Source organism: Monodelphis domestica, chromosome 1, assembly GCF_027887165.1.
Source record: "Monodelphis domestica isolate mMonDom1 chromosome 1, mMonDom1.pri, whole genome shotgun sequence".
Taxonomy (NCBI): Eukaryota; Metazoa; Chordata; class Mammalia; order Didelphimorphia; family Didelphidae; genus Monodelphis; species Monodelphis domestica.
This window is the reverse complement of record NC_077227.1, coordinates 652,670,365-652,742,453: the sequence shown is the minus strand read 5'-3', so window position 1 is coordinate 652,742,453 and position 72,089 is coordinate 652,670,365.

Below are 72,089 nucleotides of genomic sequence, written 5' to 3'. Positions count from 1 at the left end.
GTTAACCCTATTAGTAGATGGCAGAATCATGATTTGAACTGTGTCCAGTCTCTTTAAATAGTATTTCACACATCAAATCCTTTTGTTTCAATTGAAATAATATTTTATTTGGAAAGGTATAGGAATGGTATCTAAATTAGTAGTTTACCTTACTAATGTCTATATCCTATGAGTAAAAGAGCCCTGGTCAGCAAAAGTTCATTGTTTTTCTTTTCTCCTTCTTGCAGACAACTTAATCTTGGACCCAGACCTAAAGAAATCAATATCATATGGTGTGGGGTGGGAAATAGAAGGGGAGAAAAGGTGGAGAAAATTGATGACATAGATAGAGCAATTAAAGAATAAAAAATGAAAGAAGGGAAAGGCATATGACCTACAAAGGATGTAATAGTCAAGAATCTGTGAGGGAGAAAAATGAAAATTAAAAATCCTAACACTGTTCTAATATTGAATGACAATGGACATTGGTAAATAAAAGAATAATCTGATTCAACAAAATAGGCAAGGCAGGTGCTTTTTATTAAAAATCAATAAAGAAATATAAATTTATTATTCACCTTCATTGTACTGACAATAGAAACTGATAATAGAAAAAGAAACAAAAAATTTCTCAACTGTAATAAGGGGCCTGGGGGAGATAAGATCAGATGGAATATCAATAGATTCCTTTGGGCCAACATCAAAGTTTCCAACTGTGGGTTGAGGGGCCTAACAGTTATCCCTGACCAGGTCAGAACCTGATCTTAGACCAGCACATAAATTTACTCAGTCACAGAGCTGGATATAGTAAATGGAAGGTGTAGTTTATTTCCAGAGAGAGATATTGAAGGGTAAGGGGAATCCCTGTCACTAGTTCAGTAGCTACAAAACCCATATCTAAACCTCTTTGAGGAGGGTCCTTAGAGATTTAATAGTCTACACTTATAACCCTCTCCTCTAAAATCTATAAATCTAGGCCCTGTTCTAGATAACTTGCACTAAAAAACTCTCTCTTGGTTATTAGTAGAGGTGCTGGTCTGTGACAGTTTTAGCAGGGTCCCAGGTTAGGTCTGAGGTCCAATGGACCCAGACCTCTGCTTACTGACAGTGCAGATATTTGGTTCAGGCTAACATCAGGATCACAAGGTGCTTCTCCCAAGGAAACACAGAAACATGATAACAACAATGACAGCAAGCAGGATAGGAAGCAGGAATAGATCAGAAGCCTCAGAATAGAGTCATCCATTGTCCCCAGGTTACATCCAGAGAGAGACAACCAACAGCTCCTCAGTCCCAGCTTAACCCTTCCTTCCAGCATTCCAGAATCTTTCTCTGTAGGTCTCATGCATCTGCCCTCTGCAAACCTTCATTTTCCTACTAAACTTATCTCTTCCTCATAACACTACCTTCAAAGAGTTTACAACCTAATTGGGTTTTTAAAAATAATTTTACTTAAACTTCATGCACTTAAAACATTCTGAGAAAGGGTCTATTGACAAAAAACATTTTTTACCACAGAAATTTATCAAACACTCAAACACATATTAAAAAAACCCCGATCTTGTTCAATCTTCTTCATTTACAAATTATAGACTGAGATTTGACTTCAAATTCTTTGTGTCTATATTCTCACAATGTTTAGCCAACCTATAATTCTTGTTGCAGCATGGTTAGGGCACTACAAAGTATCACATTTCTGAATCATCAGAGTTCAAATCCTATCTCCAACATGTACTAGCTTTTTGACTCTCAGCAAGTCACTTTAATATCTCAAGGGCTTAGCATGCTCTTTCAAAAACTGAAGAGCTTTGACTTGAATACCTTTTGTAAGACCTCTTAGTCTAATTCTAAATCTGTGATTCTAAAATTCCAGTTAAATCATTTGGAAGTCTGGTTCTTCTCTGGTCCAAGGCCTCATCATACTGACATGATGTGATAATAGCCTCTCAGATTGTCTCCATGGCTTCATTTTGATTTGCTAGATTTAATGCTAATATAATCATAATTGATGAATATAGGTTATTAAATATGAAATTCTGAATGTTAAAGGAATTTTACATTCTATAAATAGATTTAGGAAAACTATCAATAACCTAAATAGTATTTCAGTACTCCATTGATATACAGTAATAAGAATGTACTAGAGATAATATAGAAAGTTTGGTCATAAATTAATTTTTCATTCACACAAACATAATGCAATTCAAATTTGAAAATATTTAATCAATTTGGGAAGCAGATACTTGCACCAAATTTTCAAATAATAAATGAAAATATTTAAGATTTTTTTGGAAATTAACAAAAATATATGATAAATAGAATTCCTCAATGTATTATGTTATAAGATATTAATAAGCCATTTTCAAGAAGCAAATGCAAAGAATAAATAATTCAGTAAATGAAATTACCAAACTACTGAAAGTTTGAAAAATTTAAATTAAAACATTCTTAAGATCTAGAAAATTGTGTCTCCCTCTTCATTTATGCCTTATCTTAAAACTGGGTTCAAATATTACCTTTTTAATTGGACTTCTTTTTATCCAACACCCCTTTCCCTCCTTCTAATTACTAGGGATTTCTCCTCAAAGATGAGCTATTCATTATATATATATATATATATATATATATATATATATATATATATATATATATTTTTCCAGGCACTATGTTAACTGCCTGAGATACAAGAAGAGTCAAAAGAGTCACTATCTTCCTTTGAGCTCAATCTAAAAGAGGAAATAATAAGTAAACAAATATGTAAAAATTAACTTCATACAGAATATATAGAAAATAATTGGAACAATTGCATTTCTTCTCTTCCTCAAATATATCATGAACTCCTTGAGGTGAGGAACATTTTTTCATGATTATTTGTTTTGCCAGGGACTTACACCTAAAAATAATTTAAGAAATTCTTATTGATTCACTTAGTGGCTGGTGAATTCATTTTCCCAGAGTTCATCTATTATCTCTATGATGATGAGTTGTTTAAAAAAAACCCTCCTTCATAGTCTATTTCCTAAATTCCAGTCTCAAATTAATAACTGTATATTGAACATCTGTGCATAGATTTTCTAAGGAATATCATGCTCAACTTGTAAATCATTGAATTCATCTTATTTTCAAATGTCTATTATTCTTCCAAACTTTTTTATTACTATTGAGGATGGATAATTTCTCTTGTATTCAGGTTTTTAAATTTTGGGGTCATGAGGCAGAGTCAAGATGGTGGCTTAGAGACAGGAAAAGTTTAGACCTCTGAAAACAGTCCCTCACCAATCCAAAACAAAATTCTTCAAGAGGACTGAAAACCAAATCTAACAACAGGAGAGAGACAGGGTACTCTCCTATGGACTCAACTTAAAAGGTGCATCCCCAAAAAAAAGCTGGAATTCTAGAACACTCAGGTTTAAGGGAAAGGAAGAAGGAAGGTCCCAGGACCTCTTCCTCACCTAAAGTGCTGAGCTTCCAGTGATGGCTGGAATCTGTAGGTGGGCAAAGGTGCCAGTACAGAGGGAGTACCTTGCTGGCACAGCTGTGACAGGCTGAGGGCATTGAACACAGGTGACTGGGAGGCTGCTGGATAAGTGCTGAGAAGGCAACCTAGTCACAGCCAAGACACTTCATCTAACCCTTTTTCCCCCTTTCTCAAGGATTTGGACTCAGGGCACATCCAGCTTCACAGATCAACTCTGCCCTGGCTCAACTTTATCAATAGGGCAGATAAGAAGCCCTCAGAAGGCAGAGAAGCTCAAGCTCCAACACCTCAAACCAGACTGTTCTGAAAGCCTTACTGACTAAACTCCAAGGGCAAAGGCTACAACCTTGATAGCAGGGTGGGAAGCCCAGCTCCTTGTCAGCTTCTGCTGCCAAGTGGGGAAGATCTGACACCAGAACTCAAACTGACCGATCAGCAGAGCAGAAAAGAAGCCCCCTTCTGTAAAGGACAGCCCAAACCCACACATCCAGCACATAATCAAAGAAGCAAGATTATAGGCAATTACAGGGAGGAAAGAAGGAAAAAAATGAGTAAATAACAACAAAAAAGAAATTACAATCTAAAGCTTCTATCCAGGTAATGAACAAAGAGCAGTTGGAATAGAGGAGGATCAAGGCACACCAAGAAAAAACACAGAAACTCCAGAAAATTGGACACAAAGTTTGGAAGAACTCAAAATACAATTAAAAAAAAAACAACTGGAGAGGCTGAAGACAACTGGGAAAAGAACTTAAAAAGCAAAATTAATAATTTGGAAACAGAAAATATTGTCTTGAAAGCCAAAATTAACCAGCTGGAAAATGAGGAAAACAAGATGAAAGATGAGGCAAAGAAGATGAAAGTTGACCTCCAAAGAAAATTAGACTAGAAGAAGGATGACCAAAAAGCCAGGGATAAAATTCAGTCTTTAAAAACTAGAATCCAACAACTAGAAGCAAATGACTTCAGAATGCAGCAAGAATATATAAAACAAAATCAAAAGAATGAAAAAAATTGAGGAAAATAAGAAACACCTCATTCACAAAATGACATGCCTGGAAAACAAAGCCATGAGAGATAATTTCTGGACTATCAGAAGAACATGACAAAAGGAAAAGCCTGGACATCATTATATAGAACACTATCCAAGAAAAGTGCCCCAACATTCTCGGGAAAGAGGGAAAAGTGGAGATTGAAAGAATTTGCAGATTACTTCCTGTATTTAACTCTGAATTGACATTACCCAGGAATGTTATATCTGAAATCAAGAACTACCAGACCAAGGGGGGAAAAAAAAAACATTACAAGCTGCTAATAAGAAGTCATTCAGATACCATGGAACCACAGTTAGGATAACACAAGATTTAGCTGCATCTACACTGAAGGACCAAAAGTCATGGAATATGATATTTTGGAAAACAAGTGAACTAGGTCTACAACCAAGAATCAACTACCCAGAAAAACTGACTATATTCTTGTAGGGGAACATATGGACATTTAATAAAATAGAAGATTTCCAAGCATTCATATAGAAAAGACTGGACTTAAACAGAAAATTGGATGTCCAAACATAGAACTTAAGAGAATCACCAAAACGTAATTAAGAAAGAGAAAAAAAAAACTTTTTTTAAGGAACCCAATAAGTTAAAATGATTTGTATCCCTATAAGAAAAGAGGATATTGGTAACTCTTAAAAATTGTTATTATCACCTGGGTAGCTAGAAGAAGTGTACTTAGAGGGAGCAATGACAAACTGAAATGAAATGTGTGAAGATTGTATTTGGCTATATCCTATTGTAACAATGAAGATACTGTAAGATTTAAAATAGTTGGTTGTCATAAACTGTAGTGATTAAAATAGTGGACGACTTAAATTATAGTAGATAAAATAGTAGATGAGTAAATTGTGACCTCAGAAAATTACATTTTCAAGACAGTGTCTTGTTTTTAAATCAATTATAAGGTGGTCACCAGGGAAAAATTCCCAATTATGAAATATATACAAGTCAGCTGGGTTTTATAGAGATTTTAATTAATACAAATGTGGAATTAAAGAAAAGGAGAGAAAGAGAGAAAAGGGGAATAATGAGAAAAGGATAGGCCGGCCCAGGGCAGCCCTGGCCAACCCAGGCCAAAGCCCTAAAAGAAAGATCAGTCAGTCCTTAATCACTTACCACAAGATCTGTTCAAGCAAGGATTCTAGTGACACCAGGCCAGCTTCATCTCAGCTGACTCCACAAGCTCAATGCCTGAATCTGAAATGACTCAGTCCGAATCACCTTTCAGCTCAATCTGAGCTCCTATTTAAAGGGAATTTTCTCCTATGTCACCTCCCCTAAATTCTTACATCTACCAATCACAGTAGACAGTTTTCAAAGGACAGACCATTCTTAGTTCACACCTAAGAAGCTGTAAATTTTTGAGCAATTCACACCAGGAAAGCTCTGAGTAAGTTTCTCACCTCTTTGTTCCTTGTAAATTCACAAGTTGCTTGACCTTTATAGGTACTTAGCACCCTTTTGTATTAGTCCTAAAATAGGCATGGCTTAAAGAACTTTTTGTCTTACTATAAGTATGGGTTTAAGTACTTTCATTGTTCAGCAAGGAGTTTCTTTCCCTAAAGCAGGCTTAAGTAGGGGTGGAGTAGAGTTCTCACATTCCTGATCTAAGTTACTTTCACTGCCCAAATGGGGAATTGGTCCCAATAGGGAATTTTTAAGGTTTACAATCCTAACCCTATGAAGTAGGGTCTGAGAATTTTTAAGGTTTACAATACTTAGCTCTTCCTTGATTGTGAAGATTAAATTGTAATCCCCTGATTGTACCAACGAAAGTACTTAGCTCTTTATTGGGCGGATTGATTTGTAATCCCCAGTGTATTTTTAGATTTTAAAGCCCAAAAGTGTTAATTCACTATATGAAGTAGATCTACCCATTTTAATCTCCAAGAATGTAACTAACCACTAAGGGTGCAAACTAACTACTAAAGGTGGGAACTAAATACAAAAGGTATGATATAACCAAAAAAGGTATAATCTAACCAAAAAAGGTGTGAACTAAAGAGTGGGAAGTCCTGGAGAGGGCATCTGCTCTGATTGGTAGATGTAAAATTTAGGGGAAGTGACACAAGAGAAAAAGATCCTTAGAAGAAACAGAGGCACACAAGAGATAGACCAAAGAACTCTGACTCAGAGTTGGACTGGAGGATCAGTCTCTCTAGTTTAGAATAAAGAAGAGTCACTCGGGGGAGAGACTGGAAGACAGACATTTGAGGAGAGACTGGAAGACAGACACTCAAACTTGGCTATGGAACTGGACCACTGGAGGAACTTGTACAGGAGCCCTCAGACTGCTTTCTTTTTAGATGGTCATGATGGTGAGTGAAAGGCTGACTTACTTTCCTTGCCTTTCTGGAGTTGTGAACCTCCAAGAAAAGCCCATCATCTTGAGATCTTGAGAGTCCTTTCCTTGATTAAGGCCTTAGAATTTCTACCTGGCTCAGAGGAAGCAGGAGTTCTCTCTCTCTCTCTCTCTCTCTCTCTCTCTCTCTCTCTCTCTCTCTCTCTCTCTCTCTCTCTCATTCCTTAATATCTTCCCTCTATTGTAAATAAACTATCGTAATTTCCATTCTACTTTAGTAATACTTTTGGACTTTTGCAATTAAATCCCTGGAGACCACCAATTTAAGCCACCAATAACTTTAATATTCAGTCTCTACCATAAGAATTTAACAAATGCCAAGACATATATATATATATATATATATACATAGATAGATAGACATACATACATACATACAGACAGACAGACAGATAGATATATACATAGATAGATAGATAGATAGATAGATAGATAGATAGATAGATAGATAGATAAAGAGGTAAAAAGGAGGTCAATACTAAGAGAAATGGCAAAAGAGACAGAATGGGGTAAATATATACTTCATAAAGAAGCACATGAAGGGAGGGAGGGAGAACACCAATACACTGGAAGGATAAAGAGGTTGGAGACAGCAAATACTTAATTCTTTCATGCATTGAAATTAACTAAAAGAGGGAAGAACAATCATATCCACTAGGGAAGAGAATTGATTCTCACCCTATAGATAATTGGAAGGGTAACAAACAGACTGATTAGGAGGGAATTAATACAAGGGAGGGAGACAGTGTGTATGTGGTGGTATTTTAAAAAGACCCTAAAGAAAAATAAGAGGGAAATAAGCAGGAAGGGGGGAAGAAAGTAAAATATGGTTGGGAATTAGGGGGACTGATTAAAAACAATACACTGGTACAGAAGGAAATACTGAAAGAAGAAAGGGCAGGTCTAGGAGTGGAAATGAAAATGTTAGGAAAAACACAGTTGCTAATCATAACTCTGAATGTGAATGGAATGAACTCACCCATAAAACACTAGGAAATAGCAGAATGGATTATAAACCAAAATCCTACCATATGTAAAGGGGAGAAAGGGAGCCGAGGATCTGTGGATGCAGGGAGACTCCTCAAAAGGATAGGTCTCTCCTGAGGCTTGTCTCTTCAAAAAATCCAGGAAAGGAGTCAGCTCTTCCACTCACCAAATGTCAGTCCAAAGGCAGAAATTTAAGGACAGTCTTACCAGGAAAGGTCTCAGGTCCAGCCAGCAGATTCTTCACCAGACTCCAACTTGAAATCTGAACTCCAGAAGAAGTCAAACTCCTTCCCAAAGGAATATAATACTTTCTTTTAAAAACATTTTTGTCACTTCCTGTGCCTTCCTCCACTTTTTATGTTGACAAATCATAGTTTAAGGCTTTGCTTAGGACTTCCCAGGGGGCAGTCAATCGATTCTGATTCATCACCCACTATTGTATATTTGGGTCACAGACCTCCCCCACTCAAGTGTGAATAGGTATTTAAACCATTTGTAGTTAAAGCTAAAAATAGACAGGGGGATTAATTTAAACTTTTACAATCAGGGGAGATATTTAATTTAATCTTTACAATATGGTGTCTACAAGAAACAAACACAAAGAAGGTAGACACATACAGAGTAAAGATAAGTAGATAGAGCAAAATCGATTGGTCATCAACTGAGAAAAAGAAGGCAGGAGTTGCAATCATGATATCTGACAAAGCCATAGTAAAAATAGATCTAGTTAAAAGAGATATGGAGGTATTTACAACCTTAAAAAGGAAGTATAGATAATGAAGAAATATTAATACTCAACATGTATGCACCAAATAGCAGAGCATCCAAATTTCTAAAGTAGAAATTAGTGGAGCTCAAGGATGAAATAGATAATAAAACTATATAATGGGAGATCTGAACCTTCTTTTATCAGATCTAGATAAATCAAACCAAAAAATGAATGAAAAAGAGGTAACAGATGTGAATGAAATTATAAATAATTACAGTTAGTAGATATGTGGAGAAAAATAAATAGGAACAAAGTGGAATACATTTTCTTTTCAGTAGCACATGGTACATGCACAAAGATTGACCATGTACTAGGGCATAAAAACATGGCAAACAAATGCAAAGGAGAAGAAATAATGAATGCAATCTTTTCAGATCATAATGCAATAAAAATAATAATTAATAAGTGTATATGGAGAGGTAAATAAAAAATTAATTTAAAATTAAAGAATATGATTTTCCAACATCATTTAGTTAAAGAACAAATCATAGAAACAACTAATAATTTCCTTGCAGTAAGTGACAATGATGAGACTTCCTTTTAAAAATCTATGGGATGCAACCAAAGCAATACTCACGGGGAAATTTATATCTTTGAGTTCATATGTTAACAAAATAGGGAGGGCAGGAATCAATGAATTCAGCTTGCAAATTAAAAAAAAATTAGAAAGTGAACAAATTAAAAATCCTCTGAAAACTAAGTTAGATATCCTAAAAATTAAAGGCAAAATTAATTAAATTGAAAGTAAAAGAACTATTGAATTAATAAATAGGACTAGAACCTGGTACGTTGAAAACAAAACCAAATAAAATTTAAAAAAGGACTGGTCAATCTAATTTAAAACATAAAAGAAGAAAACCAAATTAACAGTATCCAAGATGAAAAGGGAGAATTCACCTCTAATGAAAAGAAAATTAAGGCAAACATTAAAAACTAGTATGCCCAAGTATATGGCAACAAATATGGCAATCTAGGTGATATGGATGAATATTTACAAAAATTTAAATTATTTAGATTAGTAGAAGAAGAAATAGAATACTTAAATAATCCCATATCAGAAAATGAAATTGAACAAGCCATCAAAGAACTCCCTAAAAAAATCCCCAGGACCATATGGATCCCCAAATGAATCCTTTCAAACATTCAAAGAACAACTAATCACAATATTTCACAAACTGTTTGACAAAACAAGTAAAGAAGGAGCTCTCCCAAATTCCTTATATGACACAAATATGTTACTGATTCCAAAGTCAGGCAAGTCAAAAACAAAGAATAAAACTATAGAACAATCTCCCTAGTGAACATAGATTAAAAAATCTGAAATAGAATACTAGCAAAAAGGCCCCCAGCAAGTGGTCATGAGAGTAATTCATTATGATCATTTGGGATTTATACCAGAAATTCAAGGATGGTACAATATTAGGAAAACCATCCACATGACTGACCATATCAACAAGCACACCAACAAAAATCATATGATTATCTCAGTAGATACAGAAAAAGCCAAGGGCAGAATACAACACCCATTCCTATTGAAAACACTAGAAAGTATAGGAATGCAAGGTCCTTTCCTAAAATTAATAATCAGTATATATTTAAAATGATCAGCAAACATAAGTTGCAATGGGGATAAACTAGAAGCATTCCAAATAAGATCAGAAGTGAAACAAGTGAAACAAAGTGAAACATTATCACCTATATTATTTAACATTGTACTAGAAACACTAGCAGTTGCAATAAGAGAAGAAAAATAAACTATAGGTATTAAAATAGGCAATGAGGAGAACAAGTTATCACTCTTTATAGATGATATAATGGTCTAATTAAAAATATTAGAGAATCAACTAAAAAACTATAGAAATAATCAACAATTTTAGCACAGTTGAAGGATACAAAATAAACCCACACAAGTCATCAACATTTCTGTATATTTCCAACACATCTCAGCAGCAAGAGTTAGAAAATAGAAATTCCAATTAAAATCACCCCAGACAATATAAAATATTTAGGAATCTATCTGCCAATTCAAACACAGGAACTATACGAACACAACTACAAAACACTCTCCACACAATTAAAACTAGATCTAAACAATTGGAAAAACATTGATTGCTCATGGGTAGGATGAGCTAAAATAATAAAATGACAATCCTACCAAAATTAATTAATTTATTTCGTGCCATATCCCTTGAATTACCAAAAAGCGTTTTTACTGAATTAGAAAAAAAATAACAATGTCCATTTGGAAGAATGAAAGATCAAGTATATCCAGGGAAATCATGAAAAAAAAATGAGAAGGTAAGAGGCCTTGCAGTCCCAGATCTCAAACTACACTATAAAGCAGTGGTCATCAAAACAATATGGTAGTGGTTAAGAGACAGAAAGAAGGATAAGTCCAATAAACTTTGGGTAAGTGACCTCAACAAGACAGTCTATGATAAACCCAATGATCCCAGCTTTTGGTACCAAAACCCACTATTTGATAAAAACTGCTGGGAAGACAGTATGGGAGAGATTAGGTTTAGATCAACATATCACACCCTTCACCAAGATGAATTCAGAATGGGTGAATGATTTGAATATAAAGAAGGAAACTATAAGTAAATTACGTGAACACAGAATAGTATACATGTCAAATCTTTGGCAAAGGAAAGACTTTAAGACAAAGCAAGAGTTAGAAAAAATCACAAAATTTAAAATAAATAATTTTGATTATGTCAAATTAAAAAGGGTTTGTACAAACAAAACCAATGCAATCAAAATTAGAAAGGAAGCAACAAATTGGGGAATAATCTTCAGAACAAAAACTTCTGACAATGGTCTAATTACTCAAATTTATAAAGAGCTAAATCAATTGTACAAAAAATCAAGCTATTCCCCACTTTATAAATGGGCAAGGGATACGAATAAATAATTTTCAGGTAAAGTAATCAAAATTATTAATAAGCCCATGAAAAACTGTTCTAAATCTCTTATAATCAAAGAATTGCAGATCAAAACAACACTTAGATACCATCTCAAACCTAGCAAATTGGCTAACATGACAGCCAAGGAAAGCAATGAATGTTGGAGGAGATGTTTCAAAATTGGGACATTGATTCATTGCTGGTGGAGTTGTGAATTGATCCAACCATTTTGGAAGGCAATTTGGAACTATGCCAAAAGGGCACTAAAAGACTGTCTGCCCTTGATCCAGCCATAGTATTTCTGAGTATGAACCCCATTATCAACAAAAACTGCCCAGATATTCTTTAACAAGAAATGAAATAGAAATTGAAAGAATCCAGAGATCATATCCATGAATGAAATCCTCAAATAACAACTTACAGGAATATAATAGCTAAATTCAAGATTCCCAAAATAAGAAGACAATACTATTGGTAGCCAGAAGGAAAGAATTTAAATAACATGGAGCTACAGTCAGGATCACACAGAATTTAGTGGCTTTCATATTAAAGGATCAGAAGACATAGAATTTGATACTCCAAAAGGCAAAAGATCTAGGTTTATATCCCAGAATAACCTTTCCAGGAAAACTGAGTATATTCTTTCATGTGTGAACACTCCACAGTGCTTTGCTGCATCACCATCTCAGCCCTTGAACCTTCTTATTGGTTTCTTCCATCTATTCAGCTGAAGCAGTCTTCACATGCTGGGTGAGCAAAGCCCAGGGGTCAATGACCCGCTGGCTACCCTCACAAGGTTTAGCCGGCCTGTCGAAGCCGTTCCCCCGGGTGTGGCCGCTGCCGCATGCTAGCAGCTACTGGGAGCCACAAGTAAGAGCTGAGTGTCTGGTGAGGGTCAGAGGCTGGAGAGCTGCCCTAGGAGGGCACAACAAGCCCTCCATACCAAAGATATTATTCCTCCCTGAGCACCCCATATACCCCAAACATTTAAAGAACAATTAATCCCCAAACTACATAAACTATTTAGGAAAATAGGCAGAGAAGGAAACCTACCAAATTATTTTTATGAAACTAATATGGTACTCTTAGCTAAGCTAAGAAGAGTAAAAACAGAAAAAAAATTATTGTCCAATTCCCTTCATGAGAATACATGCATAAATTTTAAATAATATTTTAGAAAGAAGAATATAGCAATAGATCACAAGAATCATTCATTATGATTTGGTGGGATTTACACCAGAAATGCAGGGCTGGTTTAATACTAGGAAAACTATCAGAATAATTGACCATATCAATAACCAAACTGAAAGAAATTATATGATTATCTCAACAGCTGCAGAAAAAGACTTCAACAAAATACCATCACCATTTCTATTAATAACTCCAGAAAGCATAGGAATAAATGAGTCATTCCTTAAAATGATAAGTATTATATAACTTACACCTTCAGTAAGTATCATCTGTAATTGAAATTAGTTTAGAAGCTTACCCAATAAGATAGCAGCTGAAGGAAGGATGCCCATTATCATCATTTGTATTAGAAATACTAGCTTTAGCAATAAGGAAAGAAAAAAAAGTAATTGAAGGAAATAAAGTAGGCAGTGAGGAAACTAAGTTATCACTCTTTGCTGATGCTATGACTATAAATTTAGAGAATCCTATAGAATCAGCTAGAACATTAATTGAAAGTTGGAGGATACAAAATAAATTTTGTATATTTGGATACACATAAATTATCAGCATTTCTATATATCACTCACAAAGTCAGCAGCAAAAGTTAGAAAGATAAATTCCATTTAAGGTCACTCTAAATAATATAATCTATTTGCCAAGGCAAACACAAGAATTATATGAACACAATTGCAAAAAATTTTAAAACAAATAAAGTAACTTCTAAACAATTGGAAAAATATAGTAGAAATAAAAATTCTACCTAAATTAACTAATATATTTAGCACTATACCAATCAAACTACCAAAATTAGCTAAAACATAATAACAAAATTCATCTGGAAGAATAAAAGTTCAAGAATATCAATGGAATTAATGAAATATGTGAAGGAAGGATGTCTAGTTGTACCAAATTTCAAATTGTAACAAACAAGTAATTATCAAAACAAATTGAGGTAAATGTTGGTCATGGAATAGTATTGTGATCTAAGAAATGATAAGCAAGATGCTTTCAGAAAAAGCTAAAAATCTCTATGGGAATTAATGCAGAGGAAAACAAGCAGAACTAGGAGAACATTGTACACAATGACAATATTGGATGATGATTATCTGTGAAAATTTGGTCACTATTAGCAATGCAATAATATGAGACAATCCTGAAAATCTTATGTCATGGAATGCTATCCACTTCCAGAGAAAGAACTGATGGTGTCCCCTTTCACATTAGTGTATCTTTGGTTTTACTTTGGGGGTTTTGTTATGTATGACTTTGGCCTTACATCAATGAGAAATACAGAAAATAAATAAATAAATAATAAGTGTAAACAAGATGAGTTAAAAAAAAGAATATAGAGCATATTATTAAGACAATAACCTTAATATGAGTAAGTATTTTGACACAGCACCCAATATAATATCAAAATATTATTATGGACTTCATTAAAGATAGCACAACTTCAAGAAGAAAGGATAAGATAGTAATATAATTCTCAACCCTAATCAAACATCCTAGAGAGCATTGTTTTCTGGTAATCATGGATTCAGAAAGGTATTGATAAGCTGGAAAGTACAAAGATGAGAATTACTAGGATTGTATACCAATTTAAATCTATTTAATAAGAGGATAATATAAAAGACCAGAAAAAGAAAAGATTCAGATTGTACATGATGTTGTTGTTGTTCAGTTATTTAGCTGTTTCTGACTCTTCATGACTCAATGGACAATAGGATTTTCTTAGCAAGGATACTGGAACAATTTGACATTTCTTTTTCAGTAGATCCAGTCTATCAGGCAATCAGAAATTAAGTTTCTTGCTCAGGTTCACTCAGCATAAATTGTCTTAGGCCAGATTTGAACTCAGAGCTTCCTGACTCCTGAACTAGTACTCTATCTGCTTAGTCACTTAGCTGTCTTAGGACATCATAGCTGTCTTTAATTATTCCCCCTACCTGAATGTTTTCAACAAATTATTGATTAATAGGTTTTTATGCTATCATATTGTGGACATTCCTTTAATGTATAGGTTGGATTTCCTTTTTATTCCTCAAATTCTGTGAGTCCATTTCTTATCTTGAAGTTGGGTGAGTTTGACCAAAGAGATAACCATTAGATAAATGTTTATCTAAGTCCAGCTACCAAAGTTATATGTCTTACTTATCATGTGTAAAAAGGAAGCAGATTTATTTTGTTTTATTTTGTATGAGTTGAAACTAATCAACCAAAATTTCAAAAAAGTGAATTAAAGTGTTAGGGTAGGAAAAATTCCTTTTTGTAATAAGCTCAGAATAAAAGCTGCTCTAAATTTGGAGGAGTTACTTTGACAAGTGACAGGTAATCCCTACTGAAGGTTTTCAAGTGGCTAATGGATAACAGCCTTTAGAGCATGTTATTGTGAATATTCCTTTCTTGTATAACTTGGACTTCATGCAGGCTAAGACTCCTTCCATTCTTCAAATTTTATGAATCTATTATTTCTTATCTATAAAATGAATGATTTTGAGTAAATGGATAACCATAAAAGTTCATTAATTTCCAATTACTGAAGTTGTATGTGTTTTGCTTCTTCTGGAACTAAATAAAAGATCAAGCTACACAATCCTTAGAATTTTTTAAAACGTCTTTGTGTAGGTAATCCTGCATCTCCAAGGGGTTGTGGTACTGGAAGAAATGTTCCACTGGGTATGACAAAGTTGGAAGACCTTTTTTTTTTTTTGCAATGAATATGGTCCTGGCAACAGATTATAAATCTATAAAAATAGTTTTGGTAACATGTATTAACTGAAAATCATATGCACTAAAGTAATTCAATTGAATGTTAATAGGAGCATGGAGGAATAAATTTAATACTATATGATTAGAGAAGTTGATTTATTTATTTATTTTAGGAAACAAGATGAAAAATATACATTAAAAGCTATAAACTTGCTCATGCTCATTGATCTAAAGATAACATTACTAAGGTTAGCATACATATATGTTTTATATATTTAAACAAATTCTAAACAATGTGGAGTTTGTGGTTTTGCCAATAATTTTTATGCATTTGTTTGGTTAATATATATTTTATAAGGGTGGTCATTACTAAGCATATGATAGAATATACTAATTCAAACAAAAAGCCTATTTTTGGTAAATTTCATAGAATAATATAAATGCCCTTTCTTATTATGTATAATATAATTTAAAGTGGCACACACTTCTTTCAAAAGGATTCCAGATATCTTCACATATTATGGCAAAAGAAACATTTTAAGGGGTGAAATATTACCCTCCCTCTTCCTTCCCTACTTGATGCCTAAAACTACATAATTCCTAACCTATAACCAATTTTGTTTGCTGGCCTTCCTTAAATATCATTTTTCAATTCTCAAGGAAATCCTATCTTCCTGATGACAGTTGGCAGAGATAAAACGCAGATATGTTTTTCAGCTATGATATCACTCATTTTTCCACTTTATATTGGGGAATAAAATATGTAGCTCAATTCAGCTGAGCAGCTGATGAAATTTGCATTCTTCCTTCAAGTAAATGGTGATGCAAGAGAAACAGCCTATTCCTGTTTTCTCAAATCATGTGCATGCTATTAGAGGAATCGCTTTAAATTTATGAGCTTCCAGCTATAAATATTTTACTCACCAGAAGAAAAACCTGTGGAATGATTAAAAGGAGATTATAGGAAAGAGGATATAGATTTAAATTTGTCCAAGGGGCCATCAATTCCTGTATAACTTTAAAGTGGCATCAGTCAATCACTGAGTGTTTTTAAGTGACCACCAAATCCTAGATACTATCCTTGGCACAGGGGACAGAAAGACAAAATGAATATTCCACTCCCAGACTCCTGCCTTTTCACTGGCTATTCACCATGCCTGGAATAATCATTTCCCTTACCTCTACCTTCTGGCTTCCTTGAAGCTAATCTCAGACATTGTAAAAGGCCTTTCCTGTCACCATCTCCTTTCCCTCTTCCCCTTTGTTAATATTTTCCCACCTTCTTCACCTCTCCTTTACACAATATGGGGTGTATAGAGTATTCTGGAAGGAATACCACCTGACTTGTGATGGTTTACCAAGCCCAAAGGTCTGATCATCCACTTTTGTTATTTAGCTTTCAACCATCAGAGCCTCCAAAAACCCTTTTTCCCCCACTATATCAAATCCATCACTCTGCTTAAATATCTCCTATGGATTTTGTTTGCCTAAAGGAAGAATTTTAATTCTGAGGCTTCCACCCCAAACTCCACAATTTGACTCAACTAAACTCTTTTGGATCTTTGACAAATATAGGCCCAAAAGTCTACTTTTGATAACATTTGCATCATGGGTCCATTCTGCATTGCATGCTTCAATAAAACATTTTCATCATAACATTTCCTTTTCCTGGAATCTTTTCCCCTTTTCCTCTATGAACTTCCTTTAAAAAAATTAAAATTACCCAGATATTGTCTCTCTCATTAACAGGAGAATAAGCATCTTTGGAATATAACACCATAGTTCTTGATATGTTACATTTAAAAGTAGAATGTCAATGAAAAAGAATAATTGGCTGGACTATACCAACACATATAAAGGAGGAGGTTCATGTTATATGTCCTGCAATTTTTAGGGCATGAAAGAATAAAATCTTAAGGTAAAGACAGAGGGATAGAAAATGATGGGGAAAATTCTGAGAATTATTAACAAGTTGGTGAGAAAATTTCTTTTGAAATATGTTAAAATGTATATGGATAAAAGTGATCATGGCTAAAATAAGAAAGGAAAGACTTAATTGTCTATATATTTCCTTGTGCTTTGGTCAATATTTTAGTCACACAATTAATTTAAAGATACAGGGAAGACAAGATTCCACTCTAATTATTGACTATTAAAACAAAGGTTCAATTTGTTGGGAAAATAGTCACGCTAAAGGTTTTCCTGCAGTAAAATATAACCCACTAGTATCATAAAATAATATGATTAATTTAAATAAAGGTAATTCAATAGAGATAGTCTTATTAACTAATCTTTCTAGTTTTATCAGTAATTTTTGTCAAATAGTAAGTTCTTATCCCAAAAGCTAGGGTCTTTGGGTTTTTCAAACTCTAAATACTGAGTGTTTTGTACCTAATCTATTTAACTGATCCATAACTCTATTTTTAAGCCACTACCAGATTGTTTTTATATTATCATTTTATAATACAGTTTGAGATATGGAAGTACAAAGTCACATTCTTTCATATAATTTTTTCATCAGTTCCTTGGATATGATTGAACTTCTGTTCTTCCATCTGAATATTATTTTTTTCTAGCTCTAAAAATATTTTTGGAACTTTAATTGGTATAGAATTGAATAAGTAAATTAATTTAGGTAGAATTATAATTTTTATTATATTGGTTCAGCATACCCATGAACAATTAATAGTTCTCCAATTTTTTTAGATCTAATTTTATTTCTATGAAAAGTGTTTTATAATTTTGTTCACATATTTCCTAGGTTTATCTTGTCAGGTATATCTCTAATTACATTATATTCCTCATAGTTATTTAAAATGGAATTTCTCATTCCATCTTCTTACTGGAATTTGTTGGCAATATATAGAAATACTGATTATTTATGTGAGTTTATTTTACCCTGTGTAATTTTATGTAATTTGTCAATTTTTAGTTGATTTTCTAAGTATACTGTCAAATCATCTACAAAGCATAATAGCTGTGTTTCCTCATTACCTATTCTTATTATTTCCATTTTGTTTTATTTTCTTATTGCTACATATAGGATTTCGAACACAGTATTGATAATGGACATCCTGACTTAATTCTTGATTTTATTAGGAAGACTGCTAGCTTTCTTTCTCTATATATAATAATATAGCTATCTTTTTACACTGTCCCTCTTAAAAAAAATCTGTTTCATTTCTGAACACAGGTTCACTTAATTTGCCTTATATTTTATCATTCTTTCCCTTCCCTTATCTCCTTTCCCTTCACTTCCTTATTGACTAAGATAGATTTTTATACTCATTTGAATGTGTATATTATTCCTTATTTGAGATAATTCTAATGAGAAAAAGGCTCAGAATTATAAAATCCCTTCCTTATAATCCTCATGTATGTGAGATAATTTTCCCTGTTCTTCCCCTCTCTTCCTCCTTCAACCAAAGCTTTATTCCCCACCCTAGTGTTTTTTAAGATCATCTATCATATGCAACTCATATCTATGTCATCTATCTGTATGAATTCCTTTTAACTGCATTATTAATGATAGAATAATTAGGAATTCTAAATGTTTTACAATCACTACATAATTTATCTTCACATGAGTGAATATAAATAGTTTAATTTTATTGAGTCCCTTATGAAATCATCTGCAGATTTGATTAGATATCCACAGAATTACAGGATTTCTTCCCACTGTATAAATGGAGATTTTGAACCCTAGATTTCAATCCCCAGAAGACCTTGGTATTTCCTAGAATTCCCTATAATCTCACCTGAGTCTCCATGTAGGTGAGATCACAATTGGTTTATAACTGACAGTAATGCCTACCACGAACTCTGTCTCCTCTCCTCCATTGCAAAGATGTGGAAAATATAGTAGTAAGCTAAGCATGGGGATTTTAAATGGGCTAATCAGCCATGGGCACATGTTTTTTTATTTTTGTTTTGTATCTTCTTTATTCCTTGATCTTTAATAATCCTAAACAAGCCTCATAAAATATAATATTTTATTATTAGATGTAATTTAATTTTTACAGTAATTTTTTAAATATTAGATATATAATTTTAAATTTTAACAGTTGGTGATCATGAAGTGACAAGAGAATTACTCTCATTTTTTAAAATTTTTAAATAATTTTTTTAATCCACATTTCTCCTGCCAAGGCTTTTCAGCAAAACTTATTCGGATTCAGCTTGCTCCTGCTGCCTGCTTCTGTGCTCCATCCCCACTTGCCTCCAGCCATCCACTCTGGAACTTCTTGACCCAGATCACTATCTGGTCGCAGTCCCAACCCTGGCCCCACCCCAACCCTGGACCCAGCTGATCTCCAGCCTCTGAGCCAGATCACCCCAGGGCAGCCCCAAGACCCAGGCTGCTGGTGGCTGCCCCTGTGTCTTCAGAATCACAAACCAACTGCTAAAAACTGGGGTGTTCTTTCCTTAGGCAACAATTAGCCTTCACATGGCAGTAGACCTGGTGGGGGCTGTCACCGAGGAGAAGGAAAAGACTTTTCCAAGTAGGAAGTTACAAGTATGGCATATTCTATGACAGAGCAGTGCATTGTCTATTTCAAAGGATATTTTTTGAGAGCACCGATCCTTTTACTTATGCTACCTCACTTTCAGGGGAGAAATTCATCTCTCTTCAACTTTTTGCCATTTGGGCCTGCCCAATTTGAGATTCCTAAAACCCATGTTCTCCTTTGCTGTGGGATAATCCACAGTACTGACAACAGGTTAAAAACAAACAAAAGAACTTTAAAGGTTATATTTTTAAGACTTTTCAGACTCCAATGTTTTATAAAATTCTCTGTATTTTATTGCATTTTGCTGATTATTTTGTTTAAGATTTAATTGTGTTGGTTTTAGTTCATATATTAATGTATTAAATACTATTCTGTTACACTGAATCATTTTACTGTACTGGGTTTTAATTACTGTTATATTCTGTTGCTTTTTCCCTATAACTATACTGAAGAAATATTATTGAATAAGCCCATATTTAAAAAAAAAACAGCCTTTTTTTCTATTTTGACTTTGTAAATTGTCACATAGAGGATGGATAGACTTCGTCAGATATGGTTACAATTGTATAACAACTTTTGGAAAATTTAATGAGCTAAATATCTTAAATTGACTTTAAGGGGTCTTTAGAAATTATTTTCAGATTTTTTTCAACAACTCTGTTCATTTTTCCTGCCTCTGACAGGAGGTAAGGTCCATTTTAGTAGCTGAAGTGAAATACAATTGTAATCCCCACCTCCCACATTTATAAAAATGTGAATGGATGCGACATCACAGTCTCATACCAAAGAGATGGTAAGTTAATCCTAGGGCATGATACCCCTGGATGACTCCCAATAGAGGAGCATCTCTCATTTATAACTCTTCAGCTCACTTTACTTCCACCAGAACTACCTAAATTTCTTGATAATGTTCTAGATCCAAATAAGTTTTACTTTGTTTAAAAATGTATTTGCCAAGGTTGAAAGATTTACTACACCTGAAAAACTTGTGACAAGTATCCATTTTCTTTAAATGTCATACAGCAACTTATGTGAAATATGATAGTGGGTTTGTTTGCTATTGTAATTAACTGGGCTGTTGGGAATTTTGGGGATTTTGATACCTTTTGAATGTGCATTACCTGTTGTACTACTGTTCTTTATAAAAATAATAACTGTTACCTTGTGAAAATCATTTGCTTGTACTCACAGTAGATCATAGCTGGGTATGAAGAGGAAATGGATCTCATTTTTGGCAAGAAACCTTGTTTTCTACATTTCCTTAGCTGACACAGCATGTCAATGATTATGAGCTATATATTTTTTTTATTTTAAAACTCTTCTATTATTATTTTTCTTGCATGTGCAATATACTATTTCAGTTTTTTTATTTTTTCTCTCCTTTTTATATATGAAGCACATGTCACCAGTATTGAGATTATATTTAACTTTTTTGATTTTGTGTTAATATAAGTTTAAATATATTTGCTATAAAATTACTGCATACCCCAAAAGCTTTAGACTATAAAAAATTATGCCATTAATTGCTTTGAAAAATTAATGGACTTTGCTTAATGATTCTGTCTGATTCCAGGACAAGAGAATACAAAAGAGGCATTGCACAGTGCCAAAGAAGCCCAAAGCTAAACTGCATAGTGCCAATTGAGCACAAGTTCAAAGAGGCCAACCAATCCTGGTGGGATTGATGTAATTTTGGCCATGACAAGAGGATTTGAACATGCTTGGGGTTTGAGGTTGCAGCTATTTAACATGGGTTAAAAGCAGGTCTTCTTTGTTCCACATTCTACCAAGTATCTCAAATTTGGCTCCTACATGGCTCCTATAATCTAGTCCCTTTTTTGTCTTTCATGATGTGGCAAACTTTCTGTAGTCCTGGCTACTGACTGGGCAAATGCATAATTACTTATATCAGTTAAATTGAGCCCTGATTCAAGGACCTGTTACAGATTTATTTTTCCTATACTTAGAATTTGTACACATAAGTCTTTGATAGTCTATATTTTATCCAGAAATTATTATTTGGATTTTTTGGATGTTTTTGAATTCTCTTACTAATTATTCATATACCTCATAACTCAGCCATGCCTCCCTAAGTGATCCCTGTGTTTTTCAATCACCCTCTTCAGGGGGATAAGTATAAAATATTATTATTTTAAATTGCTAAGTTTAAATTACTTTTGAGAAAAATTTAGGTTAAGAAACATGATACCTCTTCAAATCCAGAAAGTGAACTGTTTGGAGAAGACACCATGAAGATGCCTCTACAGACTACAAGTTGCACCAGAAGATCCAGAGTGAACTTTGGGTGTGGTTGATTGAACTGAAGGTTGACTGAACATTTCTTTTATATGTATACTCTTATGCCAAAGGGGACTGCCCCCTAACTGTTTTCCTTTTATCCACAAATTATTGCAATCGTTAAGGTGATTATATTTCCATGATCCTTTTGAGGAAACTGGTTTCCCAATAGGATCACAGGGGGTATGTATAAATAGAGATTTTGAACCCTAGACTTCAATCCTCAGAAATCCTTGGTATTTCCCAGAATTCCCTATAATCTCACCTGAGTCTCCATGTAGGTGAGATCACAATTGGTATTTAATTGGCAATAATGCCTACCACATGCTCTGTCTCCTTTCCTCCATTGCAATGATGTAGAAAATAGAGTGGTAAGTTAAGTACAGGGATTTTGAATGGGCTAATCAGCCATGGGCATTTTTTTGTATCTTCTCTATTCCTTGATTTCAAATAATCCTTAATAAGCCTCATAAATATAATATTTTATTATTAAATATAATTTAACTTTTACAATAGTTTCTTTTTTATTATTAGAGATATAATTTTAAATTTTAACACCACTAACTGGCAGCCTTCACTATAGGTTCTCCTGAATTAGTTTTTATTTAATTTTAACTAATGCTACAAATTCAAGATATAGGGGCAAATAAAAATTAATATTTAATTCTTTACTTACATGCACAAGATGTAGGGTCTAATTCATAAATCATGCAGCATAACCTAAGTAATCTCAAATAAAAGTGGAGAAAACATTGGTATAAAAAATGAGAAGTGGGAAAGAAAATTGTCAGCTTATATGCTGCAATAAACAAATAAGGATCTGACAGTAACCAAAATGAAGACACATACTCTCAAATCTGTTCTCAGTATAGATACATCAACAAAACATGGGTTACCCCTTCCTCATTTACCATGCAAACATAATTGGAAGAATAATACCTGAGCCTAGCTCTATAGGATAACACGTTGGACCTTCCTAAAGTGAAGAGTCTAAATTGTTGAAGTTCACAGAAACATATTAACTTGAAACAATGACTATACCTCTCACCCCCCAGAAAAAGGCTTTGATAGGCTTGATTACTCTCTGATTCCTTATGATTTCTGTTTCTGTTCAATGCTCAAACCAAGGTTCACTCAAATCTCTGATATTGTTTTTTTCTTTATCTTATGTCCTTGCACATGTAGAGAGATAAAAAAATAAATCTGAGATTGGGTGGCAAAATTTTAGAAGAGAAGCATCTCAAAAGTACTTATTCTTTTCTATTATAAAGTGCATATCTATAAAATGTAAATTCTAGTCTCTAAGGAACAGATAAACCAACTCTTTGTCAAGCCCATATTTAACATTTGCCTTTAATCTCACTCCCCTTTAATCTGTTGCTGAAGATAGTTCTCTGATCTTCTTGTCATATATCTTTACTTTTAATATTTTCTAAAAATAAATCTTTTTCCTTATTAAATATGAGAGAAATAAAGAAATAAAAGAAAAAAAGGAAGGAAAGAAGGAAGGAATAATACACAATATAGTGATACAAATAAACCTTTGCTTCACCTTCTTATGCTTTATCCTTCCTCTCATAGTCAAATTCTAAAAAATGTCAATTATACTCACTACCTCCTCTTTCCCATCTCTCATTCATTAATTTAAATAATATAATCATATGTCCTAAAACCCTGCCACCAAAATAAAAAAAATATTCATTCTAAGGTAACTAAATATATCTGAATATCCAAATTTTCATCCTCATAATTTTCTTCTTTACAAGTCTGACATTACTGATTATTCTCTTCTGTTGTATACTCTCTCTTTTCTCTAATTTCATGAAACTGCTCTTTCCTGATTCTCTTCCAACATAACTAATGGTTTCCTTTTTGTTTCCTTTTACAAATAATTATTCATGCATCTTATTCACCCTTTCTAATTAATTGCCAAGTCTTCACTCTATCACTTTAGTAACTTTAGTATCTTTTCCTTCTATCTTCTCTCTACTCACATTGTCACTTACCTAGCTTAGTTTATCGCATTATCATTGATACCATGGGCTATTGTAATAACCTCCCAAATGATCTATGGGATTTCCTAAAAGAACATATATTATATACATAATATATGTTATTAATTAACATATGTTAATATATATATATATATATATATATATTAACAGTGAGGAGATACATCTTAGAGAAAATTTAAATAGGTTCAGTTAATTTTAGACATTTTGATAGGCTGAAAGATCGATAGATGAGGGGAAAGCTTCTGGTGTTGGGGAGAATCCTTGTCTGCTTAAGTTTAGTAGTGAAATCTCTACTCTGTGTAGTCTGCACTTGCCAAAACTGGAACATCATCTCTTGAAAGAAGAGTCAGAACAGGAGGTCCAGGTATACTCAAGAATCAGAAGTAATAGTAGAATTCTTATCAGATATCTTGGATCTTTAACAACTATATCTCTACAACTTTCCAGGGTTTTGTATGAACCTTCATTTATAAACCATGGTTATTGTGTTTTATTAATCTCTATTCATCTTTATCTGTTTATCTATTTATTTATCTACTGAACTATTTTAACACTATTTTAAAGAAATTGAGTTGTGAATTCTCTCTCACCCTGAAGCCTCATTTCCACCTATTTAGAAGGCAAACAACATATAAATTTATACAAAACATTTCCATATTCAACTGCCTCCAAATAACCTGTTTTCTGGGTATTTTTTTCTGTCTTCCAATGACAAAAAAAACCTTTAAAAGACATTGAAAGCCCTCAAAATTGTGTCTCAAGTTTTATTTTATAATACAGTTATACCTTGACACATGAATTTGATTCATTCTATGGCCAAGCTCATGTATCAAATTAAATTTTTGCAATTATATTAATAGAAATGCAATTAATCCATGCCAGCCAAAAAATCACATGATTTTTTCTTTTATATGCTTTTAAATATGAAAATGTATGTTATTGATAACAAATAGATGATAAGAAAGTATATAAAGAAATAAACTTGCTCATGAAATGTTTTTTTACCTTTAAGGTCAGGTTAAGATGCTGATGGAGAAGGTTTTCATTTTGTATGCTATTCCTTAACATAACAGACTCTACACATATAAAGCTACCTTTAAATGCAAAATTGACCTTATTCATTACTTATGATATGTAACTTTATTGTTAAAATTAATTGCTATTTTTGCCTTATTTATCATCATTTTCTTCATTAAATTTTGGTTGTTTGGCTACATTTTTCTTGATTTGACCTAACGGCCATTTCACCAAAAATTTTTCCATGAAATTTTGTTTCTTCCTCCCTTTCAGAAAGTTTAGATAATGTGTAAAACAAGTGTCATTAAAAAGCTCCAATGCATGACCTGTTACATTTTTTTCTGCCTCTTTAACTGTTTAATTTTTTCCCCAAATCCTCAACATTTTCTTAATCTTGCTTGTACTGATTACCTCATCCACCTTGGGCACCTCCCCACTAGATTCTTGCAAAAACTCCATATAGGACCCATGGTTAAAGGTAAAGAAATTTGACAAAAAAACTGATGATAAAGAGAAAAATAATGAAGAAATCAAAAGTAATTCAATATAGGTGCTCACACAGCAAGATTAAACACTGAACTAAATGAGATAGCCTCCTGTATCTTGTGAAACTGAATGTTCAGTAGGCTCTCTAGTGGAGGTGTGAGGAAGCTAGTGATTCAAATATCTGCTTGTAACTTAAAGCAAAAAATCCCAATCATGACTGCTTATATCTCAAATTGCTTGTGACTTAAGGAGCTCATGTATGTACAACTATACTATTGTTTAGCTATTCTACTCTAAAATCAAATTCACCCATTTGTAATTCTCAACATACAGCATTTCACTTTTTGCCTCTGCTCTTTTGCATAGGCTGTGTCTGATATCTGGAATACTAGAATAACTCTTTCTTTAGAATATATTTCTCCCCTCTAGTATTAGCTCAAATTCCATCTCCTTGTTGTACTTATTTAAAAACCCTTACCTTCTATCTTAGAATCAATATTGTGTATTGGTTCCAAGGTAGAAGAGCAGAGTGGCAAGGGCTAGGTAAAGCGGTTAAGTGACTTGCCCAGGGTCACATAGCTAGAAAGTGTCTGAGGCCCGATTTGAATCCAGGACTACCTGTCTCTAAACCATATTCTCAATGCACTGAGATACCTAGCTACCCCCTACTTGTACTTATTTATTGAAGTATATGTTATGTTAACCTGTCCTCCTGTCCTTTATACAATTCTTAGGAACATAGACATAAATCATCCTCAATGGATCATAGGGTAACCTCATCTACCCCTGTCAATCTAAAGATGAGGAAAATAAAACTAGAGATTGTATAGTTATAAGAAGTGTCATTGGTTGAATTTAAAACCAAGTTTTATGACACTACTGAGAATTATATTCATAATGTTGACCTCAGAGAAGATACAAAGACCCACTTGATCTCTATGAAATTACCCACCAAACATCTATTATATAGTGCCTTAAATTTAATTTGTAGTAGGATACAGCACAAAATGAGCAGTTAAATGAATTTTCATCCCAAAACAACCTAGAGAACTGGCACAAAAAAACTAATGCGCCAAGGTCAACATGGAGCATAATTCATAACATGAAAGCAGGTTCCACCATGACAATAGGCCTTTGGGATGGCTGAATTAGCAGCAAAGACTTCTGAATCTTTGAGTTATATATGGCAAGGGGGAATTGGACAACTGCTTGAAAATTCTAGGGGCCCATTTCCCGGTTCTAGGTGCAAAACTCTTTTCATAATGCTCATATACAGATACAGGTCATAGTTGTGAGTCACAGGGAAAGGAAGGACACTAGTACATACCATCACTTTAGGCACAGAGGAGCAGTGGATCCTGGCCACAGTTTCAAGGTAGAAAAGTTTGCTTGTGGTTGCTCAAAGATCAGAACACAAGATGTCTCATTATTAAACACACCTGTTAGATCATATCATTTAAGAAAAATGAAAATTAATAGATCCACAGAACTAACTCTAAAGATAACTCACAAAGAAGAACTTGAAGTTTGGAACAGTGTTCCCTTCATCATAGGAACAGAGCTCAGCTATACCCTTTTTGTTATGTTTTGTTTTGTTTTTAAAAGAAAAGAAAAAGACTGAAAAATGAAGAAAGAAAAAATAAATTCAAAATAGAAAGTTTGAAAAACCAAAACACAAAATCAGAAGAAAATGACAAAATTAATACTGCTTCTCTAAGACAAATGTAAATGTCTTGAGACCAAAAAATAATTAATTGAGGAATTAAAAATGGTATTTAAATATAAAAAAGAGAATTAGAAGAAAATTTGAGGAAATAAAAGAGAGTGTTGCAAGAAAATCAATAGAAAAGAATCAGTAGCTTGGTAAAAGAGCACCAAAAGATACTGAAGAAACAATGCCTAAAAATAAACAGAATAGGAGGGAAAAGACAGAATGGCAGCAAAACCAAAATAGCTGCATAGTAGTAGCAACAGTTGAAACCAGCCTGATAATCATTCCAAAAATCTTTAAAAAGCACCTCAAAATGACAGAAATCCAAAACCAACAGCAAGACAGAGTGAGAAGGCTTTCTCACTGAACACAACTTGAAAGGAAGGCAAACAGTTAATTTCAATGGGATTTTCATTTGATAAGGAAAAACGAGAGGTAAAACAGCACACATAGATATGCTGACTGACTACCCTCACCTTTTATTGGGCCATGTTCTGAGTCTTAGCATAGGCAAACTGAGCATCAGGATCCCAAGACCCTGCCTATACCACCTTCAATTGAGCACACCAGACTCTAGATTCAATATCTGAAATCCCAGGCACTGGCAACAGCAAGCCTATGCTTTGGTGAAGCCCTTAACTCCATGGAAAAATAGCTCCAAGTGCTGAAAACTCTAAGCCATCAGCAGAGGACAAAGTATCATGAACTTTCAAGACTCTGAGGCCAGAGGCTTTAAGACGTTTGGGAAAATGAGCAAACAGCAGAAGAAAAACCTAACCCTAGAAAATTTCTGTGGAGACAAAACACAACACAGAGAATCAAGAGAGGACAATGAAATACAAACAACCACATACAAAACTTCAAAGAAAATTGTCTCAAGTTCATAAAGGACTCAAAAAGGAATTAAAAAACCAAATGAGACAGCTCACAGAAAATGGAAAGAAAAAAGGGGAAAAGAAATTAAAGTAATACAAAAAGAAAATAACAACTTAAAAAGCATAATTAGCAAAATGGAAAAAGAAGCAAAAGAATCCAATAAAAAAGAATTATCTGAAAAGTAGAAAGGACCAAATGGAAAAGGAGGATCAAAAGGTCAGGAAAGAAATTCATTAATTAAAAATTATTGTTTGGTAAATAAAAGCCAATGGCTGCACAAAACATCAAGAAATAATAAAACAAATTCAAAAGAATGAAAAAATAGAAAAAAAATATGAACTATTTAATTGAGAAAAAAAGACCTGGAAAATAGATCCAGGAGAGACAATATAAGAATTAATTATTGAACTACTCAAAAGTCATGACCCTCCCAATAAAAAGGTCTAGACAAGGAATTATTAAAGAAAAACTGCCCTGATATTATTGATCAGGAGAGTAAAATAGAAATTGAAACACTCTATAGATCATGTCCAAAAATAAATCCCCAAATGACAATTCCCAGGAACATTATATTCAAGTTCAAGCTCCAGGCAAAGAAGAAAATACTACAAACAGTCAGAATGAAACAATTCATAAATTATGGAACCTAAGTCAGGACTACACAGGATCTGGCAGCTTCCACACTGAAGGACTGAAAAGGTTGGAATATGAGAATGTAGAAGGGTAGTGAACTGAGTTTAAACCAAGAGTCATCTCCCTTTCAAAATCAACTATATTTTTCCAGGGGAAAGTATGGTCATTTAATAAAGAAACAGAATTTCCAAGCATTCCTGAATAAAATACCAGGCTCAAACAGAAAATTTGATAGCCACATAAAAAATTTCAAAAAAAAGAATAAAAAGGTAAATAAGAAAAAGAAAAAAATTAAGGGCTTCAATAAAGTAAAATTGTTTATATTCTTTTATGGAAAGATGATATCTATAATTTGTAAAAAATATTATCATTCTTTTATCGCCCTTTGTGCATAGTTCCAAATTCCCCTCCAGAATGGCTGGATCAGTTCACAACTCCACCAGCAATGAATTAATGTCCCTACTTTGCAACATCCCCTCCAGCATTCATTACTTTCCAAAACTGTCATGTTAGCCAATCTGCTAGGTGTGAGGTGATACCTCAGAGTTGTTTTGATTTGCATCTCTCTGATTATAAGAGATGTAGAGCACTTCTTCATGTGCTTATTAATAGTTTTGATTTCTTTATCTGAAAACTGCCTATCCATGTCCCTTGCCCATTTATCAATTGGGGGATGGCTTGATTTTTTGTACAATTGATTTAGCTCTTTATAAATTTGAGTAATTAAACCTTTGTCAGAGGTTTTTATGAAGATTTTTTTCCCAATTTGTTGCTTCCCTTCTGATTTTAGTTACATTGGTTTTGTTTGTACAAAAAGCCTTTTAATTTGATGTAGTCGAAATTATTTATTTTACATTTTGTGATTCTTTCTATGTCTTGCTTGGTTTTAAAGTCTTAAATGTCTACCCTTTGATCCAGCCATAGCACTGCTGGGTCTGTACCCAAAAGAGATAATGGACAAAAAGACTTGTACAAAAATATTCATAGCTGCGCTCTTTGTGGTAGCTAAAAATTGGAAAATGAGGGGATGCCCATCAATTGGGGAATGGCTGAACAAATTGTGGTATATGTTGGTGATGGAATATTATTGTGCAAAAAGGAATAATAAAGTGGAGGAGTTCCATGGAGACTGGAATGACGTCCAGGAAGTGATGCAGAGCGAGAGGAGCAGAACCAGGAAAACATTGTACACAGAGACAAACACACTGTGGTATAATCAAACGTAATGGACTTCTCCATTAGTGGCAGTGTAATGTCCCTGAACAATCTGCAGGGATCTAGGAGAAAAAACACTATCCATAAGCAGAGGACAAACTGAAGGAGTAGAAACACTGAGGAAAAGCAACTGTCTGACTACAATGGCTGAGGGGACATGACAGAGGAGAGACTCTAAATGAACACTCTAATGCAAATACTAACAACATGGAAATGGGTTCGAATCAACAACACATGTGATACCCAGTGGAATCACGCATCGGCTACGGGGGGTGGGAGGGAGGAAAAGAAAATGATCTTTGTCTTTAATGGATAATGCATGGAAATGATCAAATAAAATACTATAAAATTAAAAAAAATATTATCATTATCATAGTATTTAGAAGAAGTATATATAGATGAAAGGTGAGTGATAAGCTGTTTAAGATGATATGTAAAAAAATCTAGACATGAAAAAGAAGATTGCACTCATTAAACTTTGTCACTGATCAGCAAGAGGACTTCATTTCTGTCTGTAAATATGTCTTTTCACCCTCCTGGTCCCAGTCATTTTCCTCACCCCAGTTAGAGTGACCCACAAGTAATTTGTTGAGCAAGACTCAACAGATGGTGCCCAACACATGAATTCAAGTTGGCAAGTGCCACAGGTTTCAGGTAGGATTAACTCTCCCCCTTCTCTTTGGTAGGAAAGATTTTGAAATAAGAGTGAGCAATTTTATAGGCAGGATTAAAACATGGGACAGAATTGTTTGTTAAGATCAATAAAAATATCTCCTCTATCCCCAACACTGCCTTTTGGCCAGGTCTCTTTAAGAGATCAGAAGGCTAAAAATCAGAGAGGAGTTTTAAATAATATAAGGCAGTCTTTTCTCTTTCAGAAATGACAAATTCAAAATGACCAAATATTTTTTCCTTCAGCCCCATCTTCCAGAAGCAGCAGGCTATTCCACATACTTTGTCAGCCAGGAAAACTGGTTCTGCCCACAGTTTTTGGAAAGATTCCATTTATTATTAATCACAGAAATTTTTTTAAATGCCACAGGAAAAAAGCCCTGGTTGTGGCTAGAGAGGCATTTTGAATTTGTTAAAACATTTTGGACTTTGGATTGTATTGTCCCAGCTATCTTATTTGGTAATACCTATCTCATCATCTTCAACATACTTATCTTTGACCACAGCAGCTTGATCTCTCTATTGGAAAAAAACATGCCCATAATTCACTTTTTAAAGTATTAACATGTTGGGGCAGTTTAAAAAAAACTTTCAAAAAATTGCTAGGAGATATAGCTGAGAGTACCCATTAAATCTTACCACAGGTTTGGCAAAACCTTCCTCTTTCCACTGTTGCTGTCTCATTCTCTGAGTACCATCAGAGCATGAAAAGAACCAATTTGTCAACATCAACCTTAAACTCCTTGCCAAAATTAACCCTTTTTTAAAATCAGTTTCTGAAATATAAAAATCCCTAGAAAAAGTGCAAATAAATTTTAGGGAGTGAATACCCTCCAAAATAGGACTTCTAATATTACCAATACAATATACCTGCACCACTATCCATCCCCTGGAAATCCATTACTCCATATTACCAATTAGTAGCCTCTATGTGTAACACATACCCCAATGCACTGAGACAGCTTTAATTACTTCAAAAATTAATGACTCTTTTTAAGAGCAATTCAAGACCTTGATGAGACTTGGGTTTTATGTTTTTCTTGTAATTTATATTGTCTGTATTTCATCTGTCTGTGATCAATCTATGTTCTATGTTCCATGATATGTCTGTGGGCACAATCTGAGTGTTACATTTTGGGAAATATAAACTCAGATATAAACTCAGTTAATTGGTTACACATAAATGACAAATATATAAAATTGTCAAACATCCCTTTCTTTCTCCTCCTTGATGGTCATGAGGAAGGAAGGGTAGAAATGATAAAGACAATAAAGGGATAATTTCATTCCACAATTACAAAATATCAACAGAGAAGAAAGCCAAAAATATATGTTCAGCATTTTAAATTCCCCCTTTTCTTGGGTGGGCCACCTTAGGAAGGGAAGAAGAAAAGATAAGAACACAAAAAAGGGAGATTTGATCTCACAATTGGCACACAATTTGATCTGTTTTTCAACTAGATTTAATATTAAAGATTGATAATTTTTCAATTAAGCCCAATAATTAATACCTTCTAATAACAAATAAAAATGAGCTGAAATTATTAACTTCCTTCAACACTCCAGGATTCTGGGCTGTGAGATAGTATTTTGGTGGTGGGGCGAGGTTACTTCCCCCAGGTGAAAAGAATCAGGAGGGTTAGAGGCTAATTGTTTCTAAAAAGTAAAACAAAACACACCTGGCTAACCAGGTCTCAGCCAGCAATGGCTATCCAGCTTTCAGCTGAAGAGGAGAAAATGGGATTTATATCTCACCCTTCCACTTCCAAACAACTCTCAAGTAGACAGTAAGTAGTGGGAGGCTAGAAGTGGCAGGAGGAGGCAGTGCTTCTAAAGCTTTATAGTCTTAGACCAACTGCTGTGGCCTTGAAGCTAATCTGTCCTGTTATACTCACTTATACAGGAGTAAGAGTCCTAAACTCCAGACTTTGGGTTGCCATATTTGTTGAATTTAAATTAATGCCCAATACTCCAAGTAATTTTTTTAAATAAAATTTATTAATAATCACTTGAAGTAGAAGGAAAAAAAGGAAAAAAGAGGTATAAAAATCTAGTTATCTAACAAAAATTAGATCAAGTGAGTAAGTTCTCCTGCCTGCTCACCTCACACCTCCTCAACCAAATGAGATCACAGGGACAGTGAAAAAGGTGGGGTTACACAAATCTTATATCCTCCCTAAGTCACCATGTAATGTGAGAAGAAAAGTGGTATGCTGGGAAATGAAGTGCCATGGATCCAATTCTAATTATACAATTCACTTACAAAAATTAATAATATGAAAATGTTTTGTATGGTAATACTTTTATAACCCAGATTGAATTATTTTTCAGCTCCAGGAGAGGGGAGGGAAGGAGGTTTACAATATGGATCAAATAACTTCTGAAACCTTATGTAAAAATTTGTTATTAAAATAAAATAATTCAATTTTTAAAAAAGAATAGGAGAGTTTATAAAAGAAGCACAAAAATCCACTGAATTCAAGTCTTTAAAAAACAGAATTTATGAAAAAATTTTTAAAGTTATATAAAAATTCATTTAGGAAAATAACTCTTTATGAAGTAGAATTGACCAAATGGAAAAGGAAGAAAAATGCTCACTAAAAAATATAATGACTTAAAAATTAGAATGGGTAATGTGGAAGCTAATGATACCATGAGAAACCAAGGCATAATCAAACAAAATCAAAATAATGATGAAATAGTAGAAAATATTTGCTATTTTACTGGGAAAACAACTGACCTGGAAAATAAATCAAAGAGACATAATCTAAGAATTATTTAACTAACATGATAAAAAAAAAGAATTTTCCATCATCTTCCATGAAATTATCAAGGAAAAATTCTCTGATATTTTAGAACCAGAAGGTAAAATAGAAAATTAGAAAATCCATCCATCATTTCTTGAAAGAGATCACAAAAGGTCAACTCCCAGGAATACTGAGGTCAAATTCCAGAACTCTCAAGTTAAGGAGAAAATTCTTCAAACCGCCAAAAAGAAACAATTCAAATCCTGTTAAACTACAGACAGAATAACGCAAGATTTAGGGGCTTCTACATTAATAAGTCTGATAGCATAGAAATTGGTGTGTATATAGATATACATAGTATGTGTGTAGATATATATGTGTGTGTGTGTGTGTGTGTGTGTGCCTACATATTTTAATTATTTTAAAGTATTGTACTAAATTTTTAGTAAAACTTTGATGGCAGGAGCTGATTTATTATTATCTTTGTTTTCCAAGTTTATAGCACTGAGTTTTGAAATAACCATACCCTTCCTATTTTTAAGCTGAATTAAGTTAAATTAATTGGAATAAAAGATATTCTCAGAAAGTGGGGCCACTTCTAGTTGAAGGTATCTCGTAAGGCTTTAAGGGAAATGTAGCTCATGATGTACCTCCTTAAAAGGGAAAGGAGGAATTAAATAGATTTTATGTGTTTGGGATAAGAATTTTGAGAGGTTAGAGAGAAGTTGGTGGGAGGAAGAAATGCCTTTCTAAACTATGAAGTAGTCTGTATACAAATTCATGAAAGATAAGATGATATGAAGGAAGTTTGAATAGTCCAAATTGACATTTAAACTTATTAAGAGAGAAAATGTAGAATAATGGGAATGGTATTCAGTGTACAGGCTGATAATGTGATCTAAAATTGTGGTTTGATCATTTACTTCCAGTGTAATTTTGTGCATATTGATTAAACCATTTTTGTCTTAGTTTATTTATCTATATAATTATAGGTTGCAGGGTAGATGATAACTAAGGAAACTATAAAAATATATTCTATATGATAAATTCCATATGATTACCTAAATATCTATTATTAACAGATGTGAGAGAGCATCTAATAATTTGAACTGCTTTATAAGGAGCTTAACAATGTTAATTCTAGAGGCATTGAAAATGTTTCTCTGTCTCCTACAAGTTTAGTCTCCATGAAAACATTGGGTTCTTTACTTTATCCAGAGTCACCTTCTGTTCCCCCCTCAAAGGGCTGCTTTGGAAGGTGTTCGAATTTAGGTTATTTTTGTTGATGTTTTAAGAATTGTTTAAAATAGTTTATGCTCTTTCTCAATGTATTGACAGTCAGAACACATATGAACTCAAAAGAAATATCAAGAAATAAAACTTAACAGTACAGTATTTCTTTACTCTTTATGTTTGGCTTAGGTCAGTATAAGGTCCTCAAGATTAAATGTAGTTTCAAATAGAACCCCAAAATCATTTCAATAGCATGTGCAGAATTTTTGTTCTGAAATAGGAAAGTTTTTGAAGGAATATTTTCAATAATTCTATTATCCAAAATTATTATTTTTGACAAGATTTAGGACATTTTCTGGGAGAACAATTTGATTTTTAAAAGAAATACAAAGAATTAGACTTGACACTGGTTCTAGCTCATATGTCACAGAACTTTAGTAAATAGCATTAAAATCTTTATGTTAACTCTAAAGACTCCACATGACAACATTGAACTCTGTTACTTGGGCACCCAGAAAAGTTTCAGTCCTTATCTGACTAGCCTGCCTCAATGGCATTATGTTGGCACATGTTATCAATGCATCCTTTTTAAAAAATACTCAGCAATTAAAATTAGGCAACTTCTCTCTTGTTATGAACTGCATTTTTGATTCTTAAATCTGAATGACTTATTGCAATAATAATGCATTCTACAAATAAGCATCCATTGAGCACCTTCTCTGTGTAAGGTGCTTTGCTAATAATACAATAATTATTTATTTATATTATTTATTCAGTACTTCTATACTTATGAGGCTATCATGTGACCCTCTTTATTATAGTAAAACTATCATCTGGGCTTCAAGAAGAATAAAGTTTGAGAAAGATTTCTAAATATGTATGATTGATATATCACTCATGGGCCATATGTTTGTGATTCATATATGAACCTAGCTAAGTTTAGAGATATTCATCATCATACTGACTTCTGGATGATTACTTAATTGGTTGACTATAAAATCTTTTAAAGACTGGCTGTCATAACAAAGATATTTGGAAGAAGATACTCCTAAGAAATCACAGGTCCTAGAAGTTAAAAAATAGTTTACCAAGTGCTTTCTTATATATTATCTCACTTTATTCCCACAAACCAATGAGCTAAATAAAGCATTCTCATTCATATTTCATAGTTGAAGAAATTGAAGGTCAAAGTAAACAGCAGATTTTGTATTATTTTTAGTCTTTTTTAGTTATATCCAGTCCATGAGAAGTTACTTCATTATCTCATTTGGAGTTTTCTTAGCAAATATATAGAATGGTTTTCCATTTCCTTCTCTAGGTCATTTTACAGATGAAGAAACAAAGGTAAACAGGTTTAAGTGACTTGTCCTGAGTAACACAGCTTATAAGTGTCAGAGGAAAAAAATGAATTCAAGAACAAGAGTCTTCTTGACTCCAAGCTTGCCAATCTATCCACTGTGCCACCTATCTACCCTTATTCTACCTAGCTGCAGAAGCTAAGGCTTAAACCCAGAATTTATTTTTATATAAATTTGGTTTTCTTGTATTATGCCATGCTCTGCTTCTCAATTAATAGGACAATGTCAAATAAGTTTTTTTTTCAGAAATTATGGTAAGAAAAAATAGAGGAAGGAAGGAAGGCAGGAAGGAAGGAAGGAAGAAAGGAAGGAAGGAAGAAAGGAAGGAAGGAAGGAAGGAAGGAAGGAAGGAAGGAAGGAAGGAAGGAAGGAAGGAAGGAAGGAAGGAAGGAAGGAAGGAAGGAAGGAAGGAAGGAAGGAAGGAAGGAAGGAAGGAAGGAAGGAAGGAAGGAAGGAAGGAAGGAAGGAAGGAAGAAAAGAAAAAAAGAAAAAAATCAGTACATAAAAAAGAGATGTTGTGAAGATAAAAATTAGGATTTGGCAAAGAAATACTGGATATACAGAGTGACTGAGAGGAAGGGAATTAAGATGATATTCCTTGAGAGTGTGAATTACTTGTAGATTGATGATATTCTGTATGGTATGTGGGAAGTTGCGAGATGTAAAGACTGGATTTAGCTATATCTTTTTGGGTTACTTAACACCTCTTTTGGTAAGTTCACCTTTTGTAGTTACTTAACACCTTTTGTAGTTAAAATCTAAAAATAGATTGTAGCTTACAATTCTAGCTAGATATAATCTAATCAGAGAAGTTGAGAACTAAAGAATGGGAAGTCCTGAAGAAGAGTGTCTGCTGTGATTGGTAGACATGAAAATTTAGAGGAGGTGACACAAGAGTCTTTAAATAGAGGGAAAAAAGACTGAAGATAAGAGTCATATGCCCGGGCTTGGAGTGAAGGATGGAGGAGTGACTGGAAGACCAATACCCAGACTTCTTTTAGACTGTTACTGTTGGTGAGTGAAAAGTTAACTTAGTGGCCTCTCCTTTCTGGAGGCATGAAGCCTCCAGGGAAGACTTAACTTCTTGAGGCTCTTCCCCTGGCTGGGGCTTAGAAATTCTAACTCGTATCAGAAGAAGCCAGAGTTTTCTCTTTCTCATTCCTTAATATGTTCCTCCTAGTGTAAATATTGTAAACAAGACACCATAAATTCCATTTACTTTAGTAATTCATTTTGATTTAGTAATTCATTTGAGATTTAGAAATTTAATTAGGAGGTGACCACCTAATTAATATATGTTCAGAGTTCCAAGCACTATTAATTTTAACAGAGGTAAAGAGAGATTTTAGAGAAAAATACTGATTTTAGTTTGGGACATTCTGAGTTTGGACATCTGTTTTGAAATCAAGGATTGTAGCTCAGAAGAGATGGCAGGACTAGATAGATAGGTAGGTATGTAGGAAAAGAGAGAGAGAGACAGAGGAGAAAGAGAGACAGAGAGAGAGAGAGAGATGGTGAATCATCTATATAAAAATGATAAATGAACACAAAGAATACAAAAAGAATCCCTGGTACAAAGTCTTATGGTAGGGAAAGAAGATCATCTATTATCTTCAGGAGTAACATGGATATAGTACCAGAAACAGCCCCAAAGAAAGAATGTAAACCTAGGGCCAAGTGATCAAAAGCTTCATAAAGGCAAAATTGAACAAGAAATTACCCTTGACATTTCTCCAAGTCATAGTAAGCACTTAATAAATGTTTATTGATTAATTGATTGATTGATTCAACCAGATGAGAACTTAATTTGAGTAAATTAAATATATTTATATATCTCACAGATCTGCCAGATTGTTTTCCAAGTAGATTCTCCATATTTATTTGTTGATGTGGGGAAGAGAATAAATATTTGAGTATCTATCCAGCATATATATATATGCTAGCATTTGTGCCTCTGTATTCCAAAGTCAGTGTTCTACTTTATATTATTAATTTACTCATTATTTATTGTTCTGTTCCTTTTTACTAGAATGGATAATCAAGAGGGATAGTAACACAAATTAAAAAAAAACATAATAACAAAAATTTCAATATCGTTCCCTTTCCCCTTCAACTTACCATTAGATCCTGAAATAAATAATAATAGACTATAATAAATAATTATTATTTTTTGACTAAGTTACTGATAAGTATTTCTGGGAATGACAAAAGTGTGAAAGGCAACAATGATGACATGATTACAACAACCAATACATAAATTATTTTGATAAGTTAGCTTTTAATTGGATTGTTAATGATCACACTGTCTATAAACATTAACTCCAGTAATGGGCAAAAAAGTCACATTGATTTTTCCAAAATTATCATTTTGGTTATGAATAAAACCAAAGAACAAAAGGGAGCTCTTATAAAAATAGCTTACTCATTTGTTCTCCAGTCTCTCATCTTGCCAAAAATTAAAATTACCAAAAAAATATTAAATAAAATACCCTTTCCATGGAAGTTTGTTTCTTCCTCCCTTTCAGAACATTTTGATAATGTGTGAAACAAGTATCATTACACAGATCCAATACACTACCTGGGTCTGTCTTTTCAATAAACTATTTAATTTTTTCCCAAATCCTCAACATATCTTTAATATCACTCGTACGGATTACCTCATCCACCTTGGGCTCCTTCCATAGGTAGAAGCTTGTGATTCTAATATCTGCTTGTGACTTAAAGCAAAAAATCCCAATCATGACTGCTCTTAATCTCAAATTGCTTGTGATTTAAGGTGTTCATGTATCAAGGTGCCACTGTATTCCATTTGTTGTACTTGTAGTACTTTTTGCCATTTGAAATGTTTTATTATAAATATGGATAGGGACTGTATGGTTTGTGTTGAGAAGAAAGAAAAAATTGAAAAAAATTCTATCTGAAAAGATATATAGAGTGCATAATAAGAATAATAACAGCACTATTACTATTAATAGAAGGATATAGAATTAATTAATAAATCTTGATGAATATTTATCTAAATTCTAGTTCCTTTCCTCTGGTGATTATATCCAAGTTATTGAATACCTTATATATTGTTTATTTAACTTAAAAAAATAGATGCTGATCTTTCCCCTATAATCTTCACTTCCAATGATGCCGAAACTTGAGGTTTCCTCAAGCTCTATAGTTCTGAGATGCAGTAGGTTAAGACCACTGGGGTTTCCTCACTAAATGTTGAATGAGTGGGAGGAAAGAGAATCATATTGTCTAAAGAAGGTCTAACTTGCCTAGGTCAGAAACAGAGTAGTCAATTGCTCCTATGATTATCAGGATGGAACTATGCCTATGAGTAGTCCCTGTTTTTGCATCTGAGAAAGGGACACTAAAGCTTAATCTTAAATATTCTCAAGCAATTTAGCAATCTATGCCTCAGTTTCTTCACTTTTCATGTGAAGGAGATAGAGTGGATTTAAATTATATTTATTCAGGGTAGAATTTAGAACCATCATATTTAAGTACACTTGTGGGACATTTTTTTTGTCTTCCAATCAAGCATTTTTAGATACCTATTTGTTGAGGGCTATACTCGGATCTATTGTTACAAAGATACCAACCAAATTTTTTTTTTAAATGTACTTGCCCTTAAGGAAGTTGTATTCTATTTGGAAAGAGGACATGAATATCAATAAAGCAATAAGGATTTATAAGCACCTCTTATGTATGAATGTTTTTGCCAGGCTTTATTTGGGGATTACAAATATGAAGAATCAGTCTCTATCTGTCTCTCATTATTTGCCTGTCTATCTCTCTTTTTGTATTTTTCCTCATCATGATCTCCTTTTTTGGGAGTAGGGGGGATAGTTTTGAAAAGCGGAAGGTGAAGATTATTACAATTAACTGAGAATTTTATAAATTGTTGGGGTGGGGTTGTACTCTCCTGAGCCCCTATGAGTATTTTTCCTATTAACAAATTAGCCAGCTAATTCAATTTATTTTTATTCAAAACATTTATTAAAACAAAGTACAGCCAGAGTAATTAGACATTAAGAATACATTGCAAACCTTAGAATTTGTTTTCTATAAATACACATAGGTATCCATGGCAAAGTATTGGAACATATTAATAGTACTATTGCATCAAAGCATCTAGGTAGGGGAGTCTGTATGCCCAAATAAAATTACAACTGGAATTAAGGGACTAAATATCATGCCTTTTTCCTGAGTATTATATTACACAAAAATTCACTAATGGATACAGCATTTATTTGGGATGAGTGGCTTCCCTACTAATAAGGGTTTGTTCATGGATAGATTGATATATCATTAAGCAGTATTCCATCTTTTGGGGGATATATTGATACAACATATTATTGAACACTCCTCTAGTGTCTGGGACTAGTCTTTTCCCCCCATTAAATCCTTGATTTCTTTCTTAGAATCTCTACTAAGTATTGGTTCAAAAAAAAAAAAAACTAGTAAGGGCTAGGCTACTGAGGTTAAGTGATTTGCCCAGGGTCACATGGATAGGAAGTATTTGAGGTCACATTTAAACTCAGAAGTTCCAATCTTTAGGCCTGGCTCTCTATACACTGAGCAACTTAGCTGTAAACTTGTCCCCAAGGCTATTTTTTCAGTGTTCCACTTTTTCAAAAACAAACAAACAAACAAACAAACAGAGACTCTTGTTTCTGGATTTATAGATTTTTCCCCCATTTTTTCTCCCAAGGGTGTTTTTCCTTCACAGACAGCAGCATTGAAGAGAAAGTTACTGAAGACTTCTTGTCACTAGTCAACTTTTCTATTTTGTAGGTAGCAGTGGAGAGAAAGAAAATGATTTTCAACAATCAACTGCTAGTTCTCTTATTACTTTTCTTATACACTTTTATTTTTAAGAAAGAATTTCAGTGAGACATTTCATTTCTAGATCATGGTGATTAGCAATACTCTTATACTTGACAGCTGAACCATAATCTGTCAGTGGGCATTTCTCTGATAATCACAAAGCTATTATGAAGTTCCCAATTTTCCAACTATAAACACTAAAATTACTTATTCTAGTCATATGTTAAGTAAGTGATATAGGACAATGCTACCATTTTATCAACAGCTAATGCTTCGGCTCTCTAGAATGATTCCTCAGTATTTGTAGAATATAAAAAATTATTCTTCTTTATTGTTATTAAAATGATCAAATCTGAAAGGACCAGTCTATCACATTATATAAAAGGAATACACATATATATGTATACAATTTTGGTAGTCGAAAGTTCATAGTTTTTGCATCTGGTAGTGTGCAGGAAATAATTTGTGTTGGAAATAAAACATCTACATTCTACAGAGCTGGAACTGTGTATTTAAAGAACAAAGGGCATCCACCAGATTTTTCTTCCAGTTGTTTGTCAACTACTATAAATGAATAGAATGGCTCAAATTAGGCATTAGAGTGGGGTATAAAAATATGGTCGACAAATACTTGACAATGCCATGCATCAGTGTCTAGTTTCACTAGACTTTCTGCTCTGGTGCTCTAGTGTCAGCCATGAACATTTGAGAGTATTCACTTTTTGGACACATTAATTTAAATCAGAATGTTTTAAATGATAATTAACATAATTTGACACAATTAGAGGTGTAAACACTTTAGAAGCAGTCTCTGGTAAGAGGCTCAAAAAGTGTTACATTCCTTCAGCTCATCCCACACATATCTCCTAAACAGCAGCATTCCAGTCAACTCTAGATGAAAATGGTTACTGGGTGCCAGAAGCCAGCTTGTGTGAGTCAAGTCTGTTAATTGCTTTATTTTGAAACCCCTGTGGTTTAGTTAATTGAGGTGATTCAAGTTCTTTGAGATATTTCTTCAGCTAATAGAGCTTGTCCTTTGAAGAGTTTCTTTGAAGTAGTTTGGGTGCCCCTATGAAACTCCAAATATATTGTCTTGGATGATTGAGAGTCCTTAAGTGAAATGACAGATGGGAGACACCAGGAAGCTTCAAAATCTGCCCTGGTTGTAGTATAAATGTTGATGATTTAACAGAATGATATCCAAAATAAATAATTTCTTTCCCTCACTCCCAATCAAGTTCATAAGGCTCTATAGCAAATAATCAATTATAAAATACTCTCAATTTTTCTAGCATATTTGTCTTCAAGAGGATGTAGTGATATGAGTGATGCTAAAATTAAATGCAGTTTCATCTCATTAAATTGTATACTCATGGTACTAGGTATCTTTAAAACTCTTTTAAGGGATTGTAATGATGTAGGACTTATTAAATGTAGAGTCCCTAGAGATAGTGACTAGATCTGGATACTGATTGCTATAGGGAAGTTTGACTGAGGAAATTTCTTAATTCAGAAACTTAATTCAGCATGGCATCATCTTCTAAAGGGATGTATGAAATTAGAGAGGACACACACTATTGGCAAAGTCCATGAATCAGTCTCCTTATCTATAAAATGGGGATAAAGAAAGTTTTTATCTCTCAGCGTTATTGTGAGAAAAATGAGATATTATTTGCAAAGCACATTATAAATCTTAAAATATAATATAAATGCCAGCTGTTGTTATTTACCACTACTAACACTAAGTTAAAAGAAACTCACCCATGATCAGCATATAGTTATTGAAGACACAATTTGACTCTCATTTTCTAATTTGACTCTCATTTTCTCATTTGTTTTTATCACTCCACTCCTCACACAAGTAGGCATGCACACACACATTTGTACACATACATTTTAAAATAAATATTTATTCCAAATTACATGTAAATAGTCTTCAAAAAAATTGCTTTCTGACATTTTTCAATCCATGCTCTCTCTTTCTCCCTCCCACCCTTTTCCTCTCCCTAAGAAGGCAGGTGAAACATACAACACATATTTCAGTGTTTGGAAAAGAAGAAACTCTTTGACTAAGCTAGAAAAAAGTTCATGGAGGAAATAACATAAAGAATAGTATGATGTAATTTTTCATTCAGACTCCTTTTCCTTTTATGGAGGAAGATATCCTTTCATTTTCTTATCATGAGTCTTTTTTTTTTAATTTGGTCAATTTCAAACATTATTCCTTGGTTACAAAAATCATTTCTATTCCTCTCTCCCCACCTCCCACCCCTCCCATAGCTGACAAGTAATTCCACTGGGTATTACATGTGTCCTTTATCAGAACCCATTTCCATGATGTTGGTATTTGCATTAGAATGTTCATTTAGATTCTATATCCCCAATCATATCCCCTTTGACCCATGTCATTGAGCAGTTGTTTTTATTTGGTGTTTTCACTTGCACAGTTTTTCTTTTGAATGTGGAAAGTGTTTTTTCTCCTGTATCCCTCTGGGTTGTTCAAGATCAATGCATTACCACTAATGGAGGAGTCCATTACATTCAATTGTACCACAGTGTATAAGTCTCTGTGTACAATGTTCTCCTGGTTGTGCTCCTTTCGCTCTGCATCACTTCCTGTAGGTCATTCCAGTACCCATGGAATTCCTCCATTTTATTATTCCTTTTAGCACAATAGTATTCCATCACCAACATATACCACAATTTGTTCAGCCATTCCCCAATTAAAGGGCATCCCCTCATTTTCCAATTTTTGCCACCACAAAGAGCTCAGCTATGAATATTTTTGTACAAGTCTTTTTCCTTATTATATCTTTGGAGTACAAACCCAACAGTGCTATGGATGGAACAAAGTCTTTTGTCACCCTTTGGGCATAGTTCCAAATTGCCCTCCAGAATGGTTGGATCAATTCACAACTCCACCAGCAATGAATTGATGTCCCAATTTTACCACATCCCCTCTGACATTTATTACTTTCCTTCACTGTCATGTTAGCCAATCTGCTAGGTGTGAGGTAATATCTCAGAGTTTTTTTGATTTGCATCTCTCTGATTATAAGAGATTTCCCTTATAATGTGGAAATGCCCGAATCCCATGTACCTTCAATGCTGCAACCTTCACTAGAGTCCCTCCATTCTTATGAGGATGGTTTTTTTCGGGGGTCTTTTGTGATCATCTATATCATTGGGTCTGAGGATGAAAAGTGAGCCGTGTCTAATCTGCTGCCATGCTTACCCGGAAGTCCTTATCATGAGTCTCTTGGAATTTTCCTGGCTCCTTTCCTTGTTGATAATAGTTGTCATTCACAATTGATTATCCTAATTTTTTTTTAATTTTTTTAAACATTATTTTATTTGGTCATTTTCAAACATTATTCATTAGGAACAAAGATTACCTTTTTTTTCCTTTCCCCCTTCCCCCACCCCTCCCACTGGCGATGTGTGATTCCTCTGGGTATCACATGTGTCCTCAACCTGAGCCCATTTCCATGCTATTGGTTTCTGTAGTAGGGTGTTTATTCAAAGTATCTCCTCAATCATATCCCCTCCACCCCTGTAGTCAAGCTGTTGTCCTTCCTCGGTGTTTTTACTTCCACAATTTGTCCTCTGCTTGTCAGTAGTGTTTTCTTTTTCTACTTGATCCCTTCAGGTTGTTCAGGGACATTGCATTGAGACTAATGGAGAAGTCCATTACTTTTGATTGTACCACTGTGTATCAGTCTCTGTGTACAATGTTTTCCTGGTTCTGCTCCTCTCACTCTGCATCACTTCCTGGAGTTCGTTCCAGTCTCCATGGAATTCCTCCACTTTATTATTCCTTCTAGCAAAATAGTATTCCATCACCAACATATACCATAATTTATTCAGCCATTCCTCAATTGAAGGGCATCCCCTCATTTTTCGGTTTTTTGCCACCTCCAAAGAGTGCAGCTATAAATATTCTTGTACAAGTCTTTTTCCTTATTATCTCCTTGGGGTATAAACCCAGCAGTGCTAGGGATGGATCAAAGGGCAGATAGTCTTTTAACACCCTTTTGGCATAGTTCCAAATTGTCCTCCAGAATGGTTGGATCAATTCACAACTCCACCAGCAATGAATTAATGTCCCCATTTTGCCATATCCCCTCTGACATTTATTACTTTCCTTCACTGTCATGTTAGCCAATCTGCTAGGAGTGAGGTGATACCTCAGAGTTGTTTTGATTTGCATCTCTCTGATTATAAGAGATTTAGAACACTTTTTCATGTGCTTATTAATCATTTTGATTTCTTTGACTGAGAATTGCCTGTTCATGACCCTTGCCCGTTTATCAATTGGAGAATGGCTTGATTTTTTGTACTTAGCTCTTAATAAATTTGAGTAATTAGACCTTTGTCAGAGGTTTTTGTTATGAAGATTGTTTCCCAATTTGTTGCTTCCCTTTTAATTTTGGTTACATTGGTTTTGTTTGTACAAAAAATTTTAATTTGATGTAATCAAAATTAATTATTTCTACTTAACGTGGATCAACTGTAGCTTTAGCTTTGCTTAGGACTGCCCAGGGAGCAGTCAATTGTTTCTGATTCCTTACCCCATATTCATCACACTTTGGTCACAGACCTCCCCATACTTAAGGATAAGCAGGGTGTATATGCTTCTGGTGATTAAATCTAAAATAGGTAAAAGGAGAGTTAATCCCATCTTCACACAATATAACATAAATTGCATACATATTGTCATACAATATATTTTCCCATTTTTATCATGTTGTGAAGAAGATACATATTAGTTACTTTAGACAAAAATTCATGAAAGAAATGAAGTAAAAAATGGTATGTTTCATTCTGCATGGAGATTTTTCTTCTTTCTTCTATGGTGGTAGATATTTTTGCCATGAATCTATTAGAGTTGTCCAGAATCTTTCTTAAAAATAATTGTCATTCACAGTTGATCATCATATATTATTGTTATGACTGTGTATAATATTATCCAGATTCTGTTCACTTTTGTTTGCATTACTTCATATAACTTTTTCCAGGTCTTTTTTATCATCTTGTTTATTAAAGAAAAACAATATTCTATTACAAGTATATATCACAATTTGTTCAGTGTAAGATTAAAAATTAATGTACATATACACCAATTATTATTTTATAAGATTTAATAATTATAACTTGAAGCAAAGCAAGAAGAACTTCAGTAAAGAGAAGGCTTCTCAGACTGTACACCCGGGAGACACCTCAGAGCTGCCACAGAAACTCCAAGGGCAGTGTTTCCAGCAAACTTATTTATCAAATGTAAGGATGTAAAGTCAGGATGTAAAGGAAAGGGATGCTGGGTAATGTAGTTCAGGAGTATAAAATTTCTAATGTACACATAAGCCATTTACTCAGTTTTCAGTTTTTTGCCATCATGAAAACAGCTGCTATAAATATTTATTCTAAAGTTGGGTTCTTTTATCTTTAATGTCTCTGGTGCTGGGTCAGAGTATAAACAAAGTTTAATTCCCCCTGGGTTATGTCATAATAATCAATTTTATAGATATGATATGGAACCTCAGAATTTTTCGAATTTTCATTCCTCTAACTAAGAGGGATTTAGAGCATTTTTTTCATTTAATTATAGATAATTTTGATTACTTTATCTGAACATTGCCTACTCTGATCCTTTGATGAATTGTCAACTGGGGAGTGACTTTATAATTGTATAAATGAGACTAATTTCTTTGCACATTAAAGAATTAAGGCCTTATTGATGTCACTTGTAATTTTTTTAGATATCATTACTGTGTATTACTTTACTCTTGTAAACCTTAAAATTTCACAGACTTAAGAATGTTAAAAATTTTACTCCACATTGAGGAATCCTCCAATTCCCTACCTGAAATAATTCCCTACCAGATAGTGAGAACTCTACTTGAATGTAAAAACTCCTTGCTATGGTAGTATCCTTACTCCACCCCTACTTAAGACTGCTTTAGGGCAGAAAACTCCTTGCTAAACAATGAAAGTACTTGAAACCCATACTTATAAAGGAAAGAATTTCTTTGAGCCATGCCTGTTTTTGGAATTGATACAATGGGATGCTAGGTGCCTATAAAGGTGGGGCAACTTGTAAAATACTTAGACCTAAAAGGTGAAAACTTACTCAGAGGTTTTCTCTTAATGAAATTAGTCGACATAGCAGCATTTTTTTCTGACTTACTAAAGAGATTAATCTATTCAGCTGTGAATTCAAAATGGGCTGTCTTTTGGAAAACATCTACAGTGATTGGTAGATGGAAGAACTTAGGGGAGGTGACATAGGAGATTTTGCCCTTAAAAATAAGAGCTCAGAGAAGAGCTGGAGGTCATTCTGAAACATTCAGATTGAGGAGGACTCATTCTGAAACATTCAGATTGAGGAAGGACTGATTCTGAAACATTCAGATGGAGGAGGGAGCTGGTGAAAGCAGCTGAGATGATTCTGGCCTGGTGTCACTAAAATTCTTTCTTAAACAGACCTTGTGATGAGTGTTAAAAGACTGACTGACTGAACTCCCTCTCTTAAGACTCAGGTCTAGGCCATGTTGGCTTAAGGCCCTTCATACTTATTTCCTTTTTCTCTCTTTCTCTCTTTTTATTAATTCCACATTTGTATTAATTAAAATCTCTATAAAACCCAATTGACTTGGGTATTTGAATAACTGGGAATATTTCCCTGGTGACCACCTTATGTTTGATTTAAAAACCAAGACACTGTAGTGAAACATATTTTCTGCAGTCAAATTTACTCACCCTCTCATATCTATCACCAATTTACATCTTCCACCATTTTAACTCACTACAGTTTATGGGCTTCACTATTTTAAATCTCACACTCTCCATCCTATTTTTCCTTCTCTTATCCTACTCTTTCTCTACTTTCATCCTGTATATGCTGAATATTTACTTTGCTTCTAACCATTGCCTCCCCTAATTTGTCCTGCATTATGTAATCCACCCAGCTCTTATCCATTGCCATTCTAATTTCCTATAGAGTAAGATATGTTTCTGTACCTAAGTGTGTACATTATTCTATCTTTAAGCAAATTCCAATGAGAGGTAGATTGAAGAGCTCCTTTTCCAATCTCCTCTATCTTCCATTTCACTACTAATGCTCTTTTGCACCTATTCTATTGGAGATAATTTATATCATTCTTCTTCCTTCCTCTTTTCAAAATGTATTTCTCTTTCTCAACTATTTTTATATTAAGCATCATCCAATTATATTTCATTTGACTATACATACTCATTCTGTCTTCTCTAACTGATAAATATTTTAGGTGTTATAAACATCATCTTATATAGGAATATAAACTATATAACATTATTCTTCCTTATGATTTCTCTTTAATATTTGTCTTTCTATATTTCTCTTGAGTCTTATATTTGAGAGTCATGTATTCCCATCAGCTCTTATCTTTTCATTAGGAATGCTTCAAAGTTCTCTATTTAATTGAATGTGCATTTTTCCCTGAAGGATTATACTCATTTTTTGTTAGGTAGATCATTCTTGGTTGTAATCCTAGTTCCTTTGCCATCTAGAAAATATAATATTCAATGGTCTCCAATCTTTTAATGCAGAAGCTGCTAATTCTTGCGCTATCCAGATGTTGTGTCCATAGTATTTTTTATTAATTTCTTATTGACTGGTTGAAGGATCTTCTCCATGACATCAGAGTTCTGGAATTTGACTATAATATCATTGGTAATTTTCATTTGGGAATCTCTTTCAGGAAGTAATTGTGGATTCTTTCAATTTCCATTTTATTTTCTAGTTCTAGAATACCAGGGCAATTTTTCTTGAAGATACCTTGAAAGGTGATGTGTAGGCTCATTTGTTTATCAGGATTTTGAGATAGTTCAATAATTCTTAGATTAACTAACCTCAGTCAATTTTCTTGGACAGTTGTTTTCAAGCATTGGGACACTTCACGTTTTTCTATTTAATTTTATTCTCTTGATTGTTGTTGTTGTTGCTGTTGATATAGACATTCAAGGATATACATTGTTCCCCTGAGTACTTGTTTGGTGTTTCTTATAGATTTTTATATGTTGTCACTTCTTTGTCATTCTTTTAAAAGAAATCAGTAATTACTTCTTTTATTTGTTCTTGACACACCATTTTGAAGAATTAGATTATTTAATTTCCAATTCCTTTTAAATTTGCATTTCATGAACACTTATTAATTTTAATTTTCATCACATTATGACCTTAGAAAGCTTTGTTTATTATTTCTGCTTTTTTTGCATTTGTTTGCTATGTTTTTATGGCCCAGTACATTGTCAATCTTTGTATATGTACCATGTGCTGTAGAAAATAAGGTATTGTCCTTTTTATTCCTTAGTTTTTCTCTAGACATTTTTGTTTCTAATTGTTCTAACATTTTATTCACTTTCCTTACTTTTTAAAAATGTATTCTTTGTTTAAATTGGTCTGGTACTGATAGGGGAAGGTGGAGGTCCCCCACTAGTATTATTTTACTGTTTCCTCCTTGAACTCCTTAAATTTTTTTTATTTAAAAATCTGGAAGCTATACCATTTGGTGCATATATGTTGAGTATTGATATTTCTTCTTTATTTCTTTTTCCTTTTTATCAAGATGTGGTTTCATTCCTTGTCTCTTTTAATCAAATCAATTTTTAGTTTAGCTTTGTCTGAGATTATGATTGCTATTCCTGCCTTCTTTGTCTTTGTTGCAGCCTAATAGATTCTACTCCAACTTTTTACCTTTGCCCTGTGGGTGTCTATCTGCCTTATGTGTTTTTCTCATAGACAACATATACTATACATAGACAACATATACAACATATACTGCTTCAATTTAATGGGTGAATTCATTCCATTCAGATTTAGCATTATGATTACTAACTGTATATTGCCCTCCATCATATTATCTCTTTTAAATCCTGCTTCATTCCATTTCTCTTTGTTCCTCCTCAAGAGTGTTTTGGTTATTGTCACCCCCCCCAATTCCCACTCCTTCCAATTATTTCCTTCTTCCCTTGTCTTATTCCCCTTTTACTTCTCTGTGAGGTAAGATGGAATTTTATAACCTACTGAATATGATAAGATAGAATTCTATATCCCACTGAGTATACTTGGTTCCTCCAAAAGAATTTTGTTATATTTTTTTCTAATTCTATAAAAAACAAGTTTCTTGGTAGTTTGATAGGTGTAGCACTGAATATGTAAATTAATTTCACTAGGATTGTCATTTTTATTATATTAGATCATGCTCATGAGTAATTAATGTTTTTCCAATTATTTATATCGTTTTAATTGTGTGGAAATTGTTTTGTAGTTATTTTCATATAACTCCTTTGTTTCTCTTGAAAATAGATTCATAAATATTTTCATTGTCTAGGATGATTTTAAAAGGATTTTCTCTTTCTAACTGTATAAATAGAGAATTTGAGCTTTTGGACTACATCCCCCAGAAGTCCCTTAGTATTTCCCAAAATTCCCTTTTCCTGAGTCCCCACATTTTGCATGATTTGATTTAAGTGGCTGTAACTCCTCCCTCTTCCTCTCTTGAATCTGTGATCAGGCTGAAGTCAGGCAGTTCTTTTGTTTTAGTTATTATTAATAAAATTTATAAATATAATATTTAGTTATTGATTATTAATTTAAACCCCACACTTTTGGATTAACACAAAGAGATTATGAATTCTCAAAAAAAAAATTTGAGCAGATAGCCTTACAGTAAAGATAGTAAGTTTTCCCAGTAGCTGCCCATCACAAGGGACCAGTGGTGGGGCGTACCTGTGCTCCTGCCCCACCCTGCCACTTGCCACTGCCTGCTGTTTCTCCTATGCATCTGCTTGGCCAGCATTCCTCACCATTCTCCACCCAGCTTGGAGCCTCTTGCCAATACCAGACCCACCACAATAGCCTGCCAATCCCAGCCATTTTTTTCCGCATAGGGTGATATAAAAATCTTTGTACCCAAATCCCTTTCCACACTCTGTATGTGTGTTTCTATGCTGCCCTAGCCATTTTTCAGCATATAGATAAGAACCCCATACCTTCTAATTTTCAAGCAAATTTTTAAAGCTGATCTTGGACTCCCAGTTTAGAAGGCTGTTACTAAAGATTTTTCACAGGGAGGGAAGTTAGTTCCAAATCAGTAGATTTAAAGTCAGTTTTGGGGAATAAGTCTGTTTTTTCCCTTCTTTCTCTTGACCCAAAACACCAAGGAGAAGTATTTTCTCTCATATGCAAATATGCTGTTGTTTTCCCTCGAAGTTTTGCTTCTTCCTGTTTACTCTTTAAACAAACCCCATTCAGCCTCTTTCAGGAAAAATGCTATTGCAAAGCATGATTGAAACTCTGAAACAACAGTTTGAGTTGGTTGATCAAAAAAGTGCAGTTTGGATCTGTTTAATTCTTATAGTGGGACTTTTTATTTTCATTGGAGATGTCCCACTTTATTTCCTTCTCCTCAAGAATATGCCACAAGCTAACCTGATTAAACTATAAGCCAACGTCAAATATTTTGACAAAGTTCTTAGTCTTAAATGCTCTCCACATGCAGAGAAGAGATTCTTCCCTATGCTTCTATGAGAAAATTCAGACCTCTGACAAACAAAATCTAAATGGATAATAAATATGGGAGGAGGGGAATGAAATTTTAAAAGAGATCTGGAAGTTTATTGCTAACTATTTTGCCTTTATTCTCCTCCTATAATATAGAACAAGTCTATTGGCATTGCTAAAAAAGGATTTTGCCTTCAACTTTTCATTTGTTTGATACTATTGTATTTACTGATTTTAATTTTTTTAAGTTTATCTGTGTTAATCTAGTCAATACCTTTCTGTAATACTGAATTGTTTTAAGCTACTATGTTTTGCCTATGTTAATCTTTAATTTTATTTTACCTTTTTTACCTTTTTTAAATTTTATTTTTACTTGTAATTTTAATTTACCTTTACTGAAGAATAAAAATATCACTGTATAAGTCCATGAACATCTTGCCTAAAGCCCTTGTCACTAGATCCATTGAAGATCACATGTTGCCTTTGTAAATTGTCACATAGATTGTGAAGATTGGATTTAGCTATTGCCTGATTGTAACAATGAAGATACTTAGTTTAACAAAATCAGGAATGTCTTGGGAAATTTAAATTCCTCCACCCTACTTAGACATACTTTAGGGGAAGATAAAGTTGTAATTTCCTGATTGAACAATGAAGGTACTTAACTCTTACCTTATAGTGAAGCTAGAACTTTAAGTTAATTCTATTTTAAGATCTTAATATAAAAAGGTCTTAAGTAACTATAAAGTTTAAATTAATCACAAAAAGGTCAAGTAACTAACAAAAGATGTACATAACAAAGAAGTTTTAAGTAACTCTAAAAATATAATCTAATCAAAAGAAGATGAGTATTGAAAGTATGGGTAGTCCTGGAGAAAAGACTTTGATGTGATTGGTAGACGTGAAAATTTAGAGGAGGAGACATATGGGTGAAAAGATCTATATATTTGGGATCACTTCCTCTCTCTAGCACCCCTTGCAGTGGAGAATTGGCTGATAGCAGCATGCTGGCCTTTCAGCATCTTAACGTGATTACAAGCTATTACCAGGTTTGGTGGTGAGTTTCTGGCTGAGCTTCCCTCCTTTACTTTTCCAACTTTATCCCCTTAGAAGCCACTAATCTTCTTCAGAGACCTAGAGGTGGGGGTTTTAAAATTCCCCCTGGAACAGACCAGGAAGGAGAATCCTACATCTTCTTCCCTGCTTGTTAAATTCCTTCCCTCTATATTAATTAAATTACCATAAATTTTCAGACTGATTTGGGTATTTTATTTGGGATTTTTCCCAGCGACCAAGTAACTCTAGATTTTAAGTCACAACCCTAAATTATTTTTACATGATGATAGATGGATTTCAACAAAACTGGTTAAATTGTGTGTAAACTTTAGATAATTTAATAAGCTAAGAATTTAATTGTAATTTTAAGGGGTCTTCAGAAATAATTGTATGTAAATAGTTGTTTCTGAATGGATGATATTTTATATTTATATTTATCTTATAAACAATGCTGAATTAAAGGTACAGAAACAAAGAAATATTCCTACCAAGGTGTTTCTATGTAGCAAGAAGCAAAAAAAAAGAGCTCCTATAAAACTCTCCATTTTAATTTACTTCCACCAGAACAATCTAGATTTCTTGATGTTGCTCTAGACCAAATAAGTTTTACTTTGTTTAAAATTGTATTTACCAAGGTTAAAAGAATTGCTACATCTATAAAAATTGTGGCAGATATCCATCAGTTCCTAGGTTGTTGTTTTTTTTTTTGTTTATTTCATATAGCAACTTATGTGAAATATGATAGTGGGTTTGTTTGCTATTGTAATTATCTGGGGACTTTGGATTGCTACTGTGAATTTTGGACTTTGGTACTTCTTTGAATGTTCATTATCTACTGTGTTACTGTTTTATTCTGAAAACCATTTGTACTCACACGGCTGACAGTGTGTCACTGATTTTAAGCTAAATATTTTTGAATTTTAAAATGTTCTTTATTATTGTTTTCTTTGCATTCACAATATAGTACCTGTTTTATTTTTATCTCCTTTTTGTATTTGAAGCACATGTAAACAGTATTGAGGAGATTTTTCTTTATTTTTTTTTTCATTTTGCAGTAATATGTTTTAATTACATTTGTTCTAATATTAATGCATACCCTAAAAGCTTTAGACTATAAAAATGATGCTAATGATTGTTTAAAAAAATATGTGACTTTGCTTAATGATTCTGTCTGAATCCAGGACAAGAGAATACAAAAAGAGCCATTCCACAGAACTAAAGAAGCACAGAGCACCAGCCTAGTGCCTATGGAGCACAAGGTCAAAAAAGACTAGATCCTGCTGGGATTGATGCAATTTGAGCCAAGACAAGAAGACTTGAACTTGTTTGGGGTTCAAGTTTGTGGCTGTTTAACATGTGTTAAAGGCAGGTTTTCCTTGTTCCACATTCTACCAAGTATCTCAAATTTGACTGCTACCTGGCTCCTAGAATCTAGGCCCTGTTCTGTCTTTCATGGTGTGGCAAACTTTCTGTAGACCTGGCTATTGATTGGGTAAATGCATAATTGCTTAAATCGTTTTAATTGGGCCCTGATTCAAGGACCTGTTATATATTGGTTTTTCCTTTACTTTAAATTTTTTAGACATAACTCTTTTACATTGTATTTCTTCCACAGGTTATTTTCTCTTTTATTTGGATTTTTTCATGTTTTTTTTTAATTTTCTTTTGCAAATTGATTCATATAACTCATAACTCAGCCATTCATTCTGTGTTTGTTATTATTCACTTCAGGGGGGCCAAGTTATTTTTGTGAACTTTGATTTAAATTTGAGCAAAAACTTGCTACCTTCTAGAATCCAGAATGTGCCATGAAGATAGATGCCTGCAGAGCCCACAAGGTGCCCCAGAAGATCCAGAGTAAACTTTGGGATGTGAATTGAATTATCAGGGGTTTAAATGCCTTTGTTTTGACTGTATACACCCCCCAAAGGGGACTGCCACCAAATTGGCTATCTTTCAAACTAGTAATCATTGGTTTTGTTCTCTTTTCCCTCATCCACAAATTATTGCAATTTTTAAGTTATGTGTCCAGGATCCTTTTGGGGAATTTCCCCAATAGGATCATAGGGGAGATATGTATAAATAGAAATTTTGAACCTTTGGACTTCATTCCCCAGAAGTCCCTTAGTATTTCCCAAAATGCCCTATTCCTGGGTCCCCACATTTTGCATTATTGTAATTAAGTGGCTGTAACTCTTCCCTCTTCCTCTCTTTGACCTTCAACTGGGCTGAACTCAGGTGTAATATTTATAGTGGAAAGATGGGGAATTGAAAAAACAGGGGATACAGTTTTGTAGCAGGGAATGGAGGAGTTGAAGGGAGAGAGGGAATATGGCTGTTGGTGAGGAAAAAGAGAGATATGACCCCTGCTTAGAGGCTATTTTTGTCCAAAATGGGGAATGAGCCACTTATGATAACCTGAGGGGATGTCTTCTCACTGGATTGCTTGAAGTTGCCCCAGAGCAAGTAAACATAGACTGTCATGAGGGACAAGTCTTTCCCCAGAATTTGGTCACCCAGCAGGTGACTGAGAAGAAATATTTGTAATTGGATGACTGAGCTGAGTTTTGGCTCCCTCTATGCCCCAGAAAAGATAGTCCACTTATCTAACTATGATATTCAAATAAGATAAATTTCAATAACCAGTTTGGATTGGAAAGGTATCAGGGAAAAGGGAAGAGGGATGTCCCTAAATAAGGTTGGAGTCTTTATCAGTTTTGGAGTTGAGGCCAGGCCTCACAGGCTAGTGGATAGTTTCTCTTATTCCCGACTACACTATATCTGTACTAGTTTTCTTAATTTCAAAATCTTCGCAGTAGACAACAAGCAACAAGAAAAGTTCTAATCTTAAGAGCTGGTTGGGCCTATCCGGGCTAAAGAAAGTAGAGGCATTCCTATCCATACTGAGAAGAAAAGCTCCTTCCCCTTCCCACACCAGGAAGGAAGTGCTAGTCACAAGACCCACTGCTACTCCAAGTTGCTCCTTCCCCCACCACCTGTTAGGCTTGTCACTTTCTTCTCTTTAATATTCCCACTGTTGCTTATTCCAACACAGTGGCAGAAAGTCCAGAACTTGTGTTTGTTTCCTTTACACACATGCAGTTCTTTTGTTTTAGTTATTATTAATAAATATTTATTAAATATAATATTTAGTTATTGATTATTAATTTTAAAACCCACTTAACTCTTGCTCCTGAATTTTGGTGGAAATGTATAGATGTGCTGATGATTTATGTGGATTTTTTTTGTAGCCTGCAACTTTGCTAAAATTGTTGATCATTTTCACCAGCTTTTTAGTTGATTCTCTAGGATTCCGTAAGTAGACCATCATATCATCTACAAAGAATTACAATTTATTCTCCTCAGTTAATGCAGCTTTTTAAGGAGTTTTTCTCTACATTGAATTTATCAATCTATAGATGCTTTTTTATTATTTTCTTGCTGCTCTTATTTAGATTTCTAATTATTCCTCTATCTCTCTTATTTGATTTTTAAATTCCTTTTTTAAGTTCTTCTAGAAATTCTTTCTGGACATGATATCAATTTGCATTTTTCTTTTTGTTACTATCTCCTCATTTTGTGTTTTGATCTTCATTATCATGTTAATATTATATATCATTATATACACATATATAATGTATATAGTGACTTTCCTTTTTGTCACTTGCTCATTTCTCTGATTTTGACTTAAAAATTGTTAAAGTTGGGCTTTGGTCCTTTTGTGGAGTGGGAATTATCTCAAGGCTCATTTTTAGCTGATTTCAGAGCTAGTTCTGGGGCCATATATAAGCTTTCCCTTCTTCCAAGGTCATCTGATCCATTGATATGTGTGTTTACTTTTGTCTGGTATTGTGCTCTTGTCTGTGAGCAACCACAAACACTCTTATATGCGCCCTGGATCTCATATACCCTAATTAGGGGCCTTAGTCTCCTGTGGCCAAAAGCTCATGGTTGTTTGTTCTCCCTATTCCATAGTACTTTCCAATCAGAATTTCACCCTAGTTTTGCATTTGGGCAATGAAACATAGTCCTACTCCCAGTGCCAGAAAAAGGACCTGTATAGTCACTTTCTGAACCAATTGTCCAACTCCATTACTATCTGTTGAATAAGAATTTGATAAACTATTGTTTCTGATTTTGCTCACCCAAAAGCCTGCACTGGTTTTCTGAAGTGAGACCTTCCTTGATCCATGGGTCTTCACTCCACTCCCACCCCAGTGTGATAGATCTTTCTCACCAACCTTCAAAGCTATCTTGGGCAAGAAAATCACTTCATTCTGCTTTTTTTGTGGATAATACTTCTCTAGAATTCATTTTGAGTCATTATTTTAAAATATTCTAATGAAAAATTTCCCTATCCTACGTAATAAATAAGTCGTTTTAGTACAAAACAATCAAATACATTCCAAATATTAAGATGGTTTCCTTTACAATCAAGCCAAACCTTGGTACTTTATATTTTCTACTTAATGTTTTAGCCATAACCCATGGAACTATGTCAGAACAAATCTCTAATCTCTCGTGTGTGTTTCAAATATTTATAAGTAGCTAAAAAGTTATGAGGAAAATTAATTAAATATCACTATACTCTTATTATTTAAGATAGTGGGTCATGGGAAAATTAATAAAACATAGTTAATATCTTCAATGAGATTAAAATTTAGTAGAACTTTGGTAGAAATGGCAGTGACTTATGGACCTGGAAATGGAGATTTCAATTTACCCTTTGCTAATAACTACTTTAATAAACTTAGGATAGCCACTTTTCATCGCCTGTTTCCCCATATCATGTAATGTTTGTTGCAGATTTATTCATAATAAAATAACAAGAAAGAATTAGATTGAATATAACAATTTCCCTTGTCTAAGTAAGCCAAATAGAAAAAAATATTCAGTTGATGTTTCAAGACAAGAACAATATGCATCAGTAGAATTCTTTCATATTCTCCTATCCTTTGTTTACCTCTAATCTCTTCTCACTAATTCTGTGTTTGCCCTAATATTAAAACAGGAAGATCATACATTTCTGTTTGATTCAAAATGGTACACATGTATTGTCTTCTTTCATTTTCATATTAATTCCCCCTTTATTTTAAACTCTTCTTTTGTTGGTCTATTTTAATCTCTGAGTCATATTTTTCCACCAGCTCTACTGACCTAAGGAAAGAGAAAACTCATAAAACATGTGTTCTTCTATTCTTTCTTCTTTCAGTACAAAACCAGATCCAGAATCTAGGCAGTGGTTGCTGAATTTTGAATGTTTACACTCATAAACATGCAAGCTCCAATGCCTCTAAGCAGTTCTTGCTGTGAATGCTACTTATCACATGAGTATTGACTGACCTCATGAAAGAATGTTAGAAGGAAGTAAAATCTGTCCTCTGGCTTTCAGCTCCCTTCTCTGTTGCCATCATCCATGTTTGCTGTTATATTTGAGAGAAGCAGTTTTCATTAGAAAAAAATTTCTTTTTGCATCAAAACTCAAATAGAACTGTCTCAGAAAATGTTCTAATTTTCTGTCTTTTAGGGAACTAGAGTGTAGGTGAAAATTACTGGTTTTGCATTGATTTTTATGAGAACCAATGAAACTTGTTATCTGCTGACTTAGAAGGAAGAAAATAGCCTCATGTAAGAAATAAAAACAAGAAAGGAAGGAAGGAAGGAAGGAAGGAAGGATGGAAGGATGGAAGGAAGGAAGGAAGGAAGGAAGGAAGGAAGGAAGGAAGGAAGGAAGGAAGGAAGGAAGGAAGGAAGGAAGGAAAGAAGGAAGGAAGGAGGGAGGGAAAAAGGAGGGAAGGAAGGAGGGAAAAAGGTGGGAAGGAAGGAAGGGAAAAAGGAGGGAAGGAGAGAAAGAAGGAGGGAAGGAAGGAGGCAAGAGGGAAGAAGGGAGGAAATGAAGAAGGGAGGGAGAGAGGGAAGGAATAAAAGGAGAAATAAAAAACAGCAGCACAGAGTAGAAATTTACTTTCTACTCATTTGACAAATCCCTGAAAATGACTCTTGAGCACTTAGAGAAAAGTGCTGTTTGTTTTTTATTTTAATTTTAAACACTATGGATGAATTTAAAAAGTCAAGTGTCTGTGACCTAATTCAGAACTCCAAGGGAGAGAGATGAACAGCACAAACAAAGTTTTCATTTCTCCTAGAGAAAACTATCCCATCTGAAGAGATGGAGAGCACTATGAAGTCCACAGCTCTTGCCTGACAGAGGATGTTTTCATGAAATGTGCTGACTCATTTCAGTGAGTTATGATATTGTAACTAACATTAGTCAGCTGGCAGGGTGACAAAAAGCCATACTACAAAACAACAGAGAGTGAAGGAGGACTATATTAATGAACCAGAGTGAATTATGATGCTTACAGCATTGATGTTATAACCATTTCTGATTCCTCATGCAATACAAAGGTTATGGAAAATAGAATTTTCATCCCCAGGATGGATATGTAGATTGAAGCAAAGCAATCACCCCACTGAAAGCTATTTCTATGGATGAGGACTTCCCCCTCAGAAGGTATATCTTTCATCCAGGATTCTCAATACTTCAAATGAAAGCTTGTTAAATAGATAAAACTCATATTTCAATAACATGAAAGGCAAGAATTTCTGGCATCTGAATCTTTATATCAACCAATAATGCTTCCCTACAATAACAGAACAAAACAAACAATTTGATATCTTAAGAATAATAAAGCAAAATTCAGACTTTGGAAACTCAATTCAATTTAATTCAATTCAATTCAATTAACATTTTTTGATTAGGCATCAAAACACTGAATGACATTTGGATAGTTGGAAGATTGAATAAGATAATGGCCCTCTTCTCATCTAATTTAAAGTTAAGGACAGGGGGGAGAACTGGACTTCCAGGTAAACATGGCAGTAGTGTAGACTCAGGACTCTTCCTCTCCTCACTACCTACCAGTACAGACTACCTCAAAAAGCCCCCCCAAAACCCAAATTCATATAAACAAAGAGACTCTACATTAGGGTGCAGCATTGAAGGTACATGGGATTTGGGCATTTCCACACCATAATGTGGTGAAAAAGCTTCCACCAAAATGTGAGCTGATCCACCCTCCCCAACCCCACCTACGAAGCCAGAGTGAGAGCCAGCATGTACTATAATCAGTGAGTGAGAGAGGGACACCTCTGGAGTGAGTGAGGGGCACATCGGGGTCATTTGCAGCTGACTGAGACCACCAAGGACCTACCCCATGAGAGCAGCTAGACCTGAGGCCCCAGCAGGCTGAGGAGTGTAGACCGTGGGTGCCAACAGGGAGATAACATAGAGCAGAGAGAGTGGCAGCAAACAATGGAAGCGGCAGACTGGAGAGCTGGCCTCAGCCAAAATCCTTGCTCCTTAGCTCCTTACACAGAATACCTGCCTATCTCACTCAGATTTATAACTGTAAATGGAAGGAAAAAGCACCACAGTAATGGCAAACAGTGCCCAGGAACAACAACTTCCCCAAACCAAAAAAAAAAAAAAACAAGAAAAAGGGGTTGACCCTGGATAATTTTTTATAGAGGAAAAACCTAGGGGAGAGAGGAAATAGAAGAGGGAATACAAATAAATGCACCAAAATGTTCCAAAAAATGGAAATTGTCCACAAGTTCTTGAAGAATTTAAATTGGATCTTATCAAAAAGATGGAAGCCTTCTGGCAAGAAAAGGGGGAAATAGTTCAAAAAGAAAATAACAGTTTAAAGGACAAGAACTCCCAATTGGAGAAATAGCTGGAAGTGACAAAAAGCAGGATAGACCAAATCAAAAAAGGAAAACCAGTTCTTAAAGACCAGAATTAGGCAATTGGAAACCAAAGATCTTGCAAAACAGAAATAATTAATAAAGCAAAGTCAAAAGACTAACAAAATAGAAGAAAACATAAAATATATCACTGAAAAGATGATGGATCAGGAAAACAGAGCAAAAAGAGACAATTTGAGAATCATTGGTCTACATGAAAACGCAGAAATAAACAGAAATTTGACTTTATACTACAAGAAATTATACAAGAAAACTGCCCTGATGTTCTTTAACAAGGGGGCAAAATAGACAATGAAAGAGTTCATAGAACACTCTTTACTCTAAATCCTCAAAAGACAACTCCCAGGAATGTAATTGCCAAATTCAAGATCTTCCAAGCTAAGGAGAAAATTTTACAAGAAGCCCAAAACAGACAATTCACATATCAAGGAGCACCAATCAGGGTTACACAAGATCTGGCAGCTTCCACACATAAGGGCCACAAGGCTTGGAATATGATATTCAGAAAGGCAAGAGAATTGGGTCTTCAACCAAGGATCACCTATCCATCAAAACTCACTATACTGCTGGGGGAAAGTATGGACATTCAACAAAATAGAAGATTTCTTAAGTATTTGTAAAGAAAACACTAGAACTAAGTGGAAAGCTTGATATCCAAACACAAAGATAAAGAGAAACATGGAAAGGTAAATAAAAAAGAGAGGGAAAAGGGGAAAATGTTTTTCATTCAAACTTTCTTCTTTAAAGGCTTCAATAAGATCAAATTATTTATATTAGTATATGGGGAAATGTTATTTGTAACTCTCAAAAATTATATTCACTATTATAGTAATTAGAGGCATTATTAATAGGAAGAGATTGGGGTAATAAGTGCTAAAAGATTATATGCAAAAAAAAAAGAAAAAGGGAGGGGGGAATCAAAGCTGGAACCAAGAGATTCTTGAAGAAATAAAATAAATAGGATATCTTTATCATACAAAGATACACATGGGAAGGGGAGGGGAAGAATAATCTTATAGGGAGAGGAAAAGAGTGCTAATAGGTAATACTTAAACCTTACTCTCAAGGGCGGAGTCAAGATGGAGGCTTAGCAAGCAGCAGAAGTTCAGACCTCATGGAAGACCCTTCCTTAACCGATACAGACTGAATGCTCCTAGGGCAACGAAATTCAAGCTGAACAACAGGACAGAAGTGGGAAACCCTCCTTCTGGACTCAAATCAAAAGGTACACCCCTCAAAAGCTGGAATCTGAGAATACTCAGGGCTAAGGGGAAGGCTGAGTGAAGTTCCCATGACCCCTCCCCCACAATGCAGAGGGCTGAGCCCCCAGCAGCAGTGGGAACCTCTGAGCAGGCAAAGGTGATGGTTTTGAGGGTCTACCTTGTGAGCAGCAGGGCACTGGACTTGGAGCATCCAGCTTGGACAGCTGGGAGGAAGCCAGGGAGAGGCGGGGCCATGCCTGGGTCCTTCCCTCCATCAGGTTCCAGTCTCATCGTTGCCTCTGGGCACATCCAGACCAATCCAGTTGAACCTAATCCCATCAGAACTCCTCAGAGATTAGGGAGGTGTGCAAAGGCACTTGCGGACAGCGGAGAAGCAGCTGGAGAGAACTGGAGAGAGCCTGGGTGGCCCAGCCTTCCAGGAGTCTTCAGAGCCTCAGAGCTTCATACCACATACAGCCCAACTCAGTTGAACTCAATCCAATCAAAGGCCTCCAGAGGACAGGGAAGCTAACATTCCTCCCCTAGAGACTGTACCAAGAGATCTGACAAAGCTCCAAGAGGGGAGACTGACAACCCCAAAACCAATACAAAATGAGAGGAGCAAAAGCACAGCCAAATACAGAGAGCAAAGAAGGGGAAAACTTGAGCAAACAAAAGAAAAAGAAGAAAGAAATTACAATAGACAGCTTCTGCATAGGTAATGAGCAAAGAGCGAATGAAACAGAGGGGGAGGGATCAGCAAAGGAAAAATCAAAAATCACAGCAAATTGGATACAGGCTTTGGAAGAACTCAAAATGCAATTCAAAACACAATTAAGAGAGGCTGAAGACAATTGGGAAAAGAACTTAAAAACCAAGATAAGTCATCTGGAAACAGAAAATAGTGTCTTGAAAGCCAAAATCAACCAGCTGGAAACGAGGCAAAGGAGATGAAAGATGAGGCAAAGCAGATGAAAGATGAGGTGAAGAAGATGAAAGATGACCTCCAAAGAAAATCCGATCAAAAGGAAAAGGACGACAAAAAAACTAAGAATGAAATCCAGTCTTTAAGAACCAGAATACAACAAATAGAATCAAGTGACCTCACAAGGCAGCAGGACACTATAAAACAAAACCAAAAGAATGAAAAAATTGAGGTAAATATGAAGCATCTCATTCACAAAACAGAGGATTTAGAAAATCGTTCAAGGAGAGACAATTTAAGAATTATTGGCCTACCAGAAGACCATGACTAAAGAAAAAGCCTGGACATTATATTACAGGAAATTATTAGAAAACTTCCCCGAAATCCTTGAACAAGACGGAAAAGTGGAGATTGATAGAATCCACAGATCACCTCCAGTACTTAATCCCCAACTGACAACACCCAGGAATGTTATAGCCAAATTCAAGAACTACCAGACCAAAGAAAAGATATTACAAGCTGCCTAGAAGAAGTCATTCAGATACCAAGGAACCACAGTGAGGATAATTCAGGATCTGGCTGCATCCACACTGAAAAAAAGAAAGGCATGGAATACGATATTCAGGAAAGCAAGGGAACTATGTCTACAACCAAGAATCAACTACCCTGCGAAACTGACTATATTCTTAAAGGGGAAAGTATAGTCATTCAACAAAATAGAAGAATTTCAAGAATTCGTAAAGAAAAGACCAGACCTGAACAGAAAATTTGATGTCCAAGCACAGAATTCAAGAGAATCATCAAAAGGTAATTAAAACACAGGGGGGAAAAAGGAAAACAAAAAAAAATTTTTTTAAGAGACTCAATAAGTTAAAATGATATGTATCCCTATAAGAAAAGAGGTCATTGGTAACTCATAAAAACTGTTGTTATTACCTGGGCAGCAAAAAGAAGTATACTTAGAGGGAACAGCAACAAACTGTATAGGATGAAAGGACAGGACATAAATAGGTATATAGATAGTAGTGGTAGACTCTCGATGATCGAGAATGACTATTGTCTTTGTGCAGTTTCATCTACGGTGTACTCTCATTTGGCTTTGGAGTCCAAAGGCTGAGGCACAAATTTTGTGGCACATGGGGCATGGGACTCCAGTTGTTACGGGAGGTGCGGTTGTGGCCTGGTGTTGGCGTTCACACGCAGCGGCAAGACGTTGATGTCGCTCATCTTCAAAGGTGGTGGTGGCATGGTTAATGTGGGTTCGCCAACTGCTTCTGTCACAGGCAGCGAGTTCTAGTTGCTTTGGTGTAATGCCAGCCTACTTCAAGTTTGACTTTAGCGGATCCTTGAATCTTTTCTTTGGTCGGCCTTGTTTCCTGAGTCCAGCTTACAGTTCACCATAGAATACCTGTTTTGGCATTCGCTGTGGGTCCATGCGGATGATGTGTCCAGACCATCGTAGCTGGGTTTTTAGGACCATTACTTCGATGCTAGTGGAGTTGGCTCTGTCGAGGACATACTGATTGGTGATTCGGTCCTGCCATTGGATCCTCATGATTGACAGGAGGGAGCGTTGGTACAATTGCTCCAGCTGTTTCATGTGCTTCCGGTACAGTGTCCATGTCTCGCAACCATACAGGAGTGAGCTGAGGACCACTGCATTATACACTTTGACCTTCGTCGCAGTTCTTATACCTCTTTGTTGGAGGACTTTGCAGTGCAGCCGCCCGAGTGCATGGCTGGCCTTTTGGATCCTGGCATTAATCTCGTGGTCTAGGGACCCGTCGTTGGTGATGGTGCTGCCCAGGTACTTGAAAGTTAGAAAGCTGTGTGCTGTCGATCATAATGCACAGCTGGTTCTTTGGCCTCCCTGGTGCAGGTTGGAACAGCACCTCTGTTTTGCTGAGGCTGATAGTCAGGCCAAACGGATTTGTTGTGGTGGAAAACCTGTCCACAATGGTTTGGAGATGATTTTCTTGGTGGGCCATGAGAGCACAGTCATCTGCAAAGAGAGCTTCCAGGACAAGTCTCTCTGTTGCTTTTGTTTTTGCAGTCAGGAGGCGAAGGTATAATAGTGAGCCATCCATTCGGTATTTGATGTAGACGCCCAGGTCTAGATCCATCACAGCATATCGTAATATTTGGGTGAAAAATAGGTTGAATAGCACCAGAGCGAGGACACAGCCTTGTTTCATGCCATTGGAGATGTTGAAGTGATCTGAAGTCTCTCCACCAGATAGGACTTCCCTTGTCATGTCAACATGAAAGAGTTGGATCAGTTTGATGATTTATGCTATATAGATATATGTATGCAAAAATACATATGCATGAGTATGCATATATATATGTAAATAGAGCTTAAAATAGGTTAATATTAAAAGAAATGGGAAAAGAAACAAAAGGGGGTAAATTTATATGTCATAAAGAAGCTCATGGTGGGAGGGGGGAGAACATCAATACTCTGGAAGGGTAAAGATGTCAGAGACAGGAAATACTCAACTTTTACATGCTTTGAAAGTGACTCAAAGAGGGAAAAACAAAAAGGGAAAAACAAAGGAAAAACAAAAGGGAAAAACAAAGAGGGAAAAAAAATCTAATCCATTGGGGGCAGAGAATAGATTTGCACTCTATAGGGGAGTGGAAGGGTAACAAAGGGTCTGGTGGGGAGGGAAGCAGTGCAAGAGAGGGAGGGAGCAGGAGGTTAATTTTAGAAAGACTACAGGGAAAATAAGGGGGGGAATAAGAAGGGAGGGGGGAGAAAGGGAAGTAAAATAAGGGTGGGAACAAGGGGGACCGTTCAAAAGCAAACATTGGTGTAGAAGGAAATAGTGAAAGAAGAAAAGTAGCAGAAATCAAAATGCTGGGAAATACACAGCTAGTAATCATAACTCTGAATGTGAATGGAATGAACTCACCCATAAAACACAAGTGAATAGCAGAGTGGATTGGAGTCCAAAACCCTACCATATGCTGTCTACAAGAAACACTTATGAGAAAGGTAGATACACATAGGGTGAAAGTAAGAGGGTGGAGCCAAATCTATTGGGCATCAACTGACAAAAAGAAGGCAGGAGTCACAATCATGATATCCGACAAAGCCAAAGTAAAAATAAATTTAGTTAAAAGAGATAGGGAATGTAATTACTTCCTGACAAAAGGCAGTATAAATAGTGAGGAAATATCTGTACTCAACATGTATGCAACAAATGGCATAGCATCCAAATTTCTAAAGGAGAAACTAGAGGAACTCAAGGACAAAATAGATAGAAAAACTATAATAGTGGAAGACCTGAACCTTCCTCTATCTGAACTAGATAATTCAAACCAAAAAAATAAATAAGAAAGAGTTAAGAGAAGTGAATGAAATCTTAGAAAAATTAGAGTTAGTAGACATGTGGAGAAAAATAAAAAGGGACAAAAAGGAATATAACTTCTTTTCTGCAGCACATGGTACATTCACAAAAATTGACCATGTATTAGGGCATAAAAACATTGTAAATAAGTGCAAAAGAGCAGAAATAATAAATGCAACTTTCTCAGATCACAATGCAATGAAAATAATAATTAGTAAGGGAACACGGAGAGGTAAATCAAAAATTAATTGGAAATTAAACAATACAATTCTCCAAAACCAGTTAGTTAAAAAAGAAATCATAGAAACAATTAATAACTTCATTGAAGAAAATGACAATGATGAGACATCCTTTCAAAACCTATGGGATGCAGCCAAAGCAGTACTCAGGGGGAAATTTATTTCCTTGAGTTCATATATTAACAAATTAAGAAGGGCAAAGGTCAATGAATTGGGCATTCAAATTAAAAATTTAGAAAGTGAACAAATTAAAAATCCTCAGATGAAGAATAAATTAGAGATCCTAAAACTCAAAGGAGAAATTAATAAAATTGAAAGTCAACGAACTATTGTTTTAATAAATAAGACTAGAAGCTGGTACTTTGAAAAAACAAATAAAATAGAAAAAGTACTAGTCAGTTTAATTAAAAAAAGGAAAGAAATAAACCAAATTGACAGTATCCAAGATGAAAAAGAGACCTCACCTCTAATGAAGAGGAAATTAAGACAATCATTAAAAACTAGTATGCCAAATTATATGGCGACAAATATGGCAATCTAGGTGATATGGATGGATACTTACAAAAATATAAATTGCCTAGACTAAAAGAGGAAGAAATAAATTACCTTAACAACCCCATTTCAGAAAAAGAAATTGATCAAGCCATCAAAGAACTCCCTAAGAAAAAATCCCCAGGTCCAGATGTATTCACAAATGAATTCTATCAAACATTCAAAGAACAACTAATCCCAATATTAAACAAACTATTTGACAGTATAGGGCAAGAAGGAGTTCTACCAAATTCATTCTATGACACAAACATGTTACTCATCCCAAAGCCAGGCAGGTCAAAAACAGAGAAAGAAAACTATAGACCAATCTCCCTAATGAATATAGATGCAAAAATCTTAAGTAGGATACTAGCAAAAAGACTCCAGCAAGTCATCAAAAGGGTCATCCACTATGACCAGGCAGGATTCACACCAGGAATGCAAGGATGGTTCAATATTAGATTCAATATCATCCACATAATTGACCATATTAACAAGAAAACTTAAAAAAATCACATGATTATCTCAATAGATGCAGAAAAAGCCTTTGATAAAATACAACACCCATTCCTATTAAAAACACTAGAAAGTATAGGAATAGAAGGGCCTTTCCTAAAAATAATAAGCAGTATATACCTAAAACCCTCAGGAAACATCATCTGCAATGGGGATAAACTAGAAGCCTTTCAAATATGATCAGGAGTGAAACAAGGATGCCCATTATCACCTCTATTATTTAACATTATACTAGAAACACTAGCAGTAGCAATTAGAGAAGAAAAATAAATTGAAAGTATTAAAATTGACAATGAGGAGACCAAGCTATCACTCTGTGCAGATGATATGATGGTTTACTTAAGGAATTCTAGAGAATCAACCAAAAAGTTACTCGAAATAATCAACAACTTTAGCAAAGTTGCAGAATACAAAATAAATCCCCATAACTCATCAGCATTTCTATACATCTCTAACCCATTTCAGCAGCAAGGATTAGAAAGCAAAGTACCATTTAAAATCACCCTAGACAATATAAAATACTTAGGAATCTATCTGCCAAGACAAACACAGGAACTATATGAACACAACTACAAAACACTTTCCACACAGCTAAAACTAGATCTAAACAATTGGAAAACATTGATTGTTCATGGGTGGGACGAGCTACCATAATAAAAATGACAATTCTACCCAAATTAATTTACTTATTTAGTGCCATACCCATTGAGCTACCAAAAAACTTCTTTACTGAATTAGAAAAAAACATAGCTAAGTTTATTTAGAAGAACAAAAGATCAAGGATATCCAGGGAAATCATGGAAAAAAATACAAAGGAAGGAGGACTTGCAGTTCCAGATCTCAAACTATACTATAAAGCAGTGGTTATCAAAAGAATTTGGTACTGGCTAAGAGACAGAAAGGAGGATCAGTGGAAAAGACTTGGCGTAAATGATCTCAGCAAGACAGTTTATGACAAACACAAAGATTCCAGCTTTTGGGAAAAAATCCATTATTTGATAAAAACTGCTGGGAAAAATTGGAAGACAGTGTGGGAGAGATTAGGTTTGGATCAACACCTCGCACCCTAAACCAAGATAAACTCAGAATGGGTGAATGACTTGAACATAAAGAAGGAAACTATAAGTAAATTATAGTTGACCACAGATTAGTATACATGTCAGACCTTTGGGAAGGGAAAGATTTTAAAGCCAAGCAAGACTTAGAGTCACAAAATGTGAAATAAATAATTTTGACTACATCAAATTAAAAAGTTTTTGTACAAACAAAACCAATGTAACTAAAATCAGAAAGGTAGCAACAAATTGGGAAACAATCTTTCATAAAAACCTCTGACAAAGGTTTAATTACTCAAATTTACAAAGAGCTAAATCAATTGTACAAAAAATCAAGCCATTCTCCAATTGATAAATGGGCAAGGGACATGAACAGGCAGTTCTCAGCCAAAGAAATCAAAACAATTAATAAGCACATGAAGAAGTATTCTAAATCTCTTATAATCAGAGAGATGCAAATCAAAACAACTCTGAGGTATCACCTCACACCTAGCTGATTGGCTAACATGACAGCAACAAAAAGTAATGAATGCTGGAGGGGATGTGGCAAAGTAGGGACACTAATTCATTGCTGGTGGAGTTGTGAATTGACCCAACCATTCTGGAGGGAAATTTGGAACTATGCCCAAAGGGCGATAAAAGACTGTCTGCCCTTTGATCCAGCCATAGCACTGCTTGGCTTGTACCCCGAAGAGATAATAAGGAAAAAGACTTGTACAAGAATATTCATAGCTGTACTCTTTGTGGTGGCCAAAAATTGGAAAATTGGGGGATGCCCTTCAATTGGGGAATGGCTAAAAATATTGTGGTATATGTTGGTGATAGAATACTATTGTGCTAAAAGGAATAATAAAGTGGAGGAATTCCATGGAGACTGGTACAACCTCCAGGAAGTGTTTCAGAGTGAAAGGAGCAGAACCAGGAAAACATTGTACACAGAGACTGATACACTGTGGTATAATCGAAGGTAATGGACTTCTCCATTAGTGGCAATGCAATGTCCCTGAAGAATCTGAAGGGATCTAAAAAACACTATCCACAAGCAGAAGGTAAACTGTGGGAGTAAAAACACCAATGAAAAGCAACTGCTTGACTACAGGGGTTGAGGGTATATGACTGAGGAGAGATTCTAAATGAACACTCTAATGCAAATACCAACAACTTGGAAATAGGTTTGAATCAAGAACACATGTGATACCAAGTGGAATTGCAAGTGGGCTATGGGAGAGGTGGTGGGAGGGTGGGTAGGGAAGAAAGAAAATGATCTTTGTTTCCAATGAATAATGTTTGGAAATGACCAAATTAAAAAAAAAAAACTTTACTCTCAGTGAAATCCGTTCAGAGAGGGAAGAGCATCTAGAACCATTGGGGTATCAAATTCTATATTGCCATAAAGGGAATGTGAGAAGGGAAAAACAGGGTGGGGAGTGGGGTGGGGAGTACAAAAAGAGAGGGAAAAAGAGGGTGGAAGGAATGTAATAGACCCTCAAATAAGAAGAAGGGAACAAAAATGGTGTGGACAGAAAAGAAAGCATAATAAGGGTGTGGATCAGGGGGACTGATTAAAAGCAAACCAGGGTTTAAAAGGATATAAAGAAAGAAATGGTCTTCCTCTCAGTATAATCAATTCTGAGGGGGAAGAGCATCTAGATATATTGAGGTATTTAATTCTATCTTATACTACAGGGAAAGTAAGAAGGGAAAATTAAGGGGGTAGGGGTGAGGAGAGTACAAAAAGGGAGGGAAAGAGATGGGGGAGGGAACTTAACAGACCCTGAAAAAATAAGAAGGGAACAAAAAGGGAGGTGGCAGAAAGGGAAGTTTATTAAGGGCAGGGAATAGGGGGACTGATTAAAAGCAAACCACTGGTTTAAAGGGATATAGCAAAAGAAGTATGTACAGAACTAGGAGAGGATATCAAAATGCTGGGGAATACAGAAGTGGCAATCATAACTTTGAATGTGAAAGTAATGACCTCATCCATCAAATGAAAACAAATAGGAGAGTGGAGAAGAAATCAAAATCCTACAATATTTTGTCTACAAGAAACACACTTGAGTCTGGTAGACACTCACAAAGTTAGAATTAAAAGTTGGAGCAAAATCTATTGGGCCTCAACTCATAGAAAGAAGGCAGGAGTTGCAATCATGATATCTGACAAAGCCAAAGTAAAAATAGGTCTGATTAAAAGGGTTAATGAAGGTAACTACATTCTGATAAAAGGCAGTATAGAAAATGAGGAAATATCAGTAATGAACTTGTATGCACCAACTTGTATAGCATCCATATTTCTAAAGGAGAAACTAGTGGAATTGAAGGATAAAATATCTAGAAAAACTATACTAGTGGGAGAACTGAAATTACCACTATCAAATTTAGATAAATCAAATAAAAAAAATAAATAAGAAAGAGGTAAGGGATGTGAATGAAATTAGAGTTAATAGATACATGAAGAAAAATAAATAGGAACAAAAAAGACTACACCACCTTTTCATCAGAACATGGTACTTTCAGAGACTGAACATGTACTAGACATAAATACATGACAAACAAATGCAGAAAAGCAGAAATAATAAATTCAACCTTTTCAGATCATAATGCAATAAAAATAATATTCAGTAAGGGTATGCGGAGAGGAAAATAAAAAAAAATAATTAGAAATTAAACAATATGATTATCCAGAATTGTTTAGTTAGAGAACAAATCAGAGAAACAATTAATAATTTCATTGAAGAAAATGACAATGATGAGACATCCTTTCAAAATTTATGGGATACAGCCAAAGCAGTACTCAGGGGGAAATTTATATCCTTGAGTTCATATATTAACAAATTAGAGAGAGCAGAGGTCAATGAAATGGACATGCAAATCAAAAAAACTTGAAAGTGAATAAATCACAAATCCCCAGATGAAAACTAATTTAGAAATCCTAAAAATTAAGGAAGAAATTAATAAAATAGAAATTGAAAGAACTAGAAGCTGGTATTTTGAAAATACAAACAAAATAGACAAAGTACTGATCAATCTAATAAAAAAGGAGAGAAGAAAAACAAATTAACAGTATCATAGATGAAAAGGGAGATACCACCACCAATAAAGAGAAAATTAAGACAATCATTAAAATCTATTTTGCCCAATTCCATGGCAACAAATATGGCAATCTAAGTGCTATGGTTGAATATTTAAAAATATATAAATTGCCTAGATTAAAAGAAGAAAAAATAGAATATTTAAATAATCCCATTTCAGAAAAAGAAATTGAAAAAGTCATCAACTGACTCCGTAAAAATATTCCCCAGGGCCTGATGTATTCACAAGTGAATTCTATCAAACATTCGAATAACAACTAACCCAATATTATACAAACTATTTGATATAATAAACAAATATGGAGTTCTACCACATTCCTTTTATGATACAAATATGGTACTGATTCCAAAGCCAGGCAGGTCAAAAACAAAGAAATAAAACTACAGACCAATCTCCTTAATGAACATAGATGCAAAAATCTTAAATAGAATACTAGCAAAAAGACTCCAGCAAGTCATCGCGAGAGTTATTCATTATGATCAGGTGGGATTTATACCAGGAATGCAAGGATGGTTCAATATTAGGAAAACCATTCTTATAATTTGTTATGATTAAAATTTAGGGGAAACTCAGGCAGAGTAGAAATTAATTTCTCTCTAGAAGTGTTATATTTTTAGAGGTTTATTGGAGAATAAAATAAAAAGAAAATACAAGTAAGGAAAGTACATGTGCCGAGAGTCCCATTTGACCTCACCTACATGATGGGACCATTGCTCTGAAGTGGAAGTAGGAAAAGGGCATCAGTAGGAGGAGAACTCCTTTAAATAATAATTTATGATCTCACCCAGGTGAGAA